This window comes from Myotis myotis, unplaced genomic scaffold (genome assembly GCF_014108235.1).
Source record: "Myotis myotis isolate mMyoMyo1 unplaced genomic scaffold, mMyoMyo1.p scaffold_m19_p_5, whole genome shotgun sequence".
NCBI classification, from domain to species: Eukaryota; Metazoa; Chordata; class Mammalia; order Chiroptera; family Vespertilionidae; genus Myotis; species Myotis myotis.
Window position 1 is genome coordinate 4,912,176 of NW_023416357.1, and position 53,341 is coordinate 4,965,516.

General features: G+C 44.7%; 3 protein-coding genes across 6 annotated transcripts; 2 read left to right on the plus strand and 1 right to left on the minus strand.

The window, feature by feature from the left end:
• Window positions 1-6,239: 6,239 nt before the first annotated feature.
• On the minus strand, window positions 6,240-18,903 carry RAD1 (RAD1 checkpoint DNA exonuclease). 4 transcript variants are annotated; one of them, XM_036308607.1, is made up of 7 exons: window positions 18,754-18,901; window positions 18,086-18,330; window positions 16,532-16,640; window positions 14,049-14,307; window positions 13,251-13,349; window positions 12,744-12,927; window positions 6,240-6,382 (listed from the first exon to the last, which is right to left on the minus strand). In XM_036308607.1, exons 2-6 carry the CDS (start codon window positions 18,278-18,280, stop codon window positions 12,744-12,746), a joined length of 846 nt encoding a protein of 281 aa, XP_036164500.1. In that variant the 5' UTR covers window positions 18,281-18,330; window positions 18,754-18,901; the 3' UTR covers window positions 6,240-6,382. The 4 variants fall into 4 exon arrangements, with proteins under 4 accessions (XP_036164500.1, XP_036164499.1, XP_036164498.1 ...); XM_036308606.1 differs by lacking the exon at window positions 6,240-6,382 and adding an exon at window positions 10,638-11,260; XM_036308605.1 differs by lacking the exon at window positions 6,240-6,382 and having other exon boundaries at window positions 11,839-12,927; window positions 18,754-18,900.
• Window positions 18,904-18,906: 3 nt separating this feature from the next.
• Window positions 18,907-28,698, plus strand: BRIX1 (biogenesis of ribosomes BRX1). Its single transcript, XM_036308604.1, has 10 exons — window positions 18,907-19,205; window positions 22,048-22,159; window positions 23,774-23,817; window positions 25,871-25,941; window positions 26,232-26,281; window positions 26,384-26,457; window positions 26,616-26,666; window positions 26,804-26,905; window positions 27,859-27,987; window positions 28,255-28,698. The coding sequence occupies exons 1-10, from the start codon at window positions 19,047-19,049 to the stop codon at window positions 28,522-28,524; spliced, it is 1,062 nt and encodes a 353-aa protein (XP_036164497.1). The 5' UTR covers window positions 18,907-19,046; the 3' UTR covers window positions 28,525-28,698.
• Window positions 28,699-32,126: 3,428 nt separating this feature from the next.
• On the plus strand, window positions 32,127-51,232 carry DNAJC21 (DnaJ heat shock protein family (Hsp40) member C21). Its single transcript, XM_036309691.1, has 12 exons — window positions 32,127-32,407; window positions 36,621-36,714; window positions 38,186-38,309; window positions 38,812-38,934; window positions 39,302-39,606; window positions 40,425-40,576; window positions 43,705-43,792; window positions 46,195-46,353; window positions 47,000-47,042; window positions 47,908-48,080; window positions 50,177-50,252; window positions 50,748-51,232. Exons 1-12 carry the CDS (start codon window positions 32,311-32,313, stop codon window positions 50,910-50,912), a joined length of 1,599 nt encoding a protein of 532 aa, XP_036165584.1. The 5' UTR covers window positions 32,127-32,310; the 3' UTR covers window positions 50,913-51,232.
• The last annotated feature ends 2,109 nt before the right edge of the window (window positions 51,233-53,341 follow it).

Here is a 53,341-nt window from a genome sequence, read left to right on the forward strand (position 1 = left end):
GCGTCTGTGCCAAAGCCCAGATAGAAAGATAAGAACGAAAGGAAAGGAGAGAGAAAGTGCCGGGGTCCAACCCCAGCAGGTCCAGGGGTCCCCAAAGGTGTAGACAGAGTCGGCGAAGAAGGAATGACACGGAGACAGCGTTCAGTTGATCAGCAGCCTAGCCAGGATCTCTAGCCAGGATCTCCAGCCAAGTTCTGGTCTGGATCTCCAGAGAGGTTCTGCTTCAGATCTCCAGCCAGGTTCTGTGTCCATGTTCTCTTGCTAGGTTCTCCAGCCAGGTTCAGTCCAGGTTCTCCAGCCAGGTTCAGTCACCAGGTTCTAGTCAGGTTCTCTTGCCCATTTCTGTAGTCAGGTTCAGTCCAGGATCTTTTGCCATGTTCTCTCCAGCGAAGTTCTTCTGTCTCTAGTTCTGTGTGTTCTGTCTTCTTACATCTGTATTTATACCAGTTGATTCCAATCCTATCAATCTCTATTTCAAAGGTTAGGGCGTTTCTTATCTCCATTCCAGGGAGTAAAGATTATGTAGCTTAAGCATGATTGTTTGTAGTTAAAGTGATTAATTACCCACCTGGCACTTAGTTAAGAGGTTTTATTCCCTCCCTAACTTCAGGGGAAAATCCCTACCTGGGGAAACAACCTTTCTCAGAGACCTTGGTTAAAACACATAGTGCCAAGAAGGTGAGCAAACATATTAAGAACAGTATGCCATATATGCCAGGTCCCTTGAAACAGCAAGCATGGACCGGCTCCCGGCAAATTCCCCCTTTTTTATTTTTTAAAAGCGGGCATTAAAAAGAAAACCCCGAAATGCTCTCTTGTATCCATTTTAAGAGTAGGATTGGCGCTTTCCGCTATTACCTGAGGCCTGATCTATCACCCCAGGGAGAGCTTGCCAATCCTGCACTTTCCCGGGGTGGAAAGGCTGCAGTGGGGTTAAGGATAAGGCTCCTTGGGCCTACCTTCTCCCATGCCATTACATTTACCTTTCCTTCCTCAGAAAAGCATGGACATATTTCTTGTATAAAACGTTCTGTCTGACTGGGAATAACCTTAATTCCTCTGCTAGCAAGCATATATGTTAAAAGATCAATACAGAGTCTTTTTTCTTTAGACTCAGTATGGCACATCTTCTTAATCTAAAGATCAATACAGAGTCTTCTTTCTTTGGACTCAGTATGGCACATCTTCTCAATCTAAGTTCTGTACTATCCACCTTCTTACCCTACTTATCCTCTATAGGGGGGTCTGTAGCACCCTGGTGGAGTCCTATCCATCCCAAGTGTGGGGGTTTTCAAGGTGGGGGGCTTACCTAGGGGAATCCTGTTCCAGGGGTTCCCAAAGGTGTGGACGGAGTCGGCGAAGACTATCCACCCTCTTCCTACGGTGGAGTCCTATCCGTCCCGAGTGCAGGGCACTTACCTAGGGGTCCCTGTTCGGGCGCCATATGCTGGGGTCCAACCCCAGCGGGTCCAGGGGTCCCCAAAGGTGTGGACGGAGTCGGCAAAGAAGGAATGACACGGACACGGAGTTCAGTTGATCAGCAGGCTAGCCAGGATCTCCATCCAGGATCTCCAGCCAAGTTCTGGTCTGGATCTCCAGCGAAGTTCTGGTTAGGATCTCCTGCCAGGGTCTGTGTCCATGTTCCCTTGCTAGATTCTCCAGCCAGGTTCTGTCCAGGTTCTCCAGCCAGGTTCAGTTACCAGGTTCTAGTCAGGTTCTCTTGCCAATTTCTGTAGTCAGGTTCAGTGCAGGATCTTTTGCCATGTTCTCTCCAGCGAAGTTCTTCTGTCTGTGTAGGTTCCTTCTTCTGAGTTCTGTCTTCTTCGTTCTGTGTGCATATGGCGCCCGAACAGGGACCCCTAGGTAAGCGCCCCGCTCTCGGGATGGATCGGACTCCACCGTAGGAAGAGGGTGGATAGTCTTCGCCGACTCCGTCCACACCTTTGGGAACTCCTGGAACAGGATTCCCCTAGGTAAGCCCCCCCCCCCCCCCATTGAGAACCCCACACTCGGGACGGATAGGACTCCACCAGGGTCCTGCAGACCCTCCTATAGAGGATAAGTAGGGTAAGAAGGTGGATAGTACAGAACTTAGATTGAGAAGATGTGCCATATTGAGTCCAAAGAAAGACTCTGTATTGATCTTTAGATTAAGAAGATGTGCCATACTGAGTCTAAAGAAATAAGACTCTGTATTGATCTTTTAACACATATGCTTGCTAGCAGAGGAATTAAGGTTACTCCCAGTCAGACAGAACGTTTTATACAAGAAGTATATCCATGCTTTTCTGAGGAAGGAAAGGTAAATGTAAAGGCATGGGAGGAGGTAGGCCCAAGGAGCCTTATCCTTAACCCCACTGCAGCCTTTCCACCCCGGGAAAGTGCAGGATTGGCAAGCTATCCCTGGGGTGATAGATCAGGCCTCAGGTAATAGCGGAAAGCGCCAATCCTACTCTTAAAATGGATACAAGAGAGCATTTGGGTTTTTTTTTTCTTTTTAATGCCCGCTTTTAAAAAATAAAAAAGGGGGAATTTGCCGGGAGCCAGTCCATGCTTGCTGTTTCAAGGGACCTGGCATATATGGCATACTGTTCTTAATATGTTTGCTCACCTTCTTGGCACTATGTGTTTTAACCAAGGTCTCTGAGAAAGGTTGTTTCCCCAGGTAGGGATTTTCCCCTGAAGTTAGGGAGGGAATAAAACCTCTTAACTAAGTGCCAGGTGGGTAATTAATCACTTTAACTACGAACAATCATGCTTAAGCTACATAATCTTTACTCCCTGGAATGGAGATAAGAAACGCCCTAACCTTTGTAATAGAGATTGATAGGATTGAATCAACTGGTATAAATACAGATGTAATAAGACAGCAAGACACAGAACTTGGGACAGAACTTAGAATACAGAACCAAGAGAGACAGAACCTAGGCACAGAACCTACACAGAACGTTCTCTAGAGACAGAAGAACTTTGCTGGAGAGAACATGGCAAAAGATACTGGACAGAAACTGGCCTCAGAACCTAGAGACAGAACCTAGCGAGAGAACATGGCAAAAGATCCTGGACTGAACCTGACTACAGAAATTGGCAAGAGAACCTGACTAGAACCTGGTGACTGAACCTGGCAGGAGAACCTGGACAGAACCTGGCTGGAGAACCTAGTGAGGGAACATGGCTACAGAACCTGGCTGGAGAACCTGGAGAACCTAGCAACACAACATGGACACAGAACCTGGCTGGAGATCCTAAGCAAAACCTCTCTGGAGATCCAGACCAGAACTTGGCTGGAGATCCTGGCTAGAGATCCTGGCTAGGCTGCTGATCAACTGAACTCCGTCTCCGTGTCATTCCTTCTTCGCCGACTCCATCCACACCTTTGGGGACCCCTGGACCCGCTGGGGTTGGACCCCGGCAAGAAAGAAAGAGAGAGAGAGAGAGAGAGAGAGAGAGAGAGAGAGAGAGAGAAAGAAAGAAAGAAAGAAAGAAAGAAAGAAAGAAAGAAAGAAAGAAAGAAAGAAAGAAAGAAAACCAGCACCAGAATTGTTCTCTTGGCTTCAGAGTGTCCTGGGATAATCCATCCCAGATGGCCTGAACTCAGCTGGGCCCCTAGGTGAGCATGTGCGTTTTGCCCCACTGGCTCTGCTTTGCCCCGCCTCCTCTGCTTTGCCCCGCCTCCTCTGCTTTGCCCGGCCTCCTCTGCTTTGCCCCGCCTCCTCTGCTTTGCCCCGCCTCCTCTGCCTTGCCCCGCCTCCTCTGCAGCCCAGGGCAGCCCTCCTGCACTCTCAGCAGCCAGGAGCCCAGGCATGGTCTCCTGGAGCCTCTGTACAGAAGAGCAAGCAGAACGAGCCCCTTGGACTAGGAGTTCATCCCAAGGTGAAATGCTGGTTCCAGGGGCCTCAGGTAGGATTTTACTGTATAGAAACAGCGCCGACAATCTCAGATGTGGAAGTAAACTCTGAGACAGCTTAGTCTAACTTTTCCCTAAATCAGACAAGTTCTTCAGTTTTAATCGTTTACATATCAAGCTCCTCCTAAGCACCAGGAATCAGGAAAGTGTGGGGCCTCACCTCCACCTTAGGCCCTGTCCGCCACTGAGAAGCTGGAAGGTCCCGATTGGCCCTGATCACTGGCCAGGCCTAGGGACCCTACCAGTGCATGAATATATATATATACACACATACACACATATATACTAGTATATACATATATACACATATATGCTTTTTAAAAATTAAAATATATATATATTTCTTTTAGAAATAGAGATTTAAATTTTGGCAAATAAAACCTTACATTGTCTTTAGAACCAACATAGAGAAGCTACCTAAGGTTCGGTTTTATGCAAAGGGGTGTAGCACATGCTTACATTAAAGGTGCAAGAATACTTTTGGAGCCCTGGCCGGGTAGCTCCGTTGGTTAGAGTGTTGTCCTGTTACACCAAGGTTGCAAGTTCGATCCCCAGTCAGGGCACATACAAGAATCAACTAATGAACGCATAAATAAGTGAACAACAAATCTCTCTCTCTCTCTCTCTCTCTCTCTCTCTCCTCCCCTCCCTCTCTTCCCCTCTCTCTATAAAATCAATAAATAACAACATTTAGAAAAAAAAGACTTTTATAGTTTGGTGAAGAATTTAGGCCCCACTTCAGCACATAACGAAGTCTTTATGACCAATGACTATCTCACCAGCAAACTATTTTATCTGATCATAGAAACATGACTTCAACACATCCGTATGCGAGTGTTCCTTTATGGTTCCTGGTAGGGAAGAGCTCTAGTTCTGGAGACAGACAAACCTGGGATCAAACCCCAGCCCCAACACTTTGTAGCTACGTGTAATCCTGGTTTCCTCATCCACAGGCTGGGGCTGAGAGCAGTACTACCTCTTCGTGTTGCTGTGAGAAGGATATAATGTATGTAGTTAGCACAGTGCCTGGCCCTATAGTGGTCATGTAACACCTAACAGATAACAGCTATTTTCATTTTTACTGAGACACAGGGTTTGACTTTACCACCTTCTGGTCACACCACTGGTGTATGAAGCAAAAGGAGACAGAGGCTAGGAAACGAAAAGCTACCACCACACTGACGGGAGACATCTCAGAAGTCAGCCCCATGGACAAGACGTCTGGCACAGTTACTGGAATCCAAAGAAGATAACACATTCGCTGTGGAAATTAGTGTCCTCCCAGGGACCTGCGGGCTTTAGGCGAGGGCATCCTGCCATCTTGTGGTGGGAGAGGCCCAAGGCTCGTCTCCAGTTGCTGTCCCCGCCAGGGGCCACGCTCAGACCTTGGCCCGCCTCTGATTTGATGAGAGCCCCGGGCAATTGATTTCATTTGTGCCCATTCTCCAAAACTGGAATCACATGACCTTTTGGTTTACTGAGAAGGAAGTTAAAGTGGCAGGTAGGGTTCTGTATCTTAGTAGAGAATGAATCCGAGTCTTAGTGGGTTTTACATATGAAAAAACCTCAAGTTGTTCATAAAACCTGGTATCTCATATTTCTGTGGGACAGACTGTTTCCCCAAATAGGGGCTATGAAAACCACACTGTGCAGGCTTGAGCTCTACACAGGAGGTGACCGAGGAACACTTAATGGAAACCGTATTTCTGGACCAGATTACTGCAGCTCCAGTCCAGCCCTCCAGTGTCAGGAGCCCAGAGCCCAGAGCTCCTTATGGCTGGAGACGGGGAAGATGGATCCTCTTTTCAGCACCTCTAAGGCCCCGGCTGTGAATCTCTGCGCTCCGGAGAAGAAATCACCTGAAAATCAGGAACTAGATAAAAGGCCCCACATCAAATGTTTGTTCTGCAGCTGTGATTCAAAGTAATGCGGCCGCCCAGATACCCTTGGCTTGCCATCTAAGTCAAGGACTGGTCTTTAGGGAGAAAACCAGACCAGCACAGCAGGTCAGACTTGAGGCCCTCGGGCCACGTGCCTCGTTTATTTGGCCCGTGTTAGCCTTTGAGTTTGACATGCTTGCTCTAGTACCATTTCCCGAGGCCTTTTAGAAGAGCTGGCATTTTAGAGGTATGGTCTCCTGGGGAAATAGCCGCCTCAGACTGAATTCAGCCCTCAGGCTCTGCAAGGCAGCGACTGGGTGCGGGAAGGAGGAAGAGGAGGCCAGAACCTTATAAATAACGTGCACTAACCGTCGTCTCCTGGCAGAAAGAGGAAACCTCTGTTCAAGGCAGCCGCCGATAAAGCCAACCTCGCCGGTAACAGAAACCCTGGGCCACACGTGTATCTGTCAGCATTGAGCGCAGCGGCGGATCAAAGCAGAGCTCAGGACGCCAGGGAAAGGAGGTCTCTGCAGCAGCCGCCGCAGCAGCGTTACGCGTGAAATGGCCCAGAGCTGTTGGAAACCAGGGACCGGATCTGTAATTTGAGGGACAGCAGTATGTTTTTAGACACACGCTTTCTTGGGTTAGTTTCTTTTCACTGAGACTCCATTTCCTTCCATTTCCCTTTTTCTAACTCTAATTCCATTCCTTTCAGTTCTCTCCCTCTCTCTCTCTCTCTCTCTTAGACATTCTACAATAACTAAGTAGTTTATTGGTGAATATTTGAATATACTATTTGAAAGTATTTTTAACCAAAACCTGTTTGAGGTCAGCAAAACAGCTTTGTTTAATCTTAAACACCTGCCCTGATCTGATTTACTAAAGTCATCCAATGTTAGTCATACAGGGCTTTCGATTCTTAACCATGAAGAAGCTAGGGACGGGAGAGATCAGCTTGTTCAAGGTCAGCCTGGTGATTACAAAGCCGACTCCCTCGATCACACAGATGAATACTCTTCCCATCCCACTGTACTGACCCCACAAAACTGAATTAAATACACTGTTTTAGGAAAGAAATGCTCATGGAGATTGTTTAAAAAAACACACTCTTAGCCCCTGAACAAGTAAGTGTGTATCTAGAACAGTGGTTCTCAACCTTCCTAATGCTGTGACCCTTTAATACAGTTCTTCATGTTGTGGTGACCCCCAACCATAAAATTATTTTCGTTGCTACTTCATAACTGTAATTTTGCTACTGTTATGAATCGTAATGTAAATATCTGATATGCAGGATGTATTTTCATTGTTACAAATTGAACATAATTAAAGCATAGTGATGAATCACAAAAACAATATGTGATTATATATGTGTTTTTCCGATGGTCTTAGGCGACCCCTGTGAAAGGGTCATTTGACCCCCAAAGGGGTCGCGACCCACAGGTTGAGAAACGCTGATCTAGAAGAAGAAAAATTGGCAATCTCGAATTATGACCTTTACGTTTTTTGTGTGTGTTCAGGGACAAAGGAGAAATCAGATTCCTTTGCGGTGACACTATAAAAACTTGTATTTCTCCCGTTCCAGCCTTTCTCTGTTACCTAGGCTGACTTAATAGAGCTGGAAGTCCCTGTGTCTTTGGGGATCCAAATGTCACTTTTGTTCACTCAGTGTTTATCTAACCACATTTTGGTATTTCATTTAAGAAATTTATTTCAGTCACTTGTTCAGTCTGTAAAACCTAATAGTCAGTCAGCACCCAGGGCATAGCGCTGAGCAGTGTTCCGCTGTGGCGGAAGCACAACGCACTAATTCACCAATGGCTCTCCCTTCGCTACTTCCCAGAATGCTCTAGGCTTGGCCTCCAGGACCCAGGTCTCGGTTGCAGCCGGGCTGAAGGGCGCTTATTCCATGGACCTTCTGGCAGAGCCCAGTACGTCACACTAATTGCATCCTTGCCTCTTCCTACCCAGAACATTCTGAGTGGTTTCCATTTTCACAGATCCAGTTGAAAATGAAGTTTCAACAATAACTGTGATGAAAAACAAAGTACCAGAGAAAGTGGCCATTCAGATTCCATTTTGGGTGGCACTAAATTTTTTAAAAATATATTTTATTAATTTTTTACAGAGAGGAAGGGAGAAGGATAGAGAGTTAGAAACATCGATCAGCTGCCTCCTGCAAACTCCCCACTGGGGATGTGCCCACAACCAAGGTGCATGCCCTTGACCGGAATCGAACCTGGGACCCTTGAGTCCACAGGCTGATGCTCTATCCATTGAGCCAAATTGGTTTGGGCATGGAGTCCCCACTTTTAAGAAGCCACATGAGAATGCTCAGTACACTACAACCTAATGTAAACTTGCATTCTCACTGGGAAAACTAGATGGGAACCGAGTTACTTTCCGTCCACTCAGTGGAATGAGCAACCTGGATAATCCAATTGCCGGAGTCCAACCCCAGCAGGTCCAGGGGTCCCCAAAGGTGTAGACGGAGTTGGCGAAGAAGGAAGGACACGGAGACAGTGTTCAGTTGATCAGCAGCCTAGCCAGGATCTCCAGCCAGGATCTCCAGCCAAGTTCTGGTCTGGATCTCCAGCGAAGTTCTGCTTAGGATCTCCAGCCAGGTTCTGTATCCATGTTGTCTTGCTAGGTTCTCCAGCCAGGTTCTCCAGGTTCTCCAGCCAGATTCAGTCACCAGGTTCTAGTCAGGTTCTCTTGCCCATTTCTGTAGTCAGGTTCAGTCCAGGATCTTTTGCCATGTTCTCTTGCTAGGTTCTGTCTCTAGGTTCTGAGGCCAGTTTCTGTCCAGGATCTTTTGCCATGTTCTCTCCAGCGAAGTTCTTCTGTCTCTAGAGAACGTTCTGTGTAGGTTCTGTGCCTAGGTTCTGTCTCTCTTGGTTCCGTATACTAAGTTCTGTGTCTTGCTGTCTTATTACATCTGTATTTATACCAGTTGATTCAATCCTATCAATCTCTATTACAAAGGTTAGGGCGTTTCTTATCTCCATTCCAGGGAGTAAAGATTATGTAGCTTAAGCATGATTGTTCATAGTTAAAGTGATTAATTACCCACCTGGCACTAGTTAAGAGGTTTTATTCCCTCCCTAACTTCAGGGGAAAATCCCTACCTGGGGAAACAACCTTTCTCAGAGAGGAGACCTTGGTTAAAACACATAGTGCCAAGAAGGTGAGCAAACATATTAAGAACAGTATGCCATATATGCCAGGTCCCTTGAAACAGCAAGCATGGACCGGCTCCCGGCATCCAATCTAATCTCTGATGTTTCTAACTGGCTGAGTCAATGTTGTCACACACAACTCTTACATTCTTCTCAATCAGCTATTGGCACTGACATTTTTAAGGTCATGAGCGTTAGCTATTTTCCTATAATCTCGGTGCCAAATTAGAAACAAAACAAAACAAAAACCAAGCCCAGATCAGACTGTTCCACACACTGGTTTTAATAGACACTTGTTAGCAACCTGTCCTGTGCTGTGAAGCCCTTCTCTGTTTCCATTCACTCACCACAGTCCAGGAAAGGCCCACTTAAGGTGAACTTGATAATATTCCAGGGAGGACACTGTCCTACACCGTCAACAAGAAGCAACCAGAAATCCTTGGACAACATGATAAGAAGCAAGATCTTTTAGGGGCAAGCATCGGGTACGAGGCCTGAGGTACAGGCTAGCAAGCATGTCAAACTGGAGGCCCGTGGGCCACATGCCTCATTTATTTGGCCCATGTTAGCCTTTGAGTTTGTCATGCTTGGGCTACAGGCTTCACTACATCCTTATCCCCTTTTCCTGCAAGGATGGGGAACTACTCTGAAATAATTTACTAAGTTCACATACCCTGAATACTTGTAGTTTTACCAATGAGAGTCACTCCTAATATCTACTAGATTGATCAACAAACTACTAATTTCAAAAGGAAAACCTACTTCAAACATTTGCTCTGTTAACTATCCAAGCCTCTGGCGGTGACGGATCCATGGCACCAGGATCACCTGGAGTAGCTGCCTGTGGCGTTTCTGGTCAGAGCACAGCTGTCCAGTCCTGGAGCAGGAAGTCCATGGCAGAGCTGCCAACTGCTGCGGGGAGCATGTAAGCTGACACGGGTACAAAACCGCATCCAATACATAACTGGGAAAAGGGGAAGACTATGCCATTTCCCAATTTCTCAGGACCCCAAAGGTTTTGTTTCGGGCAGGGAGCAGGCACAGGCAATGTGGGGCAGTACAGGGAAGGGGCAGGCATAGGCAGTGTGGAGGTGGGACAGGGAAGGGGCGCAGGGAAGATGTGCTGGGCAGTCACTGTGACTAACTCCTACTAGGATTACTTGATGACACCACAGAAATCCCAGGGCTTCTTATAAAATGATTGTGTTACTTATTTTTATTATAAAAAGTAGAATTTAACAAATGATTTTTATTATTTTGAATCATTTTATCTACCAGAGGCCCGGTGCACAAATTCGTGCACGGGTTGGGGGTCTGGCCAGCCCTCTGGCCAGGGGGAGGGGCCGTGGGCTGAAGGCCCTGCCCCTTGGTTGAACTCCCAGTTGAGGGGGCAATTTGCATATTAACCTTTTATTATATAGGATTCTGGGTGTAAGTACATTATGAAATAGGGAATAAGCATATTAAAAATGGAAAAACAGTACTGACCCATTCATGATAAGCACAATTTTACTGAAACGGAAATGAAATAAACTTTAAAAAGGCAAAACTAAAGGTCTTAAAAGTAAGATTATGTTCTTCTCTATCTGATGTGAATTTTTAGTCACAGAGCTTCCTGCTGACTGAGGAAGTGCTCTTTCATAGGAGCTAGAACGAAGTTAAACGAGCCAATTCCTAGGTCACATAGAACACACATATAGGGAAGTCTTTATTATGTCAGTAGTACCTCAATGTTAGCGATTTAAAAAAGAATCAAATTCATTAGCTTCTACATTCTAAATAGCTAAAGATAGACGTAGCTAAAATAAGTCTTAAATGTGCAAAAATGCCAATCTCTTATTAAACCAGTTTATATTTTAAATTCTTCATAGGTTCAACTTTTAAAAAAACACTAGACCAAAATAAATTCAGAGCTAAATAATGGGCATTAAGTAGTGACTAATAAGATGCTAAACAATAATCTGAAAGTGGAAGTTCTTTCATCATCTAATATTTACTGAATGCCCGTTATATGCTGGGCACCTTTCTAGTGACATACCAGTGAACAAAAATCAAACATAATCCCACTGTTTTCAATTTAAAGGGAAACTGTAGTCCTTGACATGTTGATTGATGAAACAGTTTCATAATTATGTTTGTTTGTTGATTTCAGAGAGGAAGGGAGAGGGAGAGAGATAGAAACACCAATGATGAGAGTGTCATTGATTGGCTGCCTCCTGCACATCCGCTACTGGATATCAAGCCCGCAATCCAGGCGCGTGAATTATGTTTTAATTTGTTCTGTTCTTGGTGTTTATCTAAACAAAAAATATTTGGACATTTAGATTTATTCACTTCCTTCTTGAACACATACTATTCTTTACAAAACTCCAACTTCTTTTGTGCCTACCTGCCAGGCATGCTGAGATTGCCTGGGGGACGTGTTAGCTGGTGCATGCTCACCCTGGGCTCAATACAGACTGGAAATGTGTCTGGGAACAGTGCGTACAGCTGTCCACGGGGGCCTTTCTCTGAAGTGCTTGGCTCCAATTCTCTCCAAACCAATCTCCCAGATGCTGTGTGGCCCATTTTAAAGGATGGCGTTCCAAATATACCCTCCAGTCTTGGTGAATATTATTTAGTGGTTCTCAACCATCAATAGGAGGGGCCACTTTTATTTGGGGGGAGGATGGTCATAACGACAGCCTTAGTAGGTCAGGACCAGGGAGGCTAGATGAATCCTGCAGTGGGATGAGTTTTTCCCCATGAAGAACCATCCCACCCAAAAGGCCAATCAATGGTGCCTTCCCACTGACACACACGAAGCTGTTGTTGCCTGGTACAGAAACTTCATTTTAGATATGTGTTTTTTCCTACTAGAAAACAGGTCGGATAATTTCAGTATTATACTTTATTAAATATCTACATCCCACAAAATTATTTCATTGTGAATTACTCAAGAAATACAAAATCACGCAATGGCTTGCTCCACCTTGGTTTGGTTGAGAAACGCTTACAGGGAAATAGAAGGAATTATAAAGTACTCACTGCAGGACTCACTATACTGGGCAGTTTGGAGAACAAGAAAACCTCTAACTCTGAAGACTGTTTTATATCTTATTCATATCTTCAAAATGAATACTTTAAAAATAAGTCATATATTCAGACTTGTTTGGTGATGCCTAAGTTTCAGAAAGTTTGTGGAGAAATCACAAAAAAAAGCAATCACTTCAATGTAATCAAATGCTTTTTTTTTAAAGTATTCTTTCACATAGTGGCTCTCAAACTTTGGCATACATCAGAATTTCTGGAGTTAGGGGCTTGCTTTGCTGGGCAACTCGCAGTTTTTGACAAGTTTCTAGGTGATGCTGATGGTGCTGGTCTGGGCGTAGCCCTTTAAGAACCACTGCTTTAAGATATATTCTCCAGAATTCAAACTAATAAGCAATACTCATATGCCTTTGCTTTTTCTAATAAATAAATAAAAGAACATTTCACATATGGCTCCATCAAACTTTAAATTTTCAGCCTTTTGAAATGTCCTACTTAAATAGAATATATAACTTATTCATCATGGCTCATAATAATTCCTATGAGTTCAAAAAACAGGACCACAGGATAGTCCAGTACTGGGTCATCTGTGACTACAAGAAACATCTACTTCCACAGTGACTTAGGCACAGGGATCTTGCTCCAGTCTCCTCCATGCCTCTTCCGTTTGGGAAATGCAGTATGAAATCATAAGAATGAGAATGACCTATTGTGAATGTCGACATAAAATGTCACAGTGCACAGTCGTACTTAAGATTCTGAATCAGGAACTTCTTCATCAGGGCAGCAGTAATACTCCACAAAACATATCTGTCCATCTTCATTCCTAATCATATACTGTAACGAGAGGAAGCCTCGGTTATCTGTCCGAATAGACACCTTGCATGACAGGACCAATGCCTTCGTAGAGGGCTTCAGTAAAGAAATCTTGTATCTGTAGGAGAGTAAATAAACACCTGTTATTTGGACGCATGTCCAACTGTGCTCAGAACTCCCAGAAAAGAACAAAAGTTAGCCAACAACTACCAAGTAGCAAATACAATAAAATCTAATACCTAGTCAATTTGCTAATGTTTTCTCTTCATTAAAAATAATTTCATCCACTATAACCCCAAATCCCCAAGTAAACCCAGAACCTACTGATCATTTTTTAAAAATACTACACTTTTTTTCAACAGATGGAAAGTTTTAAAACTTTTTAAAAATTTATTTAATAGAAATTTGGTATTTTACCACCTCTTCATCACCAGAACTGACCTGTTAACTTGGGTTTCGTTACAATTAAAGGATTCCATCAAATCAGAATCTTTGGGATAGTCAAGGTGGGAGCTTCCTGCATTCCCAAAAGTAGATAACCTACAGTAGAAAAGGAGGAAGTCATTTATTCATTGGTCCAACAGTAAGCCACACCAGGATCCAAGTACAGAAGACACTTCCTTAAGAAGCGCATTCAGGTCTCCACCACGGAATCATTTCCCACAGCGGAGATGAAAGACAACCAGGAACCTTCCAGCTGCCCATGCTGAGCGAGATCATATAGGTGGGGACCCTCTGAAATACTCTGTTTACTAGTAAGTGCCTGGAATTTTAATTCATATCACTGTTTAAGTAGGGTTCCACTGATTTGCATTTTGGTTAATATTTTAACAGATCTTGAGCCAAATATTTAACTACCTAATGCCATGAGAGAGGCCTTCAGTTCTTCTAAAGTAGATATTTAAAACCCTTTACTCATTAATATTCTGACATTATTTCTACAACAGTTTAAGTAGTACAACAATGAAAAGACCACTAGTTTTTAAAGTAGGAGACCAAGCTACTCATCTAGAAACCAACATTGCCTAACTATGCAGCCATGAAGATTAACTCGTGAGTTAATTTTCCCGATCTTAAGTGCCCTGATCAATAAAAGTATGGGAAAGGAGTAAAAGCTCGCTAAAGTGCTGAAAATTCTAGGACCCTGGATAACACTCTATGTAAGTCCTACATCCTTAGCAAACGTGTAAACAGGAAGGAGTAAAGGACATTGGCTGTAAGTGCATTGCCTTTAAGTACCTGAAATAAGGCTTGTCAGGAGACATGGTGATCTGCAGGACCTCACTCGTCATATCCAATTCGGAAAATGCTTCACGGAGCCCCTCTGACTGCAGAATAATTTTGTTAATCACATTGGTGCTGCAGAAATCAAAATCCAGAGTTTCCTCAGGCTCCTGGGTATTGATTTTACAGACGGTCACCACTCCTCCTTCTTCCAGAAATAGCATCAAGGGGCAACCATAACCTTGGTAACACATTCGAAGTGCGGTTAAATTCCCTGCAATGGAAACGCATCACACTTTGGACTTAGCTGTAATCCTCTGGGTTCAGGTTTTTGTCAAATGACACATAAGGCTCCTCAAGAACACTTTATCCTGCCCAATCTCCAGCATAAATGTGTATCTCTATAAGAAAGGATCACATCTTTCCTGATGTACATGCTGTCATCAGCGAGTTCCAAACATAATTGCAGGAAAATTGGGAACAAAGTGTAATGTAACTCTGAAATCCTTTTCCAGCTTGGCAGAACACCTCCGAAATACCTTCTTGATTACATGTACACACAATTTCAGGACGGAGAGTACATGGTCTGATACTGCAAGTCACAGAGTTGTTGCAGAATAGACCATGCTGTTTCTTGAAGGTCTAATTTGTACAACAGTGGATTGCGTTGATATTATCTGTACTAAATGCCAGTGTATTCACTATAAGCAAGCATGTCAAACTCTCAGCTGGCAGGCCACCAGTTTGACGTGCTTGACTTTAAGGATCCTTCCGATCTTTTCTTTTGGGAGACATTTTTACATTTTTCCAAAATTTCAAGATCAAATTGGGAGAAAAAGAGAGGATGATTCATGGTGGTTAGGGTTTTAACACTGCAAACCATTAGACAGAGAGGGGTATGACAGGACACTCTAGCTCCTCTAGCTTCCTGAAAGATGGAGGGCCACAGTGAGGAAGGGGGGAAGGCAGATGCTTTTATGAAAAACCAGCTGCATTAAAAAAATGTAACGAATGCCCTAGCCAGTTTGGGCCTTGGCCTGCGGACCAAAGGGTCCTGGGTTCAATTCCGGCCAAGGACATGTACCTAGGTTACAGGCTCCTCCGCTGTCCCGGCCCTGGTCAGGGCTCGTGCAGGGGGCAACCAATCCACGTGTTTCTCTCACATCGATATTTCTGTCTTTCCCTCTCTCTAAAATTCAATGGAAAAATATCCTCAGGTGAGGATTAAAAAAAGAATATGTATAATTAACAATGGAAGTGTCAGTATAAAATTAAAGTATATTTTCTAGAGAATCATAACTGAATTTTCTCGAGTTAATCTCAATTCCTTTCTTATGAAATAAAATCATTCTTCTGGGAATTCCCTGTAGTTTTACTAGTATATCCATAGCAACCAAATTCCCTATTCATAAAACAATCCCTAAACAAATAAAACAAATATTTTAAAGAAAAGCATTTAGGAAAATAGACAATTTATAAACAGGAGTTAATGGGAGAAAAGGGAAAACATTTTGAATGCAGTACACTGAGATTCAGGAGAATTGGTTTCTATTTTTCTCTACCACTAACTGTAATTCTGGACAAGTTAGGGAAGAGAAGCAAATAAAACATTTCACAAATGTTAAAGACAATTAAGACAAGTTCAAGTCTTCTTTTGGTTAGTTCAAATTTAATGTGCTGCTGAAACGAGCACTAGTTCAAATTTAAAAGCTTTTAAGTTGAAAAAAGATGAATGTAAATACTTTTGCAAATATGAAAAGAACCATAAGCACACTTTCTATTAATACTATAAAAAGTCAGAATCCATGATTGTCACCATTGAAAAATGAATTGGCAATTCATTTTCTAAAGAAATGCTGATAGTACTTGAACCGCGTCCAGCACAGCCAGGTTCAGTGAGCCTGAGGAGGGATGGTGAAGGATTCAAGACAGACAGAGAGAATCCAGCTGGGGCTACCGGATCTCCTGAGCCTGGATGAGGACACAGAGACAGCGTCTGCAAGCCGAAGCTTTATTTTACAGTCAGAGCACACAAAGCAAAACAAGGGAAGTGGTCAGCACAGTTTACAATGGTTTTGGGAGTTTCACTTGTTTTGGCAGCACTTGCTGCACCTCCCACAGCCCATTAGCTACCTAGGAAGGAACGAAAGAGGACTAGAAGGTTAAGCCAGAGCCCTCTAAACTGGGTCTTGTTTGTGGCCCTGCAACAGGTCAGTCCCAGGCTTGACCCTATAGCCGCTCCCTACAAGTACAGTGGGGCCTTGACTTACGAGTGTCCCGACTAACGAGCTTTTTGAGATGCCAGCTGTCTCTCCGCAGATTTTTTGCATTGAGTTGATAGGGTAATTTGAGTTAACGAGCTCCTTAAGGAGCTCGGTCTCCGAATGAATTAAACTCGTAAGTCAAGGCCCAAATGTACTTATATTCTAATAACGTTTCCTGGCCATTCTATGTCCAGAAAAATAGTTAATTATTATAATGATAATTAAATGGTTCACCTGGCATAGGACTTGATCCAAAAATAGATAAGCAGTCTAAAAGGACAGTTAAATTAATTCGGAAAGTAACAGGCTCTTCCTGAACTTTAAACTCTTGAAATATTCCAGCCTATGAAAAAAAGTAAACATGAAAAAATAAGTATACTTAAGAATGAGACCTCACATAAGGTTCTAGATTTCACTTTAATGTTTTTTAAAAAATATTATGCTAACCCCATGAAAATAATTTCTGATTATCAATCAACACATCTTAAGCTTTTTCAACTATCATCCATTAGAATAACATTAGTCAAGCCCTAGCTGGTTTGGCTCAGTGGATAGAGCATCAGCCTGCAAACTGAAGGGTCCTGGGATCGATTCTAGTTAACCGCACATGCCTGGGTTGCGGGCTGGATCCCCAGCAGGGGGCGTGCAGGAGGCAGCCAATCAATGATTCTCTCTCATCATTGATGTTTCTATCTCTCTTTCCCTCTCCCTTCTTCTCTGAAATCAATAAAAATATATTTAAAAAAAAAGAATAGCCCTGACCGGTTTGGCTCAGTGGATAGAGCGTCAGCCTGCAGACTCAAGGGTCCCAGGTTCGATTCCAGTCAAGGCCATATACCTTGGTTGCAGGCACATACCCAGTAGGGAGTGTGCAGGAGGCAGCTGATCGATGTTTCTCTCTCATTGATGTTTCTAACTCTCTATCCCTCTCCCTTCCTCTCTGTAAAAATCAATAAAATATATTAAAAAAAGAAAAGTGGATTTATTTAAAAATAAAATAAAATAAAAATAAAAGAACAACACTAGTCAATAGTTAACGGTATAACAGGGATTTAGGTCCATGCAACACTTCATCTAGTTTCTTGGATCTAAACTATCCCCCACAGGAGTCTCCAGTCTCCTTTTTGGAGCCATCAATACAGCTAAGGTCACCTGGAAAGTTGCCAAACAATCTGATAATGCATGGGTAACAGTTTTCAATTTCTTTTGAGAACAAGAACCATGTCTCATTTATCCCTGAAGTCATACTATGCACTGAGGTGTTCAAAAACACGCTCAATTAAATCTGAATCTGAACCATACAGATGCAACTTTGTAAGAACAAATACGTTACATGATAACCAATGAAAGGGAAACTAGTTTTTAATAAGGGAACTAGTGGTACAGAGCACACACTCTGCAAACAAGTGTTCTGGGTTCCCATCCCAACTCGGCCGCCTGCAAGCTCCGGGACTGCCGGCCACGCACCTAAGCTGCGCCTCAGTGTCCACATACGTAACATGGGAATAGCAGCCCACCTCACAGGACCATTGCCAGGATTAGACGAGTTCAATATAGAAAACACGCACAAGAGTGCGTGGACTCTTAATAAATCGTGGACATAGTAGCTTTAACCATTATCTCTGTAAAACACGGGGGAAAGAATTTGTAACCGAGAGAAAAAAACAAAAACGCCCAACGAACGCCCTGCTGTTTTCCAGCTTCGATGACGTCCGCCAGAGCCTTGGGGTTCATTGAACTGGGCGCGGCGTACCCACGGCACCGGCTCGGCGCTGTCCCCGGACCTACCTGGATGAACGCATTCGCCTGCACGCACTTCGCATTTTCCACCGTCACCTTGATGCCATTTTTGGTGGCGAAACAGGTGGCGTGATCCCGGAAATGAATGGCCTTCAGGACCGTGGAGAGGTTCCTCACGTTGTCGAGGCTGGCCACCAGGCTGCAGCCGCCGTCGTCGGGGACCCGCTGGCTGACGAGGGGCATCGTCCGGCGCCGCACCGGCTCCCGCACCTGCTCCCGGGGGCCCGCAGCACCTGGGGGGCCCGCAAGACCCGTCAACGCCGGCGCGACCCCCCGCGGCCGCCGCTGCACCGGGGTGGGGCGGGGGGCTGCACCCCATCCCTGCCACCCAACCGCCACTGTGACTGGCGGGAAGTGCCGGACGGCTCCCTGGTCTCTGGTAAGAGGACATTAATACACGAAAGGTTGTGAATCGGGAAAATAGGTAACCGGTAAGGTAACAGCTCTCACGGCCAGGTTCGCCACGTCGAACCGGGGCCAAGCATCCCCACCGAGTCGGTGTGAGCTGCCCGGCGACGGGCCCCGATTTCTCAGAGGACCCCCCCCCTTGAGTCCCAGGCAACTCGACTCCCCAGCCCGCCGCGGGGGGATGGAGGGGGCCGGGGCATCTGCTCACTGGCCCCGGGATCCCCGGGTCCCAGGCGCGGAAACCGTACCTTAGCGGTGGGGTCCGGACGCCTGGGAGCCTTTCCCAGGTCACCGGGTAGGCGAGGTGCAGCTCCCGGGGAAACGGGGAGGAAGTGGACCGGCTCCCGCCACAGCTTTCAGACCGCCGGGCCGTCTCGGCCACCGTCACCATAGAGCTGGGCGCGGCCTAGAGAGGCGACCGGAAGAGGGCGCCAAAGGCTGGCGGAGGACCCAGAGCCCAGCGCGCGGGACCATAGAGACGGGAAAGGGGCGCGAGCGGCACTGCCGGAAGGAAGGCCCAGAGCGGGGGCGGCGCGGCAAGATGGCGGCCACCAAGAGGAAGCGGCGTGGAGGCCTGGCGGTCCCGGCGAAGAGGCCGAGAAAGAACGGAAAAGATGCCAGGCCTCCAGCGGAGCCGCGCGACAAGGCAGAGGAAGCGGAGGACGAAGACAGGAATCGCATCCCAGGCCCCGTTTGCAAGGTAGAGGGCTGCCCCCGGGTTTCCCCGGCGGCCGGCATCTTCCCCGGGGTCACCGACCCAGCCACGGACGTGCGGACTTCCGAGTGGCTCTGTGCTGCGGGAGCTGGTGTCAGCTCTCCCGGCCGCACCGGCCACCGCGTTCCCATCTGACCCTCGTGCACGAGGCTGCCCCCGGGAGGCGTCCGGCCGAGCGACCGTGCGGGTTTCCGAGCTCTTACGGGGCGGCGGGAAATCGACGACTTCGGGAGCACTCGGTTCCGGTTCTGTTTCCTAGTCCCCCCGCCCCCCTTAAAGATGTTTCGAGATGTTGGCCATATCCCTGAACAGTAACTAGTCTTCCCCTGTTCTGCCGTAGCCAGCGGCTGGGGTCCTGAAGCTCATGTGGTGCTTTGAAAAGGACTGTCCTTGGGACTGGGACTTCGGTATTTTTTAAATCCTCACCCGAGGATGTTTGTTGGTTCTTAGGGAGAGAGAGGAACAGCGATGTGAGGGAAACAAAGACCCGTTGCCCCCTTACGGCTCCGCGTCAGGAAGGGAACCGCCACCCCTTCGGGGTCGGGACGATGCCGAGCAGCGTTGCCCCGGCCGGCGCCGACCTGTTGGGTGTGTAGCTCGAGGGGTAACCGGCGGAAGCGAGGGTGGGAGGTGGGATTTACTTATCAGCAGCCAGCGGGCCGGGCGCTGTGCGGAGTCAGGTTCCCGGCCTTGGGATGGCAGCGCTGGACCGCGACCTCTTCCTTTTTCGCCGAAACGTTGGAGTTTAGAAAGAGACCCACGAAAGAATTCATTTGAGTTGGTGGTTTTTATTCTAAAGGAAGCGAGCCGCTAGATCGCAGACTGTGCAGACAGGAAGTGCTTTTGATTGGTTAATTCCCGTGCCCCCAGCTTAGCGTGTACCCTAAAGAGTAATGAGGGTTTCAAGCGGTCACGTGATTAGTCCGTCATCAGTGGTGAGTAGGTGGCCCTCTGGGGCAGGGGCAGGCACTGCGGAGGGAGTTAGCTCCTAGGAATGGAATGAAAGACCAGTTTACGTTCTAGCCTTGTCATTAATTACAGTGAAATCCCGGACTCTTTTTCTCATCTGCCTATTCAGAGGAAGGAAATGTGATCACCTTTTTTGTTGTGAAGAATGCAGTATATTTTCAGTAAATGTTAGTGCTCTCATTGTTCCTTAAGGACCAAGAAAGAATATGATAGTCGCAGTGATCTGATATGAAATCTGGTATCAGTGAGTCTTGATTTGAAAAATGCCGTTGAAGGACAGACGATAGAGGTTACTTTTACCCGAGGATAATATAGGGTAAGAGATCGTAAAGAAATTATTTAGCCTTTGAGCTGGATCTCAAAGTAAGGGCAGAATTCTGATATTCAGCAATGAGAGGGAACTATACAAGGGAGAGAAAGAGAAAACCGATCAGGGGTGTTGAAGTGTGGGAAACGCTGAGAATTAAAACAACTAACCCAGGTGCTCTTTCTCCAGGAGCCCTCCCCCCCCCCCCCCTCCCCTCCCCTCCCCGCCCCTCCCCTCCCCTCCCCAACTGTCAGGGACCCCCTGGGACTTGAACCAGGGGCGCAGTGGGCAGCAACAGCTCATCCCGGGCCAACCCCGGAACCTGTCTCAAGGCCCCTTCTCTGACTCTGGCTGTGAGCTCACATGGCCCCACCTCGGCTCGTATCTTCCCCGTAATGTTTCTTGAGAGCCACAGCATTTCCACCTCGTCTCTCTCCCGGGGCTTCGTCTACCTTAAGCCCTTCCTTCTTTTACTCCGCAGCTGTAATAAGCGCACTCTCAAAAAAAAAAAGGAGAGCCCGATTGGCTAAAGTGTAGGGTTGATTTGGGACAATATGAGGTGAAAATATAAATGTGTTTTAGAATCCACTGGAAAGCTATGCCATTTTGGACTTTGTCTAGAAAAACCTAGGAGGTAGGATGATGGGAGCTGAGCTTTAAGGTTAGGCTGGTGCTGTCAGCCACGTCTATTGGAGGGGCTCCTGGCCAGGAAGGCTAGCCAGTTAGGAGACTGGCAGTAGGAAGGACTATGAGGGTCTGAAGGAGTGGGTGAGGGAAAGGATTAAGAGCTGTTGCAAAGGAAATTGACAGCATTTAGAAGTGCTTCTGGGATGAAAGAATAAGGGCAAGGAAGATTCAAAGCCTGGGGGACTGAGATGGTGGTGACATCATCAGAAAAAGGAAGAACACGGGAATTGACCAGATCTGAGATTTAGCATTCTAGAATTGAGTTTGAGATTAGTAGGACTGGACGGAGTTCTTTACCCTTTTGTAGAGTTGACAGTTCATGCTATGGGAATGATTATGTGAAATCTCCTGGGGAGACAGAAGTAAAAGAAGCTAAGAAAGAATCTGTAGAGTCAGGAGGAGGAATTTTTTTTTTTTTAAACAAGAAATGTAATGGGTGAGAAGGGCTGTTTTTATTTTTTGTTTAAATATATATTTACTGATTTTTTACAGAGAGGAAGGGAGAGAGAGAGTTAGAAACATTGATCAGCTGCCTCCTGCACACCTCCCACTGGAGATGTGCCCGCAACCCAGGTACATGCCCTTGACCGGAATTGAACCTGGGACCCTTCAGTCCGCAGGCCGACGCTCTGTCCACTGAGCCAAACCGGTTTCGGCGAGGAGGAGGAATTTTAGACACTGAAGGAAAACAAGGGAAGGAAGCCAAGGAGAGGATTTCTGGGTGGCAGTTGAGGTCTGAATGCTACTGAGAGATTGAATTAAAGTTTTGGTCAGGATTGTTGTCTTGCTACTTGGAAGCTTTAAACAAACAAGGTAGGCTCACTCTGAGATTTAAAAATCTTTTAACATTTTATTTTTCTTTAGGGCAAGTGGAAAAATAAGGAACGGATTCTCATCTTTTCTTCCAGAGGAATAAATTTCAGAACAAGACATTTAATGCAAGACTTAAGAATGTTGATGCCTCATTCTAAAGCAGGTGCCTTTATGTCATACTTAAAATTTTATGTTCATAAAAGTGCATGTTTACATATTTCCAGTTCAAGTCACACATCAGTTTTTCAATCTTGTGAGGTCAAGAACCAGTACTCTTTTCTCAAAAGTATATCTTTTTCAGTGCCAAGATTTTTCCAGTTAACATTTTGTCAGGAATTCTTTGCAAACTTTATTGAACACTAGAGGCCTGAAGCACGAAATTCTTGCAAGGGCCTGGGCCTCCCTGGCCCCGTCCCACCGCCGGGGGCGTTTGCTGCCTCTGCTTCGGCCCCTGCCCACTGTGCCGCCCGCCCGCTGCTGTTTTGTCCCGAAGGAAGGACATCGGTCTAATGAGCATATTACGCTTTTATTATTTTAGATTCTCTTCACTTTCTTAAACAAAGATCCTGATTCCTGGAACATTCTTGAAGGTCCAGAAGAAATGCCTCCATAGTAATGCTCTCAGTCGTCCTGGTTTGTCCTTTAAATGACTCAGGACTGCCATGTGTTGCTTTCTGCATTAAATTACAAACAACAACAACTGTCCTCATCTACAGATTAATGGACCTGGAGCAGGATTTCAGGCACCTTTAGGTGGGACTCCTCCTCCTCCTCGGTGTCCAGCTAATCTTTTTAGCACTGAGGTATCTTTTTTTTTTTAAAATATATATTTTATTGATTTTTTACAGAGAGGAAGGGAGAGAGATAGAGAGTTAGAAACATCGATGAGAGAGAAACATCGATCAGCTGCCTCCTGCACATCTCCTACTGGGGATGTGCCCGCAACCCAGGTACATGCCCCTGACCGGAATCGAACCTGGGACCCTTCAGTCCGCAGGCCAACGCTCTATCCACTGAGCCAAACCGGTTTCGGCTAGCACTGAGGTGTCTTACCGGCAGGTGAAGAACATCTAGTTTTAAGGTTGGAACTGTGGCCAGTGCCATCATGGAGGTATTTCTGTGTCTGTGTTGATTCTAGATAGTAACTTAGGTCTTTCTTTACTAATTAGTGTTTCTTGAACTTGGGTCTGCTACTACATCTTCAGATTTCTGACACTAATAAGAAAAAATTTTAATTTATATCGGTTTTCTTTTTTCCTGTGATAATACGAAATTCTTTGTTTTACTAGTTTCCTTTAGCAACTGTGATTCATACTTAAATTTTCATTACTTCAAATTTTGGTTTGAGTGTTTTGTAAACTGGAGTCCTAGAACATGGTGTTCAGTTCTGAGAATTTTTTTACTTTTTTAAGAGAGAAATGAGAGAGAGAGAGAGAGAGAGACAGACATTGATGTGAGAGAAAAACATCACGTGGTTGCCTCCTGCATGGGCACTGAGCCTGAGTCAAACACATTGCCTTTTGGTGCACAGGATGACATTCCAGCCAATCCAGCCATCTGGCCAGGGCTCATTACTCACTTTCACATTTAAAAAGAATCAAGATTTTCAAGAGGTCATGTGTTTTCAGATCTAATCATGTTGAATATTGACAAAATTGCATTAAAGTAAAGATTACAAAAACACTTTAGAAATAATTTTCTAGAAAGCATGTGTGATTTGATTGAAGGTGCTTAGAAATCTTGTATTTACTTTCTTTTTCTTTTTTTCTTTTTATAGATACTAAAATGGATCGTAAAGATAAGTTATTTGTGATTAATGAGGTAATTTTAGAAAGTAATTAAAGTAAAATATGCTGGGAACACTATATTTAGGAAGTCAATTATTCAATGACTTTTACATTGCCTTATAAAAGATACTCAGATTTTATTAAATCTTCAATAATCTACCTTCTACATCAGTGATGGCGAACCTTTTGAGCTCGGCGTGTCAGCATTTTGAAAAACCCTAACTTAATTAACTCTGGTGCCGTGTAACATATAGAAATTTTTTGATATTTGCAACCATAGTAAAAATATCTTTTTCAGTGCCAAAATTTTTCCAGTTAACATTTTGTCAGGAATTTGAAAAATTTATATTTTTGATATTTATTTTATATATTTAAATGCCATTTAACAAAGAAAAATCAACCAAAAAAATGAGTTCGTGTGTCACCTCTGACACGCGTGTCATAGGTTTACCATCACTGTTCTACATTGTTAATAGTACTCACTGTCTACGTCTTATAGTTTAGTGCTTCTGTATTATTTCTTGGTCATTCTTCTCTCTGTCATACTTGGGTACACATACAGAATTAACAGTCAACATGTATAAGATAAAATAAAAGTATTTTTAAAACCCCACATTGTAGAAAGCTTTTTGCCAGTGTTAACACATTGCGTGCCGCATAGAAATCTCTAAGACATACGCCAGGGACAGCACGTTTTGGGGCAAACTGCACGTTATTTAAATCATCATAATGCACTTTAGGTGTTGTTTTTCAATAATAGTAACATTTTTATTTACAAAAACAATTAAACAATTAAAGTTCCTAGTACTTTTTTAGCGTATGGTACTGCGTAAAACATTTTCCTCTATGAAGAGGGACCAAACAAAGTTTACGTAAGTATCTAGATTCGCTCCTTTTTCCACGGGCGTCAAAAACGAGAACACTCGTGAGCGGTCCTAACAGATGGCGCGCGAAACACGAGAAACCTGAGCGGTACGCAGTGTGTTAAGTAGAGTGATGTATGTCATACTTGCTCTTAAGATACTGCAAAGTAGTGATGAGGTTAAAACTTAGAAGAATTTCTTAAAGATACTTTTCTTTAGCTGTTAGGTTTTTGATCCATTGAGCACACGTTTTTGAACCTGTGCGAGGTCATGGCATTAGGTGCTGTGGAAACAGTGTCTGCAGAGCAGCCCCCTTGTCACCGTGGAGCTGCCTGCTACGGGGGCGGCAGGCCATGCAGAGCCTGAGAATAGTGGTGAACACAGGAGACTAAAGCAGGGCCTGGGTTTCCCACAGCTCAGGCTGGACTGGGAAATGGTCAACTCAGTGTGGCCGGGTTTATTCCAAGACCAGAAAAGCATTGGACCTATGAACTTTCTAAGTTGTTAGGTTTAAAGTTTAGAGTTTATGAATACTACATCAGATACCGGGTAGTTTATGAATTACTACAATACTACAGGACTTTATTCCTGTTTGCTTTTGTATATTTCTCAAGTGTGACTTTGTAAACCTTCAAGATGTTGAGGTTTAATTCAGATTAAAATAGGGTTTGTACACTTCTGTTTTTCACCAATCCCTGAGTGATTTTACAGGACCAAACCACAGAAATGATAGTATAAATGAAGAAGAAAAAAACCTAAGTTTCTTGATCTTAAAATTAAAAAAATGAAAGAGTTAAAAATCAGAATTACCATTACCAAGTATGTGTTTGGTTCCACAAGGACTGTATTTTCCTACGAGTAGTGAGGCTCATTACAGTGTGCAGCACCCCTAGGGCATCTGTTTCAGTCTTTGTAGCTTGTACATGACCGGTCAGAAGAAGAGGTTCCCAGCAGTCACAAGTGAGGCCCGTTTACTTTAAAATGCTGGGCCCAAAAGAGGAGATGTTTACACCAGAGGCAGGCAGAGAATCGAGTTTACCTTGGGCAGAATACCCAGAGGAATTGGAAAGGTTTCTTTTTGTGAGTAAATACAATTACTAGATTTAGACTTTTGTAGCTCATTAATTTGCTTAAGTTTTTTGGAAGAATATTGGTATTCATTGCATTGAGTTGCTGTAGATCTCATTTTATCTACTTCATTTCTTTATACTTTGCTCCATTTAGGTTTGTGAGATGAAAAACTGCAATAAATGTATCTATTTTGAAGCTAAGAAGAAACAAGATCTCTATATGTGGTAAGAGAATGTATTAAGTAAGATTGGTGTGGAACTTGTTCTTTAAATGGATTTATTCTTTGTACCTCTTACAGACGCCTTTCAGGCTTTTTTTTTTTTTTTTTTTTTTTTTCTGTAAAAAGACAGGGCCAGGGGATGAAGTGAACTCATTTCACAAAAGTTGAAACCTTCAAAAAAATTAAATGTATGAATGTTATGAGCACATTATAATATCTTTTTAACTATAAATACAAAGTAAACATTTGCTACATTTTAGATTCTAACTAAAAGGCTTTCTTCCTATTTTTCAGGCTTTCAAATTCACCTCATGGACCATCTGCTAAATTCCTAGTTCAAAATAGTAAGTTGACTCGGTTTAAAATTTTATGAGAACATTGAAAAACTTTTGGAATAATTGTGCTAAAATTATAACTATTTTTCTTGTTAATATAATCTTTTCTAGTTCATACCCTCGCTGAACTAAAGATGACTGGAAACTGTTTGAAAGGTTCTCGGCCCCTTTTGTCTTTTGACCCTGTAAGTTTTGCAGTTAGTGTAAGAAGTCTAACTTTTTACTCTGCATGGTGGTTTCTCGAGGGTATAGTTAGTTGTATAAGTCAGTTTAGTGAACATAAAACAGTTTTAAACAAAGCACTTTGCTATTGACAATTAATATGCTCACTTTATTTTTACAGGCTTTTGATGAATTACCACATTATGCTTTGCTAAAAGAACTCTTAATTCAGGTAAGTAGAAAGTACCTTTGGTAATACTTTATACATCGGTATCTTCCTTTGGACTTTTTCTTAACTCAGCGATCTAAAACTAAAACGGGTTGGATCGTAGAATAAGGAACTAACATACTCTTTTTTCCCCCCACTAGATCTTTAGTACACCACGCTACCATCCCAAAAGCCAACCATTTGTGGACCACGTATTTACTTTCACTGTTTTGGATAATAGGATATGGTTTCGGAACTTTCAGGTTAGCCTTAAGTAATTTTTAATTATATTTTGAAATAAATTAGGACAAACAATACCACTACATATTGACCATATACTTAGTTTTTTTAAAAGGAGATAGTCTGAAGATCCACGAAGCAATTGCGTTCTAAATTTGTGCTAGGTGCTATAAAGGACACCGTAAAATGTAAGCGGAGTAAGTGGGGTAGGGTTAAAACTTAGAAAAACAATCTCTATAGAAGGCATTTAATGAGACCTATTAGGTGAGTCACACTGACTCATTCAGGAGGAGAGGTGATTCTGAAAATCTTGAAGAAGGAATTTGGCAGGATAATAAATCTGCAGAGAGGTGGGGAGGTGGAAAAACATCCAAGGTTCCAGGCAGCATGTGAAGCAGACTGGGCTCTTCATGGGTTGTTATACCGGGTACCTTGCAAAGGGAGCTCAACTCCCTAACCTCTGAGGGCAGCCATATCTGAAACAATACACAGTGTTAATATTTGTAGTTCAGAAGTGGCCTCAATCAGTAGCCATTCAGAAATAAATTTGACCCTGTACTATACTTTTATATACCTTTAACTTCATTTGATTAGGTTTATAAAAACTTAGGAATTGATTACAATTTTTAAAGGGTCCCCTGTAGTGTGCTTCAATACATGTTGTTACAGTAACCGCAGTTTTAAAAACATTTAACCAGTGGTTTTCAAGGATGCATGCATTGTGAGAAGCAGGATATGAACCAAATTTAAATTACTCAGTTTTAAAAGAATACTTAAAAGCCTTTATATTTTTTCCTGATAACTACTATAACTAATATATTTCAAGAAATGCTGATGGTTTGGCACTTGCCGGGTTTCACCTCTACCTTAATTTTATTTTCAGTTTTTTAGGCTTATTTGTAGTGAGGTTATAGCCAATATACCTTTTAGGAATAGTATATCCAAACCAAAATGAAATGTTTTCTTTTTATTAAAGATCATAGAAGAAGATGCTGCTCTTGTAGAAATAGGACCTCGCTTTGTCTTAAATCTCATAAAGATTTTCCAGGGAAGTTTTGGAGGACCAACTTTATATGAAAATCCTCACTACCAGTCACCAAACATGGTAAGCTGTTTTTGTTTAGTGGTCTTCCATGTTCCAAAAGTCTGGCCCAAAGAATTTTTGTCAGGTAATTACTATTCTGTTAACTGTGAAACTGACTTTGGGTTTTGTTGCATACAGTCTTGCAAATTACTTTTTTTTTTTTTTTTTTAAATTGCTCCCAGGATTTAAGGGAAATAGGTCCTAAGTTTATGTTCTTGCTACCATATGTAAAATGTTTATTCATATTTCAAAAACATCTAATGTGTTTTTTTGTTTGGTTGTTTCTAGCATCGGCGTGTCATAAGATCCATCACAGCTGCAAAATATAAGGAGAAACAGCAGGTTAAAGAGGCACAAAAACTGAGAAAGAAAGAACCAAAGACTATTCTTCCACATGATCCCACTGCAGATGTTTTTGTTACACCAGCTGAGGAAAAACCTATAGAAATACAGTGGATAAAACCAGAGCCAAAAGTTGATTTGAAGGCAAGAAAGAAAAGGGTTTACAAAAGACAAAGAAAAATGAAACAGAAGGTGAACAGTGGAAATGCAAAATGAATCACTGGATAACTAATTTTTCAGTTATTTTATATTTATTTTGTATTCAATGTGTAAATACTTTTATTATTCAGGACTATCTTACATCTAATTAGTGTGGCATTTAAAAGAAAAAATTAAAATCTTGTGGCTTTGGGAGTATCTTTTTCTAAATAAAATATCCCTAGAACTCAATTTCTGTTCAAAGCTTATTTGGTATTACTAAAAATTTAGAGCACTTAAGGGTTAGGCCTGCCCTCTTGGATTAAAAAAACTTTTTTTTTTTGGTTTAGCAAAGCTGGAATTTAAATTTATTGGGTCATTACTAGTAAAACAAAGCATTAGGCGCTTTGAGAGTCATTTCCGATGGTGAAGTAGGGTTGACCAGGAGGAAAGAGAGCATCTTACGAGGTTTGAGTCTCTGAGTCACCAATTAATGAGCCTTGGACAAGCCAACCTCTGATCTTGCTTTCTCATCTCAAAAAGGTACAATAAAAATTACTTGCATTGAAAGCATTTTGTAAATTACAAACATTTTAGAAGCAGTGGGTATAAATTATTGATAGTAAAAGGAAGAAATACAAGGCAGTTGTTAGAAGGTACTAGAATATTTGAATTAATCTCCTTATGAATGATTTGCAGCAAAAAGGATATATATATATCCTCAGCAGTAGTATATATACTACATACTAGTAACTAATAAAATTGGGTCATGCATGTGGTGGTCTGTCATCCACTTTATTTCACAATCATTTTCCCATGTCTGTGTTCTACAATATGGTTACTAATTGTACAGTATTCCACTCTATCATATATCAGTTTTTATTGTTATTAAGTATTTCAGTTATATATTTTCTTGTAGAGGTGCTTGCAGTAAACATTTGTGCAGTATACACAAATTATTTTGTACATTTGTGGGTTCCTGTAAGTAGTAGGACTCGGGTCAGAACACTAAAACATTCTGATTGCCTCCCTAAATATACCTCACCAGAAGTTAGAGCATTCATTTCCTTGTACCTTTGCAATGGTGAAATAATCTTTGCTTATTGGATAGTTAAAAAGTAATACTATTTTTTTGGGGGGTGGGGTGGGGTTAGGTGTTGGTTTTCTTTTATGACATCTTGTTTTGGGGTGTTGGTTATTTTTTACTAATTTGTAAGAGCTCTTATATAGTAAGTTCATTCTAGATGTCTTTCCTGGTTCATTTTTAGTTTAATTTTTTTTTTTTAAATATATGGGCAGGATGATAAATTTTTCCTCATTTCATTTTCTCTTAGTTTTCGACTAAGAAACGCCTTCCTGAGTGTATAATTAGGCTACTTGATCTGAACGTAATCTAAATGATGAGGCTACTTGAAGTCTTCTAAATTATGCAGGTAATTCAGGTCAGGTTATCTTGATAAATCTGGACTTGTCTGAAAATAACTGTATTCAGGATTTTTTTTAAAAACACCCACATCTCAAGAAGTTAATTACAGGTTATGAACATAAGATGTGAGTTTGAGTACTTAATACTTTTTGATGTGTGTGTTGCAGAGTTTTCTGTGGGCTTTCCAATTTAATAACTTTATCAGTTTCCACATTTTTCTTTTGCCAAATTTCTCTTTCAGTCATTTATATGAATACCTCATTTGGTTGAGAATTCCTCATCGCCCAAGTCCACGTTCATTTAGAAGCCAACCCATTTAATAAAGATATTCCTTTAGACTGAAGTTTATGTCTAGTGTAATAGTTGAATTTTCTATGTAATGTTATAGGCAAAAATAGATCCCTTTAAGGAAAAAGGCAAGGGACTCAGAGGTTGTAAGCAAAATAAGATGTAGTTGAAGAAAAAAGTCCTTTGTTACTCCCTCCCCACGCGCCCCCAACACACAATTCCATTCTCAGAGGGGGGGAATGTTCCCATTTCTCCCTGCATTCAAACTTCTCAATTCCTATGCTGCTGGGGTCCAACCCCAGCAGGTCCAGGGGTCCCCAAAGGTGTGGACGGAGTCGGCAAAGAAGGAATGACACGGAGACAGCGTTCAGTTGATCAGCAGCCTAGCCAGGATCTCTAGCCAGGATCTCCAGCGAAGTTCTGGTGTTTATTGTCTTGTTACATCCGTATTTATACCAGTTGATTTTAATCCTGTCAATTTCTATTGCAAAGGTTAGGGCTTTTCTCATCTCCATTCCAGGGAGTAAAGATTATGTAGCTTAAGCATGATTGTTTGTAGTTAAAGTGATTAACTACCCGCCTGGCACTTAGTTAAGGAGTTTTATCCCCTCCCTGACTTCAGGGAAAAATCCCTACCTGGGGAAACAACCTTTATCGGAGAGGTGACCTTGGTTAAAACACACAGCGCTAAGGGGAGCAAACATATTAAGAACAGTATGCTATATACGCCAGGTCCCTTGAAACATATGCTGTGCAGATGTTTCTTTCCTGCAGCGACTGTGTCAAGCAGCAAGGATGGACCGGCTTCCGGCACTATGCACTAGCAATTTAAAAACCAAGGTTGTATAGTACTTTCTTTGGAAAGCAAGCAAGTGCACAAGTTAGAGGTTTGATTGGATCGTGCTGTGTGGATAAACTTGGTGAAGTTTAGCGTTGGTTTGTTTTGATTGTGCAGGGAGCAGGATATATCTTCCTAAACTTTCAGCACCCCAACTTTACAATAAGTGTAGGGGAGCCCACCCTTCTCTAACGATACGTGAGTTACAAATAAAGCCTAGTAGCTGATGTATGTGAACATTCCACATTACAGTGAAATATGTTGCTGTGTTGGTGCATTCTAATGAGAATTAGGTTACTATTTTGACACCTTACCAAATTGTTTGGAACAGTTGTACAGATCTTCCATCCTGTAATACAATGTATCTGTTAGATCAGGAAGACCTAGTTAAATACTATGCTTTAACTGCAATTCTTAACCTAAACCAATCTTGGAAATGTGGTTTAGAGGCTAGCTAGAAAGGAGTGATGAATGGGGGGTCGGTACAATTTCATCCATATTGGTGGTTAAACATTTAGTATGTTATTTTAAAAAAGTGATACTTCTCTCTTAAATTTAGTTTAAGTTATCTTATTTGATGTTATTCCTATGCCTATTGGTCAAAATGGGAAATAGTGGTCTCATTAAATGGCAGCTGAAGAGAGTGGAAGAGTTAAAAAACTGGTGTTTTTTAATTGTTCCGTCCAACCGAATTCTGGCATTGGTTAGTTGTGGAGGCTTGAGCAAACTACTGGATTACTTCCGGCATGAGTCTCCTCATCTGTAAAAACGGGGCTCAGTTAAGAAATTATCATCAGAACCACAACCAGATGTTTTCCAGTTTTCTTCCACCCATTTCACCCCCAGGACGGCCGCCCAGTTAGTGCCACTCATACTGACCGCCCTCTGTGCCCCTCACAATGACAGCCACGTGGCCCCGCCTCCCGCCCGCCGTGGCCCCGCCTCCTCGCCGAGGCCCCGCCTCCCCACCGCCTCCGCGCCGAGGCCCCACCTCCTCCTCGCCGAGGCCCCGCCTCCTTCCCCCAGCTTTTTCCGGCGCAGAGCCCGCCCTCCTCCCATGCGGAGCCGCGGCCGCCGGCGCCGCCCCCTCCGCGCATCCGCGTGCCGCAGCCCGCGCCGCCCGACCCGGCCACGCGCCTCCGCCGCCCCGCGCCGCCGCGCTCGCTGGCTGGCCCGGTGCTGGCGTCCGGCTCCCGCCGCGAGAGAGGACAGTCCGGACAGTCAGTGCTGCCACCACCACTGCAGCCCGGGCCCGGGTCCCTGCCCCGCCCCGGGCCCCGGCCCCGGCCCCGGCCCCCCGCCCGCGCGGGCGATGAAGTGTCACTACGAGGCGCTGGGGGTGCGGCGCGACGCCAGCGAGGAGGAGCTCAGGAAGGCCTATCGGAAGCTGGCCCTGAAATGGCACCCGGGTAACTCCGCCGTCCCGCCCTGTAACTCCCGTCGCCCTGGACCCCGTGCCAGAGACACCGGTGCCCGGCCGGTGGCCCCGGCGCCGCCCCCCCCCCCCCTGCCCCCGGTGGACGCAGCCCTCCACCCAGGCTGCGCTCGAGCTCCGGCACCCCGTCCCTTCCAGGCGCCACCCCGCCGGTGCCCAGAGCCCTATGGCCGCTGGGTGGGGAGACCGCGCCCCGGGGACTTCGCTGGCTCCCCCCAGCGCCTCCCGGACCCCGGACCCCGGGCGGCGGGCGGCGGAGTGAGGCGGCCCTGGCCCCCCCGCCCGGACCCCGAGTCCCTTGCGCCCAGGTTCCTCGTGCTTCCTCCTCCCTGAACTGGTCCCGGAGTCCCTGCCACTTAGTGTAAGGATGGCTCCTGTCCCCTTGAAATCAAGGCCGAGGCCAGGACCCCTCTGCCCGTGAAGTTTGTATCTGACCCAGAATTGTCTTCAGTGGCGTGGTTTTCATGCCGTAGCCACGGCCAGGGTGACGGTGTGGCCAGGTGATCTCCCAGCCCGGGAGCTCAGGCAGGAGTGGGATCTCGGCATCTCCAGGCTGATAAGGGGCTTTCCTATCGGCACTGATCAGTAAGCAGGTTTCTAGCCTCCGGGATGGGCAAGTCACTGGGTTCTGAAATGCCTCCGTCTTGCTGGGAAAACATGCCTCACACGCAGAAAAGAGTTACATGCGGGGCAAGCAGAACAGCACAGTGCATGGAGTTGGTCATTGGACTGATAGACGAACCGGTGACCCCCGGGAATGCAGGAGGCGAGGGAGCCCCCCTGGGTCCTGAGGGGCTGTGAGGTTTCCCCTTGGCAGGAGCCTGGGTCCCCGAGGATGACCCAGGGAAGGGTGAGCTGAACCGAATGGGGAAGAGCACGCGGTGGACACAAGTGGCCCAGTGGACAGCTGGACCAAAGTCTGAAAACGGGTTGGTTTGGCTCAGTGGGTGGAGACAGGAGTGGTGGTCCCTGCCCTGCTGGCCCATGCCGTCGTCGGGCGACACTGGGAGGAGACAGGCAATGTCAGTCGGTGAGGTAAGGGCAGCCTGAAGGCAAATAACAGGTGCCCCTGAGCACAGGTACCGACCCGGACTGGGTTTTGGTATTTGTGGGAGAGATGGGCCTCCCTAGAATGGACATCTCCGTGGAGACCTAATGCGGGAATACAGAGAAGACAGGTGGAGGGGGCAGGAGAAAGCCAGCATGGCCAAGTCCAGGACGGCCAGGGGAGTCGGGCCAGGTCCTGAAGGCGTGGGGGACTGGACTAGGGATTGGATTTTAACCTGAGAGCGTTGGGAAGCCAGTGAAGTGCCGGGAGCAGGGGCGAGATGGTAGGTATGCGTTTTTCAAGTATCTCGCTGGCTGTCGTGGGGACAGTAGGTTGGAGCAGGCAAGACTGGAGGTCAAGGGACATTAAGTCCTCAGGATGACCACCAGGACCTGGGGTGGAAGCTGAGCCAGGTGCCAGGATTCTCCGTGTAAGCGCAGTGGTTGGGAGGGGAGCAGACAGGAGGGGAAGAAGGGATGGCCAATGAATGGATCAGGAAGCAATGCTAGTTTGTCTTCCCTTGAGTGAGGGACACCAGCTCTCGCACAACCTGCCCTGTGAAGGCTGTGGCTGAAGGAGTCTGAGAGGGAAGCAAGCAGCCTTCTCAGGGAGCCTGGCTTAAGTGGCACGATCCATGGAATTTTCCAGAAGGCACTGTATAAAGGCTTGGAAGGGAGTGGAAAAGAGCATAGTGGGTGAAGAGAAAAGCACAGAGAATGATGTGAGAATGAATGCCTTTTAAACCGTGATGGCTGGATTCGCAATGCCTGTGGCTTTTTGCACTTGGTGAATAATACATCACGTGGGCTTTCCATTTTTTAAATCAGTGCTTTTTAACTTCTCGCTCTCATGCTTTTGGATCTCAGCTCAACCTGCTAGTCAACCAGGTCAGGTATGTTTAACGGGAATAAAAAGCCATATGACAGATAGAAAAAAATTATTTAAGAAAGATGTTTCAGTGAGAGATTAGATCTTATTTTCAGGTGGTACATTAGTGGGTTTTATGCATTTAAACGCTTTAGCTTTCTTCAAACTTCTTTGGGTGAGGAGAGAAGGGAGTGGGAAGAAGCAGGACAACCCAGTGCAGGGCTGATTAAAAGGTGAAGAAGAGCCACCCACCTCCACTCCCAAGCAGTCACCTGCTTTGTTTTGCTGCCGTTTTCTGCCATTCAGCCTCCATCTCAACTGTGCTTTTTACTTATCTGACAAGATTTTTATTAATGATTTGAGGAAGACTTGGAAATCATGACTATTTTTAGCTGGACTCTCACCCTCAAGGCATATCAGGCTTGTGTTTAGCTGCAGGTGACAGGAGGCTGCCTACAGTGGCTAAACCAGAGCCATTTATTAATCTCACATATCAGCGAATCCAGAGGTGGCCCATCTTGATAGCTCCAGCTGCTTGATGAATCGTTCAAAGACCTGCTCCATCCTCCTGACCATACAGCTGTGTCCTTGCCCCAAGTGTAAGCATTGTAGCCCCAAAGAGATGTTTATTGCTTCAGATGGGCTTGCACTGTGGACATGGATTTAGACTTGCATTGTATGCTCACAAACAGAGATGGGGACTTTTGTCCTCCTTTCAGTTCTAAGGGACCATGATCTATATATATAAAAGCCTAAGCAAACATTACAACCAGCCAGTAGCTATGACGCTCAATGCAGGAGCTGCCCCCTGGTGGTCAGTGCACTGCCACAGCCAATCTCTTGTGGCTGGCCAATCTCCCGTGGTCCCTCCCCCCCGGCTGGTTGGCCTTGAGGGGCCCTGATCAGGACTGGGTGAGACGGCCCCAATTGGCCCCGATCGCTGGCCAGGCTGAGGGACTCCACCCATGCACGAATTCATGCACCGGGACTCTAGCTTTAAAATAATATTGAAAACTTTTTGTGCTAAAGCATCTTAGCAAAAAGAGCCATGGCCAACTGCTGCCTTGAGACAGTGTTGTCACTGTTAGTTGTTGAGCAGACAACCAACCACCTGAAGGACGTGGGATCCGTGCGATGGTACCTGAGAGGAGGAGGCAGGATGCTTTGCTCTAAGGCTGCCAGACTATTGTAGGGAATACACATCTGTCATATTTTCCTCTCGCCTCTTAGAGGGCAACTATGGAGCTATAGTTTAAAGAGCACTGGTGTCCTCTGCAATGGATTCAAATAGTTTACTTTCTGAGCATATTAGTTACCTATTGCTGTGTAACAAACTACCAGAAACTCAGGGCTTAAAACAACAAACACTGCAAACATTCATCAGATGGACTCACACAGCTTCTGAGGATCAGAGCCTGGGAACAGCTTAGCTGGGTGGTGATGGCTCAGGGTTTCTTAAGAGGCTGTGTCTTCACTGTCTGGGACACCTGTTTTCAAGCTCGCTCACATGGTGTTGGCAGGCCTCAGTCGCTGCTGGCCACGGCCAGAGGCCTCCATTCTCACCGCGTGGCTTCTCCGTCGCCACCTGGGTGTCGTCATGCCATGGCAGCGAGCCCAGAGGGAGTGAGAGCCCACGATGGAAACTGCTGTCTTTCATCAGAACATCTCAGAATCGCCATACCGTGCCGTCCCCCATGTCACTGCTCACACTGCTGCCTGCTGTCGGCCAGACACACCACCCCTGGGGACCACACGGTGTGATGCCAGGAGGTGGGGGTTCTTGGGGGTCGTCTTGGAAGGTGTCTGCCATCTTGAGGCAAAGTTGCTTTCTGAATTCCATGGTTAAGGAAACATAGCTAAGAAGAATAGTATAGCTAATTAAAACTTTATTTTTTGGATATGTTAATAAGGAAGACAAACAGGCTGTGAACAGAAAGTATAACCTAGCACTAAATAATAGCAGTTCTTCCTAACCAATTATATACATATATTTCGTTTCTCCTAAAAAGAAGGTGCACGCTACTCAGGGTTTTCCATCTGTGGACCCAGGGTGAGTGCGGGGAGGCACCAGGCTTAGGGAAGCCTGAGCTTTCTACTCGAGTAGACACTTAGGTTCTGATTATTAACCATCGTCCAGTATCTCTGCCTTTTCCTGGTTTTCCTTTGTTTTGCACACTCCTCATGTGTTTCTGGCCTTTGTGATGGGTGAGCTCCCTTTTAGATTTTGTCCTACTTTTTTGATGACTGAATTTCTGTGACTTTATTTTCACAGATAAAAATCTGGATAACGCCGCAGAAGCAGCTGAACAATTTAAATTAATCCAAGCAGCATATGACGTGTTGAGTGACCCTCAGGAAAGAGCATGGTGAGCAGCACGCTGTCCCTCTCGTCCTCGTGTATGTTGTTGGGAAGAATTGTCAATAGAGGGTTTTTAAAACATTTAAATCATCAGTGGTTTTTGGTGTGTTCTGAGACTTCTGCCACCTACTCATATAAAATGCAGTATTTGAGTAGGAGGGAATTCCTACTCCAACTGTCTGATTTTATAGCTCCTGATGCAGAAAGCTTGGCAGTTAAGATAGTTTTAACTTTGATATATGAAGTGACTTCTCATTAAATGGTGTCTCTTTGGTGTATGACAGTTTTCTGATGTCAGACAAGGAAGCATGCTGACTTGTCTTTCAAAAACAGGTACAGCCCTGGCCAGGTTGCTCAGTAGGTTGAAGCATCATCCTGATACACCAAGGTTGAGGGTTCGATCCTCGCTCAGGGCACATGCAGAAATAAACCAGTGAATGCAGAAATATGTGGGACAACAACTCTCTCTCATCATTTAAAATAAATAAAATCAGAGTGTTTTGTTTTTTTAACACACAGGTACAGTGTTTTAATACAAGAATTGTAATATTTTCCCTACAATTACACTCTATAAAGAAATCGAGTTAAGCTTCTACATCTTTTGTTAACGATGACCTGGTCATTGAATATCATATCCGAACAGTGTCTATGTTGGGACTTTTGCTGCAGAGGGATAGGTGTTGAGCCTGTTATAACTGCAGGACCTGCTGCTCATCCGCAGCCCGGGTGGTGCGCATGCTCTGTGCCTGTCCTCGGGGTCAGTGTGCCCACGGCTGGCCTCCAGAGAGAATGGCTGTAAAGGAAGTTCCTATAAAATCGCCTCTTACATGGAAATCACAGAGAGAGGCCTAATGTTTCTCCTCTGCTGCTGTGTGCAGGCGGCACTGCTCTCTGAGTCCTCCCGGTGCTCCGACCTGGCTCTGATGTCTAGCTTTGCTGCTTACAGGCTTTATGATTGTGGACAACAAGCTGTTTAGTGTCCCTGAGCCTCAGCTTCCTGTTGTAGCAAACTTTACGGAGTTGTTCTGTGGGTAATTGCATGTTCATGAAGCTACTCCATTGTTTATGTAGACATAACAAGAGTGATTTCGGTTCATGCTGCTAAATTCTCAGATCCCACGTCTGTAAGTAGTCTGTGGACGAGATTATGTCCACCCCGTCCTGCTCAGGAATGTTTCTTTCCTGGGACTGCAGCCACCTGCGGGGAGTGGCGTGGAGATTCCCTGGCGCATGACAGTCCCTTGTTCCCATGACCTAGTGCTGTATATGCCAGTAGTGGCCTAGCCAGAGTTTTAATCAGCAATTTTACGATAGATTGTCTTTTCATGTTGACATTTTTTTCTTAAAATTTTTTGGTTGTGGGTTGGACACATTAAAGTGGACTGCAATAGCATTCTGGCTGTTTCCGAGTAAGAAGTCCTTTTGAATTCTTATGCATTTTGCCTTCCCTGACGCTGCTCATTTCTTCGTCTGCTCAGGTATGATAATCATAGAGAGGCTCTGCTCAAAGGTGGGCTTGATGGGGAATATCAAGATGACAGCTTAGACTTGCTTCACTTCTTCACCGTCACCTGCTACTCTGGCTATGGAGATGATGAGAAGGTAAGGCGTGGACTCCCTTACCATTTCTTACCAAGCACTTAAGTGAGACTCTCAAATGCAGAGAATTCTATAATCGAAAGTGAAACTGTTCATTCTGAAAACAAACAAAAAGCCACCATTGCCTTCATATTTAAAGTATCTGCATATTAAAAACCTCCAATTGGAACGTAGATGTACTTACAGGGACACAGTTTGGGGTTGTCATCCTTCAGCAGTAAAGTTTTTCACGTTGCATTTTAAAATCTCACTCTGTGATTAGACCAGGGGTGGGCAAACTTTTTGATTCGAGGGCCACAATGGGTTCTTAAACTGGACCGGAGGGCCGGAACAAAAGCATGGATGGAGTGTTTGTGTGAACTAATATAAATTCAAAGTAAACATCATTACATAAAAGGGTACGGTCTTTTTTTTTTTAGTTTTATTCATTTCGCGGGCCGTAGTTTGCCCACGGCTGGGCTAGACTATAAAGTGTGGGAATGCGTGTTTCTGTCGCCTGCTTTAGGGCTTTTACGCGGTGTATCGGAATGTGTTTGAAATGATTGCGAAGGAAGAGCTGGAATCCGTGCTGGAGGAGGATGTGGAGGACTTCCCGACCTTCGGGGATTCCCAGAGCGACTATGACACGGTGAGGAGGGTGCACGGCTGCTGTACGCTTAGCGTGGATCAGTGTGTCGCACATCCTGGTTGTTTATTTGTAAAAATGGATCCTAGTTCCCGCTCCTATCCTGTGACTTGCTTCCTTTCTCTTCCCAGCAGCCTCCCCTTTTCTTGACCTTTCCCTCCTAATTGACTGTGGTCCCATCCCATTCATTTCCTCATTAAATTCGTGCTGAATAGTGATTGATTTTGTTAAAGCCTTAAGAGGATTGTCTTCTCCTTTGATTAATAGCAGTGTTTTAAATAGGAAAGATGTTCTGCATCACTAACGTTGCTGCCTGACCGAAACCAGTCTACATAGAGGCAAGCATTTTGCCTGTTTTCTCTGTCACCAGGTAGTCCACCCTTTCTACGCCTACTGGCAGAGCTTCTGCACGCAGAAGAACTTCGCTTGGAAAGAGGAATATGATACCCGACAGGCTTCCAACCGCTGGGAGAAACGCGCCATGGAGAAAGAAAACAAGAAGACTCGCGATAAGGCGAGGAAGGAGAAGAATGAGCTTGTCCGCCAGCTGGTGGCTTTCATTCGGAAGAGAGACAAGAGGGTGCAGGCGCATCGCCGGCTGGTGGAGGAGCAGAACGCCGAGAAGGCCCGCAAAGCCGAGGAGATGCGGCGGCAGCAGAAGCTGAAGCAGGCCAAGTACGTGCCGGGGGGCCTGGCTGTGCGGGGTCCAGGGCCACAGCAGGAGCTGCCTCCACGTCGGGTTGAGGCATCTTGGCTTCAGCTTTTAAATCCTGACGTTGCACAGTGCTTTTTCATCTGTGAGAAGGTGTTTGAATTGGATGTTGTCCTTCCGAGGCCCTTTATACCTGAGACCTTTCCAGACGCCTGTGGAAGTTAAGAGTAACTAAGGCCCCCGGGCTCTCGCTCTGCACAAGGCCCCGTCCGGGCTTTTCTCCCAGCGGTTCTGGGAGCAAGTGCTGGTTTGTATCCTCGTTCCTTTGCGGGTGCGAGGCAGACAGGCCAAGGTCGCACGGCCAGCGAATCGCAGAGGCGGGGTTGGACCCGGGGAGTCAGCCCAGGGCCTTGCTTTTAACCGCCGCCCAGGACTGCCTCTTAGTCGGTGTATTCTCAGCTATCTAGTCTCTTCTAGTGCCTTTAAAGGGTTGTTGTTTTTGAGTTACTGTAAAAGCATTGTGTCCAGAGCATTACAGCATTCTCTAAAAAAAACGACTTCTTAAAAATTCGTCCTGCCCCACCCCTCATCTTTTGAAAATTAGCACTTACATCACTTGAAACCATTTAATGAGTTGCTAAGAGTTTTGTGTTTCAAAACCCATTATCTAGTCGAGCAATTAAAATCAACCAGGACAGCTAACAGGTTTCCAGTGACTTTGCCCTTTAACTCGGTGTCAGTGTTGGGGGTGGGGTGGGGGTGGTAGGAAGCTCTCTGGGGATGGACTCGGAGCCTGAAGGGTCGGGGAGCGCAGTGCGGAGACTGTGCTGTTTGTGTCTAGACTGGCCGAGCAGTACAAGGAGCAGAGCTGGATGGCGCTGGCCGACCTGGAGAAGGAGCTCCGGGAGATGGAGGCGCGGTACGAGAAGGAGTTCGGAGACGGCTCCGAGGAAGACGAAGGGGAGGAGCACGAGCCCAGAGACGGACAGGATGGTAACTGCACTCATTGGGACACTGGGAAGTCATGTTTCTGTGCACAGGATGCACTCGGGTGCTCACAGGGGCCAGGGAAGGGATAAGACAGTGGAATGGGAGCGTGGAGGGAGGAGAACCTGGGACACCCGTTCCAGTGGCTGTTGCCAGAGTTTTCACATCTGTTTGGTTTAAGTGAAGCTGGGACTTTGGATTTTTATGTGACATCTCCCAGTTTTTAAGTGTGACAGATAATTAACATGAAAAACAATACTGTATGGACCAAGGAAAGGTTGTCTATTGAAGCTGGCTAATTCTGGTAAACTCTTTTCTGACCATGTTTTAAACAATTGGTGCTTCTGGCCGTATACGTCTATAAAAGCATAATGCTAATTAGACTGGACGTCCTCTGGAAGACCTTCCGGACAAAGTCAGGGCTGTGAGGGAAGCCGGTGCCAGCAGCCGGGGAAGGAAGGCCTGCTCTTGCATGAATTTCGTGCATCGGGCCTCCAGTATGTTGATAAATAGGTGGACATGCTGACAGGTGTGACGTGACCGCAGACTGGTTGTTTTAAAAAATGCAGTTAAGGAGTAGGTCACGTTTTCATAGCAGCTCTTTCCAGAAAAGCTGCTGTTGTGTGGGAGCCTGTGTGGTGTGTATACATGGTAGATTCTCCCTTTCATTTCTGACTTCATAGAAGGTGCTTGGTGCACTGACATACCTACAGGTGTGCTTTTTCAGACTAATAAGCCAAGTGATAAAATGACCAACTTTTAATTAATCAAAATGACTAGGAAATGGAATGTTTTATTAATAAATAAGACGTAAATGTGAAAGTGTTTGGGAAATTATAAACACTCTACAAACGTGAGGTGGTGTAATTACGTAGAGTTAAATAATTTACAACATGCTTTCACATACATCATTTTGCTGCTTGACCCTCCCACAATAGCCCTTAAATGTAGGTTTTGCTCATATAATTGGCTGCATTTTCCTAAAGAAGAAACTAAGACAGAAGCTGTAGCATATGCCTGGGTGTATATGACCATTTTAAATCCAGATTTTGGCTTCAAATCCAGCATTCTTTATTAACTCTTTGATTAATCAAAGCTTATTTCACGTATATGATATCTTGAAAGTGTACCCATAATTAGACAGTAATACCATATGCTGAACTTTGCATGTATTCTGATCATTTATGATTTTAATGAGACTGTCCTTCAAAACCATATTAACATCACTTTTAATATTATCTAATCTAATAAAAGAGAAACATGGTAATTGGCGTATGACCGCTACCTTTCCCATTGGCTAATCAGGGAGATATGCAAATTAACTGTCAGCCAAGATGGCGGCCGGCAGCCAGGCAGCTTGAAACTAACATGAGGCTTGCTTGCTTCAGTGAAGGAGGAAACCAACTTCCCGCCTGCTTTGCCGGCCTCTGAGCCTGCAGTTTGAAACATTTTAACAAACTGGGATCTCAAAGCTGGAGTCAGAGCTGGAGTTATACATTGTTTCGATTACCTACTTTCAGCAGTGGAGGCCTAAGAGCTGGAGCCTCAGAGCTAAAGCTGGCCCAGAATTAAAAAAAGAAAAAGAAAAAAAGGAGAGGTTGGGAGCTTCAGTCATCCGCCAGCCTGAAAACAGCCCTCAGTCCCTCTCCCAGGCTGGCCAGGCACCCCAGTGGGGACCCCCAACCTGATCCAGGACACCCTTCAGGGCAAACCAGCCAGCCCCACCCGTGCACCAGGCCTCTACCCTATATAGTAAAAGGGTAATATGCCTCCCAGCACCGGGATCAGCGGAGCCGCGAGGCCTCCCGGCACCGGGATCAGCGTGACGGGGGGCAGCGCCCAAACCCCCTGATCGCCCTGCGGCTCTGTGTGTGACGGGGTGGGGCCACAACCTCCCTATCCGCCCTGCTCTGTTCGTGACAGGGGAAGGCGCCCCAACCTCCTGATCAGCCCTGCTCTGTGCCTGATACGGGGGAGCTCCCCAACCTCTGATCGCCCTGCGGCTCTGTGTGTGACAGGGTGCGGCGCCCCAACCCCCCCCCCCCCCCAACGGGCCCTGCTCTGTGTGTGACGGGGTAGAGCCATAACCTCCCCATCGGCCCTGCCCTGAGTGTGAGAGTGGCGGCGCCCCAACCCCCTGATTGGCCCTGCTCTGTGGGTGATAGAGGGCGGCGCCCCAACCCCCTGATCCGCCCTGCTCTGTGTGTGACAGGGGGCGGTGCCCCAACTCCCCTATCAGCCCTACTCTCTGAGTGACAGGGGGGAGCTCCTCAACCCCCGGATTGGCCCTGCTCTGTGCGTGACAGGGGGTAGTGCCGCAACCTCCCCATCGACCCTGCCTTGAGTGTGACGGGATGGTGCCCCAACCCCCCAATCGGCCCTGCTCTGAGCCCGACCAGGGGCTGCACCTAGGGATTAGGCCTGCCCTCTGCCACCCAGGAGCAGGCCTAAGCCAGCAGGTCGTTATCTTCTGAGGGGTCCCAGACTGCGAGAGGGCACAGGCCAGGCTGAGGGACTCCCCTCCCCCCGAGTGCACAAATTTTTGTGCACCGGGCCTCTAGTTTCCTATAAAGATAGAAGATGGTATTGTGCAAAGACTTCATTGCGCTTTTTAATTGCTTAGATTTTTGGACTGTATCGGTAGTAATTATTCTAGTGTAATAAATCTTCAGGCTTATAAAAAATAGTCTGTAGAGACAGTGTTAAACTTTACATGTAGTATGCTATTTTATGACTTGTCCAATAACGACAGAATGTTGTGAGCTAAGTTTATTTAAGCATTTAAGACTAGATTACAGTTATATAAATGTGTTTGTACCAAATCTTGCTCAAGAGGTAAGTTAAAAACACCTTGTTGAAAAAGTTGCTTTGTGGTAGAACTATGGACATCTGATTTTCTGAACTTTGCTCACTCCCAGGGTTCTGAGAATTTTTTGTCTTTTGAGTAGACTTATAAAGAGAAATAGAAAGTTAAAGGGATTTTTCATCTCTTATAATTTAGTGTTGCTTTTAAAGGGTCAGCTCGAATCCTGTAACGTCATTGTTTTCCTTGGTAAGGAAGTAAACGTTTGTTAGCATGTTGTAGGTCTGTGTTCGAATGGCACAGGCTTCTTACTGCGACCTCTTTCCTGCAGGGAAGGACAGCGACGAGGCCGATGGCGTGGAGCTTTATGAGGGACTGTACTGCCCAGCGTGTGACAAATCTTTCAAGACGGAAAAGGCGTAAGTTTGAGGTCTTTGAACTCACCTTTTCTTTTGAGGCGAGTGTAACGCTTTGCAAGTCCTGAAAAGAAAATGCTGCTGGTAGCAGCTCCCTAGTCCTCACAGCATCCTGGGGAGAAGGCCGTTGTAGCAGCAGGTCAGCCCCTGGAGTGATCAGTCATGCCAGCATTCCTGTGGGCAGCTGCTTTGTAAACATGCATGTGGTCTTCAGAAAGAGATGTTGCTTTTTTGGCAAAGAAGGTGCAGTCATATGGGCCAAGAGGCTACACCATCTCTCTCTGTTGGTGGCAGACTCACTTCCAGCCATCGCTGCCATATAGGCCATTGCTGCCACCCAGGAGCTTCACTGTGTCCTTCAAGGGGACATTTACTCATTTACTGAGGGGAGGAGGGGCTTTATTTATTGGTTCCTTGATCTCTTATTTTTTATTGTTTTTTAATTATTTATTATTATGATGTCTAAAGTTTTACATATGTCTCCTTTCTCCCCAATTGACCACTCCCCCCCCTCCCCCCACCAGCCGTTCCCACCCTGGGCAACCCCTCACTGGCCCAGTGCCTGTGTCCATTGGTTATGCTAATATGCATGCATAGGAGTCCTTTGGTTGCTCTCTAACCCCCCTCCCCTACCATTTGTCTCTGGATCTATTCTTGTTCATAGAATTATGTTGATCATTATATCCCATATATGAGTGAGATCATGTGATATTTATCTTTCTCCGACTGGCTTATTTTACTTAGCGTAATATAGGTACTACACCTGAGGGAAAAAGAGCGAGGGGGCGGGGAAAAGCACAGGCCTGCTCCCAGGCGGGAGAGCGCGGAGGACTTGCTCTTACAGGAACAGTGGGGACAGAAGTATTAAAACGGGTACTGGTATAAGGAGAGTAAAGAATAAGGGGGGAAATGTAGAACCAGCAAGGGAAAAAGCAGCAAAATACGTGCAGAAAAGAGAAAAGGGGACCAAGGGATGACAGTGAGGATGTGGGCGTCAGAAACGGTCTGTCGGGATGAGCCCCGCGGAGGTCATGGAGCAGTGAGGAGTGGGCGAGCTGGAGACGCAGCAGCAGGAAGCAGCTGCAGGGAAGGAGGTTTAGAAAGTCTTGTTTATTTGGAAGTGACATCAAACTCACAGACCAGTCGCGAGGACAGAGTGTAGAGCACGCCACTCACGGCTGCTCAGGCTGCCCCATGTGCGAGTGCTTGTTCTCCCGCTACACACGGTTCTGAGTACGGGACATGTGCAGTGCTCCTAAGTGCATTCTCTTACAATCAGCGTGCAGTTGTCAGCTGGAGGAAACGGGTGCCACTGATACGGCACTTCTGTCATTTCCTGCCGTATTCCACTTTCGTCAGGTGATCCTCGTCGTGTCCCGTGTGGCATCTTTCTCACTTGGATCTGGGACCCAGTCGAGGGGCATGTACTGCGTTACACGTGTCACACGGTCATCAGCATATGGCTTTCTGCTGTAAACAGGCGCCTTACTTCCCCGTGGGCCTGTCTGTGTCAGTCTGAGTTTAGGGACTTTTTCAGTGTTTTCTATTTGTTGCCCTTTTCCTGCTCCAGTTTCCCGTCAGTGGTTACTGAGAGTCCTTCCACCTGCTCCTGTGTCCTTGACATGCCCCAGTCATTGCCGAGCACTTCCTATCTGGCACGAAATGTTCCCATTTCTCCAAGGAACCTTGATCTGCCAGAGATACTAGTGGGGGGGAGAGCAGCAACCCAAACAAGCACACGAGAATTTGAGCAGATGAGAGAAGGTTGACAGAGACACAAGTTTCCTGCTTTCTAGTGTCGCTACTCTCACAGCCGAAGGGTTGTCAACTCCATGTTGTGTAGTGTTACTTAGTGGCCACGGGCACAGAGTTTGCAGGGCACTCGTGTCTGAACTCACTTTTAGGTGGTGGAGTGAGAGGGGGATGCCTCTAGAGAAGGTGAAGGCAGCTGCTGGAAAAAGCATGAGGAGGTAAACTCTTCTACGTCAAGGCTTCACATCACCGTCTCTCAAATCCAGGGTGTCTCCTTTTAAAGTTACAATGTGCTTTTGTACTTTCCCAGTCATCGCTCCAGGCCCCTGCAAGTAATCAGTGATTAAAGGGAAATAGAGGAGAAGGCTTGAATTTAAAGACTTGGAAAATAAAAATAATAGAGAATTTGAGGGGAAAAAAGGGAGAACAGATGAAAGGACAGAAGGAGGGGGAATTCTGGGTGCAGGAACATGGATGGAGTGCTGGGTTCCTAGGGTCCCGAGGTCTAAGAAGACAGGGCGCTCTCTCTCCGTAGTCACAAACGTCTGCCTGGTTGATCAGAAAGGAGAACATTAACTGAGTTGCACCCCCAGCCACACTTGGCACATCTGACGTAAGCCTGTTGCAGTTACTCAGTTGCACTGTGCTTTCAGCATGCGGAATCACGAAAAATCCAAGAGGCACCGGGAAATGGTGGCCTTGCTGAAACAACAGCTGGAGAAGGAGGAAGAAAGTTTTTCAGGATCTCAGACGGATGAAAATCTGCTGAATGCCAATTCTGAGGAAGAAGTGGAGGATGCACCCAAACAAAGGTACTTCCAAAGATTTCATAGACATACTGCCACCCTGGGCTTGTCTGTAGAGCAGCGGTTCTCAACCTGTGGGTCGTGACCCCTTTGGGGGTTGAACAACCCTTTCACAGGGGTCACCTAAGACCATCGGAAAGCACATATATAATTACATATTGTTTTTGTGATTAATCACTATGCTTTAATTATGGTCAATTTGTAACAATGAAATTGGGGGTCACCACAACATGAGGAACTGTAGTAAAGGGTCGCGGCATTAGAAGGTTGAGAACCACTGCTGTAGAGGCTGCTTTATCCCGGAGAAGTCAGCCTGTTATGCTAGTATTTTCTGCATTTCTTCAAGTGAAGGGAACTTTATAGTATTGAAATGGGTAAAGACATGATGTCAAATATAATTTTACACACTGTATTATGACTATATTTAAAAGCAGTTTTATACCTACGTAATTGATATGCTAATTCCTGTCAATTGAGCCACTTACAATATTCTAAAATAATGTGAACATTTTCCTTTTAATGCTTTATGATATTTATAATTTTAATTTTTTTTATTTCTCTCTGTATCACTAGTGCTTAATTGTTTTTCTTTTTACTTCATAAATCTTTGTAGAATCAAGTATTTGACATTTTGATTTATATTTGCTCTTAGGCTTTCTAAAAAACAGAAGAAAAAGAAACAGAAACCAGCACAGGTATGTTAGTATTAGGAGAATACTTTTGGTTAGAAACTTGCAATGATTGTGGTTATTGAAAGAATGTTGATATACTCAGAAATTTAAGTAGTTTAAATATTTCATTCCTGGGGTCCAAATTCAAGAGCATTACAACTCTAGATTTGCTGTTTAATGTTAGCGAAACTCTTAGTATTAGGAGAATAGTATTAAGGAGGAGGACTTTTGCTCTAATTTCATGTCAATTGTAAAACGATTAAAAGGAGTTGAAAATGTTTTCTTTCTTAAGCCCCCCCTTATATGTATGCAGCTAATTTACTTAATTACTATTGTCAGGGTGTTTTAAAATTTTGCATGTTGAATTCTCCTAATACTAATTAGCTGAGTGACCATATTTAAAAAAATATCTGGACTCGTGACCCCTGGGATTTCTCATTGTATAATCAAGTTTGTTCTGTTGAAAACATAATTAAAATTTCACAGAAGAAACATTTGTTTAGAAACTTGCAATGATTGTGGTTATTGAAAGAATGTTGATATACTCAGAAATTTAAGTAGTTTAAGTATTTCATACCTGGGGTCCAAATTCAAGAATTGCCATTCTCTCTTGGTGTCTGTGGGGGATTGGTCCCAGGATTCTCCAGATACCAAAATGCATGGATGCTCAATTCCCTTAAATAGAACGGCATAAAGAAAATAGTGAAATATCAGAGGGAGAGCATTCATGTTTTAAAATTATCTGTTTCTTTTTATTGCCTGAAGATACACTCTAACTAGGGGGCTTGGGACATTGTCATTGTTTATTGTAACTATTTGGCCGAATAACCCAAAGAAGCCAGTACTATTATAGTATTTATTTTGTAATGCACACGTGTTTATAACCTAGAATTATGATGATAATTGCAATGAAAATGGAACAGGAGAAGGAGTGAAAGTTGATCCAGAAGATACCAACTTAAATCAAGACAGTGCCAAAGAATTAGAAGGTGGTCCCCAGGAGAGTGTCAGGGTCCCAGAGGCCGGTCAGCTGTGTGAGGACCCGAAAAGTGAAGCGAGAAGGTAGGCCAAGGTGCATGTGGTTGTCTACATCTTGATCCTGGTGGTGCGGGTATCTTGTCATATGTCAAGTAGAAGCTTCTTTCCCATGACAGGTGGGGGGAAGTGGATGTGTCTATCAGTGTGTATATATCCAGACACGTGTATACAGATGAAGGGTGTTAGAGAGAATGCCAGAGGACGCGCTCACAGACATTTCAGCAAATGGCCGAAATCAGGAAGCAGTCACTTTGATCCAGTTTTGTTCCCTTATCCCGCTGAGGCGCATATTTATCCCTGTGTCAGTCATCCCCGAGCTCCCGTGCGATCAAGCTACTGACGAGGCTGTGCCCACTCAGCTGGAGCATCACCGCCGGAATCCACAGGCTGTGACAGCTGCTCTCTGTTCAGGACTTGGTCTGACTGGCTTCACTGCTGAGGAGTGTCAGGGCTGGGGTGTGAATACACACGCACTCACACAGTCTCTCATACACAGTCTCACACTCTTACACACACACACACTCTTAGTCCCTCACACAGACATACACACATAGTCTCACACTCACACACTCTCACACATAATCTCACACAAACATACACATTCTCATACACACACTCTCACCCACACACACTCACACAGTCTCACAGTCTCACACACACACACACACACACACACACACACACACACACCGTCTCACACACACACACTGTCATATACACACACTCTCACACATAAACACATAATCACACTCACACACATACACACACTCTCACACATAATCACACACACACACACACACACACACACACACACACACACACTCACACATACCCCCGGGTGTCCATTGCCTTTCTGGGGCCCCTGTGATGCTGGTAACCTAGTGAGAAGTTCACTAAAAAACCTGCATGTATATAAAGTCCTTTTAAAAAAATAAAGCTCTTCAATTTGAGCTTCAGGGATGCAGCTGCTGTCTTTCATAACATGATAAATTGTTCTCTAGGAATGTCACCCTAAGTGCTCTTGGGTATATTTGTGGCATATCTATGATGATACTTAGTAAATTAGTAACTTTTAATCTGTAGCCTGTATGCCATTATGTTCTTTCCTTGACGCTTTCAAAGCTGGCTGAATGCTGCTGATGTTGTGTTACACCCTAATCAGCGCCATTGCGGACCTGGTTCCTGACCACCACAGTAAAGCCCGTTGTAACCTTTTTGCTGTGGAGGGTCTTAACTTCAATTTGTAAAAACAGCATCTGTGAAGTGCAGTACAATGATGTGTGCCTGTATAGGCCGTTTAACTTAATACAGACTCTTGGTTTCTGCTTGAAGAATAGTAGGGCAGCATTGTCATAGGTCATCCCTGTAACCCAGACTGTCTGTTCTGTGTAGTTGCACTTGGATTTTATCCTAAGAATGTGGTTAGCACACATGAGGAGAGTATGAAATAACTGGGGAAGCTACCATTCACCTCGAGGACTGGGAAGAGGACAGCTCAGAGTTAAAGTGGACCAGGAGTGGACAGCTGTCCTGGCGGCAGCTTCTGGGAGAAAGAGTCCGGGGAAGCCCACTAATCAGCAGAAAGGACAGTCTCTTAACAAAAGAAAATCCTCTCCGTTGGACAAATGTAACTTTACGAAAAGTGCATGACAGTGTCGCTATTTTCCTCATTTCACTTCATTGAGACACTGTTGGGATGTTTGTCCCAGGCGGATCTGGTCCAAGAAGTAGCACTTGTAGGAGCCACACTTAATGTCACAGACTATCTGTGAGGAGTACTGGTTGGCAGTGACGATGGTTTGCTTCACCAAATGGAATATGAAGTGCTTTGCTTTTTAACAAAAACACATAGTATGAAAATTTAGAGAATTTGACAGGTCTCGTTTCAGCTTATGTTTCAACCATTTTAGGTAAATTTCTTAATTATTGTGACAAACCTGATATAAAATGTGATCTCTAAAGTTGCTCTTTAAAGCTATTTATTTGAAATGTGAAAATTAATTAACATGGCCATTAAAATGAATGAATTAGCCATTAAAGTGCATGTCATTCATTTGGGTCATCTTGGGAACAAAATGATAATTACTGGATTATGCTGAATTCTTCCATTTATTTGCCAGTGTTCCTACACCCAGAGGAAAGAAAGCCAAAGACCCGAAGAAATCTGTCAGAGTGCCTGCTGGGCCGCAGACCCTGGTAGGTCACAGTGTGCCTGTGGAAGCCTGTACGGGGTTTGAGCGCCGTAGCCCAGATTCCTAGTTCCACTTCCGAACGTGTGCGTTTGTTCGGTCAGCCCTCTGCACCTGCTGATACGTGTGGGCCTGTCAGCACTTTCCCTGTACAATGTGGAGTTTAGACTTGTGCCACTCTCATTGTTTCCTTTAAAGGAGTAAGACACGTATGGGAAATACCAGCCTGTGTGAACAGTTCCTGCTCTGTTCCCATTACTCTGAACTGTAAAGCCTTGGTCTAGTCTGAGGGGGGCAGCTATTGCATGTCTCAGAACTCGTAAGGTTGATGGTGGTGGTTAAGGGGACTTAACTTTCAGGAACAGCTGCCCCTGTTGAGCCTGTCTTGGTAGTTGTCCATTTTGTTAAAAGCTCTTTATTTTGCGATTGTTTGATATTTAATCAGGACATGAAAACTGCTCTCAGATAACACTTGCTTTTATTATTGGTTTCCCCCTCTCAGAGTGACGTTCTGATCAGCTGTACCACCTGCCACAGCGAGTTTCCATCCCGGAATAAACTGTTTGACCATCTAAAGGCCACGGGGCATGCAAGAGCGCCCTCGTCGTCTTCTTTAAATGGTGTAACAAGTAGTCGAAGCAAGAAAGACAAACGCAAAAACAGATAGACATTCTGCCAACGCCTTTTCTTTCTGATTGTCTCTAGATTTTGAAACCAAAAACTGAACTGAAATCATCTAAAGAGTTAAAGTCTCAGTGATCTGCAATTTGTTGCATGTGGAAGATTATTTTTTATCTTGTAAAAACATTTTTCTGTTTAATATATATATTTTTAAACATTTCATTAGTGATTGAATTCTACTTTGCCATCTGAACGGACTTGAATATCTCAAAACAGGTAAATATTGTAAAGTGCGTATTCTTGGTTTCTGCTGGCTCATGTGGACAGAATGTACAGGGAGAATTAAATTATTTTAACACATACAAATGCCCCTCTCTGTTTTATTTTGTGAATTTCTCATTAAGTGTTCTTACGCGATTTAATGCTTTTGTCAATGATTCCAGATTGTTTTAAAATTGCCATAGATTTATTTTTCCACCTGATACCATGACTCTGGTTCTAATTTTAAAATTATTCCTAAAGAACCTATTGTTAATTACTATGTGTTTTCCCCCTCAAGGACAATGAAAGATAGAAACTGTGTGAACATAGATGGTTGTGTTTCAAGAATACTGTCTCTCCGAGGTATGACTATGTTGATTCAGTTTGAGATTTTACTGGTGATATCAACATGCAGCTTGGCTTCTTGCTTTGATTTGAATTGTGGAGGTGGAAGCAAATTAATTTATACGGCGCTTCCTTCTCAGGCGCAGTGACAGCTGGAAAGTGTGATGGGTCAGCGCAGCAGATGGTGCAGAATTTATACTGATACATTAACTAGGGATATTCTGCCTTGAGCTTTTTCATCACTATTTTTAGAAATGTTTTGTTTTTTTACATCATTCAATGGAGAAAAACGTTTTTAATGAAAGATTTTTTAAGAAAGTTGCTATTTATGCCTTCTATTCTGTAGCAAAGATGAATATTAAATCCAAAGAGATATGGAGAGTCATTACAAGTGAGTGTGGTCAAACATGTTCAGTGATGAGTCGGTTTTAGGATGGATTAAATAAATAGGCAGTTCTTTTCATTGGTCTTGAAAGTCGCTTCGAACTCCTCACTTTCCGTTCAGTGAACTTATTTCTCTCCTTGCGTCTCCAAAGGAAGGAGTCTTTGGTTACGTGTAAGCTGGAGAGCGAGCCCCTGACAGCCTCGGGGGGTGTAGGATGTGGTACATCTGTGCTGGACTTGGGTCTGTGCTTTCGTTCCTTACGCTTTCATTTTTGTCTATTTCCCTTAGATATATATTTCTTTACCTTCCTCCCCTTCTGTGTCGAACTTCTATCACTACTTCCTCCTAATTGTTTTTCCCCCTCTTCCTTGCTCCCTTCATGGGAAATACTGCTCACTTTTCTGTCTTTGGTCTCTTTCTCCCAGGCTCCATCTGAACACTCCACCTTCCTCTAACTTGAACTAGACGAATTGCCTGTAGTTGTGAAATAAGAATATTAATGCGCAGGCAGGCATGTAGTCACCTGTTATTATGCAGTAAGAAGTAGGACATCATCTTGAAAGGCATTGAATGTCCCGCAAATGCCCTCTAGACCTCCCTTGCTTGCCCTGTGCCAACCATGCAGGCATTTAATTGTTTCTGCTTCATGTGAGCATTGATTGTGGTTACTTGTCACTTTTATTCTGATTGACAAAAACCAGCCATAATTTTTAAGGGATCTTCATCAGTTGTGATTGGAAGTTAGGTCTCATTGCTGACCCTGTGTGCATGACACTGCGAAATCATTTCACTTCTCAGCTCTTCATTTTCCTTGTTTGTGACACAGTTCTTTCCATAATAATATTGTCCCCATTTATCAGGCAGGATTATTCTGAAGGTCAAATACAATCACATATAAAAGTGCTTTTTAAATACAAAAGCTTTCTACATAATGGTGATTTGAAATGAGTTAAATCTTTTTCAGTTAAAATATTTGTAGACAGAAGTGAACATGTTGCATTAAATGTGCATAAAGTTTTATAGGAATTTCCTTCCTAATGTACTTAGAAAAGTATAACACTATAGGAAAATAGGACTCAATCAAAATGAAAAGTCCTATAGAACAGTAGGCACCATAAATAAAAAGACAAGCCTGGACTGGGAGAAATGTTTGCTGTACATGTAACTGACAAAGGATTAGGGTCCAGAATACATTAAAACACAAGAACCTCCTACAAACCAATGACCGAGTGACAGCACGCAGTCATGCAGCAGTTCACAGACTTCGTCTCAAGACCCATCTATGTTCTTAGAATTGAGAATCCCAAAGGGTTTCTGTGTGGTAGGTTATTGGTATTCTATTGGTATTTACTCATTAGAAATTAAAGTACTAAATTTAAATAATTTATTTAGAAATACATGTTAAATAACAATGATAGAAAACAGCTATTTTTCAAAACAATTTTAATGAGAAGAGGCTTTATGTCACATGTTTGAAAACCTCT

Excerpts from the sequence above, each read along its gene's own strand:
- RAD1 (XM_036308607.1), bottom strand. The coding sequence starts at position 18,280 with ATGCCCCTCGTCAGCCAGCGGGTCCCCGACGACGGCGGCTGCAGCCTG. Across the intron at positions 16,641-18,085 it reads AGGCGAATGCGTTCATCCAG|GCTGGAATATTTCAAGAGTT; the intron begins GTAGGTCCGGGG and ends TTTTTTTCATAG. Across the intron at positions 12,928-13,250 it reads AACGAAACCCAAGTTAACAG|ATACAAGATTTCTTTACTGA; the intron begins GTCAGTTCTGGT and ends ACTCTCCTACAG.
- BRIX1 (XM_036308604.1), top strand. The coding sequence starts at position 19,047 with ATGGCGGCCACCAAGAGGAAGCGGCGTGGAGGCCTGGCGGTCCCGGCG. Across the intron at positions 25,942-26,231 it reads AAACAAGATCTCTATATGTG|GCTTTCAAATTCACCTCATG; the intron begins GTAAGAGAATGT and ends CCTATTTTTCAG. Across the intron at positions 26,906-27,858 it reads TATGGTTTCGGAACTTTCAG|ATCATAGAAGAAGATGCTGC; the intron begins GTTAGCCTTAAG and ends TTTTTATTAAAG.
- DNAJC21 (XM_036309691.1), top strand. The coding sequence starts at position 32,311 with ATGAAGTGTCACTACGAGGCGCTGGGGGTGCGGCGCGACGCCAGCGAG. Across the intron at positions 40,577-43,704 it reads GCCCAGAGACGGACAGGATG|GGAAGGACAGCGACGAGGCC; the intron begins GTAACTGCACTC and ends TCTTTCCTGCAG. Across the intron at positions 47,043-47,907 it reads AGAAACAGAAACCAGCACAG|AATTATGATGATAATTGCAA; the intron begins GTATGTTAGTAT and ends TTTATAACCTAG.